Genomic DNA, 72,089 nt, shown 5'->3' with positions numbered 1-72,089 from the left:
CTTGGAGGATTGTATTGCAATCCTTATATTCTTTTGAATATGCTGGTATTGTAATAATTTTATACATCGATTTTATTAGCGAATATCGCATGCAGAATGGGGTTCCTGACTTAGAACCCATCGCATATTCAATTATTTGTTTGTATATATTTGTAAATTCAAATATATTAAATCTGAGTAAATAAATTTGGTCTGTTGTGGGCTCGGCTTAGACTGAGAATTTCCCTAAAAGCCGTATCAACAGCAGCCATAATTTAAGCTTCTCCAATTGCACATTTGTGTAAAGTGATGTTACATCACAGCTGACCAGCAAGTTCTCGTTGTGTGGTCGCAGAAGTTCATTCTTCAATGTGAAGTCTGAGCTATCCATAAAATGTGTGCTCAAGTTATGCATGCACAATAAATGATTAAAATTATAATCAATATAAATGACTACATTTAAGTAAGTGCCTTTTTGAAATGTAATAGGCCTTCTTGAGAAATAAAGGTAATTTGCAGCATCAATTACTTTTTGTATATTTTATGGAGTAGATTTCATCTCTCCGTCCTCGTGTTATCTGCTAATTGCAGAAAGCTATAAGTAATATAGTCAAGGACACCCTTTGCATTCATTTCAGCCATGTGTTCATCAAGATGTTTTGATTTGGGATACTAAATTCAGCAGTTATATTTTGAATTTAAGTGCCGTTCATACGACTCTTTACTGTGTTTCATTCAGTGACATCATTTAGTCAGCTTTTATGAGATGAAATTTTTGTTTTTATTAAGTTCCATCAATGCTTTTTATAAAGCAAGTGTGAGATTTCAAATTTCTCTCCGACTTTCAGTGATGACAATTCAAGTTTTGTATTGTCAAGGTACGTAATATATGGAGTCATTATAACTCTGGTTCAAATTCAAACGCTTTTAAAGCGAGAAAGAGGCATCGCAATGTTCTCATTAGGATCAAGAGACAAGTATCTATTTTCAACTTTTCCGCAAACTCATTGATAAACGAATGAGTATATTTCTTGCATGTTGTGACTTTGGAGAGGGCCCTCTCGTCCAAAATAATTTTTCATTATCAGACAATATGTCCGATGTGAAAATGAGATACAAGCTCACGAGCTAAGAGAACTATTGTTCTATGCTCTCTTTGTTAATTGGCTTTGTGATTCTTAAGCCTTGCACAATTTGCGCTTTAGCATATAGCGTTCCGATCGGAACGAAGTATCATTCTGTTGTGAATGTACTTGTAGTTTTAGAACCAGCGCACGTGGACAATCACGTGATTCAAATCTCCATTCGTACTTGACAAATCAGAGTTATTGGAACTTAATTAGCGAGTGATAAAATACAAGCATAGCTACTTGTTTCATTACTCCCAATCAAAATATAATCCGAAAACACATTTTTGTAAATATAAATTGATTTATACAGTCACCCAGTCACAATTCCAGATACGTTTTGGGTTTGCTGCATTCTTATACGACGGAATTTCCGTCCTCTTGATGCGTGGGTGAACCTGGTGCAAGGTTTTAATCATCCATAGATCAGTTTGTCTTATTTTAAAATGCCAAATGTGCATTTTTCCTCTTGCAGACCAGTTTTAATTTATACATAGTATAAATCCTGAATTAATAGTATGACAACACCGAAACAAGAGAATCAGTGAGATCAAATGACAGGAAGTACGGATCGCAGACAAAATCGGCGATTCTCGGGAATAGAGCCATTGGGACATTGTCCCTCATATCAGTTTCAAAGAAAGTGACTCTCATCAGCCACGTACCTCAAATCACTTGACTCGACACTAATCTAGTGTTTCGGCGGTGTGATATATACGAGGTTTAAGAATTTGATAGTATATTAATTAGCTGCAAATCCGCCATCATCAGGAGCCTATTTGCACATCTGTTATATAGGTTATTAAATTAGTTAGGAGAGGAGCATATTACTCAGATTTTTAATGTGTTTAATGACACAATAGGGTTTTCTTGGAGGATTGTATTGCAATCCTTATATTCTTTTGAATATGCTGGTATTGTAATAATTTTATACATCGATTTTATTAGCGAATATCGCATGCAGAATGGGGTTCCTGACTTAGAACCCATCGCATATTCAATTATTTGTTTGTATATATTTGTAAATTCAAATATATTAAATCTGAGTAAATAAATTTGGTCTGTTGTGGGCTCGGCTCTTTCCCTAAAAGCCGTATCAACAGCAGCCATAATTTAACTTTCCAATTGCACATTTGTGTAAAGTGATGTTACATCACAGCTGAAAATTTCGTTGTGTGGTCGCAGTGCAGCTATCCATAAAATGTGTGCTCAAGTTATGCATGCACAATAAATGATTAAAATTATAATCAATATAAATGACTACATTTAAGTAAGTGCCTTTTTGAAATGTAATAGGCCTTCTTGAGAAATAAAGGTAATTTGCAGCATCAATTACTTTTTGTATATTTTATGGAGTATCATCTCTCCGTGTGTTATCTGCTAATTGCAGAAAGCTATAAGTAATATAGTCAAGGACACCCTTTGCATTCATTTCAGCCATGTGTTCATCAAATGTTTTGATTTGGATACTAAATTCAGCAGTTATATTTTGAATTTAAGTGGTTTAATATACTGTTTTGAAATCCTTTTATGGATTTTTTGTTTTTATTAATCTCTCTTGAATTTATTTCCTTTGTATACCGTGGTGTCTAGGAAATTCATACTTTCCTTAGAAATTTCATACGTGAATTTCAATAGTGGGTGATGAGCATTGGCTATAGAGAAAAGTTCATGAATCTCATTTTCATTTCCATGAAAAATGATAAATCCATCGTCGCGATAGCGACCGTGATAAATTATTTTTGTTTTCCCCGGAAATTTGTTTAGAATTTCGTTGGTGATCTGATGCAAGCGAATATCACATACAGATGGGGAGCATTTAGATCCCATCGCACATCCTATAATTTGTTTGTAAATATTTGAATTAAATTCAAATATATTATTTTCTAGAATTAATCTGAGTAAATAACTCAGGTCCGCTGTGGGCGGGGCTTGGATTGAGAATACGCTTCTGTCAAATTCTCTGTAGGCCGTTTCAACGGCTGCGATTAGCTCCTCGAATTGCATATTTGTGTAAAGTGATGTTACATCATAACTGACCAGCAGGCACTCGCTGTGTGGTCGCAGACGTTCTATTTTTAAAATGAAGTCTGAACTATCCCTAATAAAAGTGCTCAAAGTAAGAACAATGGGTGTTAAAAAATAGTCAATGTATTGACTTATTTTTTCTGTAGGTGCCTTTATTTGTGATATTATAGGCCTCCCTTGTGGGATGATAGTCGTTTTGCAGCATCCATTTTGTTTAATGGTATTAAAGGTTTCAAAATCAAGTTTGTGTATTTTAGGGAGTAAATATAATCTCCCTATTTTTGTTCTATCAGCTTTGTGTAGAAAGTTATAAGTAATATTATCAAGCACACCCTTAACTTTCTTTCCAGAGACTCTCTCATCTATAAGTTCCTCAAGATGTTTTAAATTGGGATCTGTTATCCGGCAGTAATATTTTGAATTTAATTGCCGTTCACCTTCTTTAATATAATCTGATTTACGCATGACAACACTCATGTTATTTTTGTCAGCTTTTTTGATAACGATGTCATTGCGTTTTTTAAGTTCTTTTAATGCCTTCTTTTCAAGCAAACTTAAATTGTCAGCAGTTCTACTAACTTCCATAGATGACAATTCAAGTTTTGTTTTGTCAATATATGTTTGTATGGGGTCATTGGATAATAATGGTTCAAAGCCGCTTTTTACGCGGAAAGGATGAATTTCAGTATTCTCATTAGGATCATGGAACATGTATCTACATTTCAATTTTCTAGCAAATTCATTGAAATCTCTCATGAGTGAATTTTTAGAGTTGCGTGAGCTTGGCGAGGGAATGAATTTTAGTCCTCTCGCCAGCAAAAGATATTCTTCATCAGACAATTTGTCCGGTGTGAGATTAAATACATGCTCCTGAGCTAAGAGAACTTTAGTTTTATCCTCTCTTTCTTTATGGGCTTTGTTATTATTGGCCCTGCGCAATTTGCGCTTAGATTTAGCGTTCCAATTGAAACGACGTGCCATTCTGATATGAATGTATTCAAGAACCAGCGCACATGGCAGGTCACGTGCTACAGAAAAATCCAACTGCGCATGACAAACAGACAAATATTAAGTTATCAAGAACTAAAATGTAAGCTTTTTTACCTGTTTAACTAACCCAAATTAAAACAAAAAATGTGGTAATACCATTTCATGTATACACACTGAAACGCAAAGTTTCTCAGTCTCAGAATTATGGAAGAGTTTAAAAGTTATCAATACGGACGGAATTTCTGTCCCTTTCTTGCATGAATTCGAGGTTTTTGTCTGGGGTGGATATGTCTCACGGACTCAGCACGGTTGACTGTGGTCCTTTCAGATCTGATCTTCATCTTGAATTCCAACAGGAGTTGGTCGAATTTCTCCTTCGATTCTCTAGTTTTTTTGTTTAGTTCGCCTTTAGCCCATCCTGCGGCGGGAGTCGCCTTTCCTATCAGGCATAATGCATCCCCACGGATTTCCCTGAGCTGGTCGTTGATTTCGTTGATTTGATTATCCAAAAGATCAACTGATGATTTGAGAATTTTTTCCTTCATGGACTCTGTTTTAGTGTCCCAAAGTTCTTTAAAAGATTGGGTAAGCTCGGGATCACCTAGATTAGGGTTACATTCCAACTGCCATCTCATGTAGGGTGGCAATTTCCCGGAGGTTACAGCGTATGACATTCCTTCACGGGCACATGCGATTTTGTGTCTTTTATGTAATCCAAGGTCAAACTTGTTGACAGCATCTGACACAATGTCTCTGAGTGCCGGGTCCTCAGTTGCGTTTCTATCAGATCTAGGATGATCTATTTTAGATAGATCAAGGCTGTAATCAAACATATCTTCAGAATCAGGAACCATATTTTGTTCTTTTAATTGTTCCTGATTACAGGGTAAATCATCATCCATTTTCATTGGTAATTCTATTTTGACTGGTCTGTGTATCTTAAGTGAGAGTCTGTGCATTTTGAAGAATGCGTACCAAGTTAAGATTTATACATAGTATAAAAAAGAGGGTGTGTAGTATGACAACACCGAAACAAATGAATCAGTAAGATCAAATGAAAGGATGTACGGATCGCAGACAAGGTCGGCGATTCTCGGGAATAGAGCCATTGGGACATTGTCCCTCATATCAGTTTCAAAGAAAGTGACTCTCATCAGCCACGTACCTCAAATCACTTGACTCGACACTAATTTAGTGTTTCGGCGGTGTGATACGAGGTTTATGAATTATAATTTATTACAGTTAATTACTTAGCTGCAAATCCGCCATCATCAGGAGCCTATTTGCAAATCTGTCATACAGATTATCTAATTAATGAAGATGTGATCATATCACTCAAATTCTTATTGCGTTTATATGACACAATAGGCGATTCAGAGAAAATCGCATTACAGTCTTTATCTTTACAAAGAATGTGCCAGTACTTTATTAATTTCTGTTTTATTTTCCGGAGTCCTGGGTTGTATTTGGTTACAAAAACCAGGGGGATCTCTCTTTTTTTCTTACTTTTTTTCACTTTGAGAGCTGTGTCCCTGTTATAATTATCAAGAACGTTTTGTACATTCTGATTGATTTCATTTTCACTATAGCCTCTCTTTTTGAGATTAACTTTAAATTCACTTAAAATTTCGTTGAGTGCAGTAGTGTCACTAGTATTTCTTAGGTGACGAATGGTTTCGCCTTTAATGAATCCCTTGAAGACAGAAGGATTATGAGCACTACACCGATCCAAATATTGGAACGTGTTGGTGGGTTTAATATACGTTTCAAAGAAAGTGACTCTCATCAGCCACGTACCTCAAATCACTTGACTCGACACTAATTTAGTGTTTCGGCGGTGTGATACGAGGTTTATGAATTATAATTTATTACAGTTAATTACTTAGCTGCAAATCCGCCATCATCAGGAGCCTATTTGCAAATCTGTCATACAGATTATCTAATTAATGAAGATGTGATCATATCACTCAAATTCTTATTGCGTTTATATGACACAATAGGCAATTCAGAGAAAATCGCATTACAGTCTTTATCTTTACAAAGAATGTGCCAGTACTTTATTAATTTCTGTTTTATTTTCCGGAGTCCTGGGTTGTATTTGGTTACAAAAACCAGGGGGATCTCTCTTTTTTTCTTACTTTTTTTCACTTTGAGAGCTGTGTCCCTGTTATAATTATCAAGAACGTTTTGTACATTCTGATTGATTTCATTTTCACTATAGCCTCTCTTTTTGAGATTAACTTTAAATTCACTTAAAATTTCGTTGAGTGCAGTAGTGTCACTAGTATTTCTTAGGTGACGAATGGTTTCGCCTTTAATGAATCCCTTGAAGACAGAAGGATTATGAGCACTACACCGATCCAAATATTGGAACGTGTTGGTGGGTTTAATATACGTTTTGAAATCCAGGATTAAATCTCTCTTGAATTTATTTCCTTTGTATACCGTGGTGTCTAGGAAATTCATACTTTCCTTAGAAATTTCATACGTGAATTTCAATAGTGGGTGATGAGCATTGGCTATAGAGAAAAGTTCATGAATCTCATTTTCATTTCCATGAAAAATGATAAATCCATCGTCGCGATAGCGACCGTGATAAATTATTTTTGTTTTCCCCGGAAATTTGTTTAGAATTTCGTTGGTGATCTGATGCAAGCGAATATCACATACAGATGGGGAGCATTTAGATCCCATCGCACATCCTATAATTTGTTTGTAAATATTTGAATTAAATTCAAATATATTATTTTCTAGAATTAATCTGAGTAAATAACTCAGGTCCGCTGTGGGCGGGGCTTGGATTGAGAATACGCTTCTGTCAAATTCTCTGTAGGCCGTTTCAACGGCTGCGATTAGCTCCTCGAATTGCATATTTGTGTAAAGTGATGTTACATCATAACTGACCAGCAGGCACTCGCTGTGTGGTCGCAGACGTTCTATTTTTAAAATGAAGTCTGAACTATCCCTAATAAAAGTGCTCAAAGTAAGAACAATGGGTGTTAAAAAATAGTCAATGTATTGACTTATTTTTTCTGTAGGTGCCTTTATTTGTGATATTATAGGCCTCCCTTGTGGGATGATAGTCGTTTTGCAGCATCCATTTTGTTTAATGGTATTAAAGGTTTCAAAATCAAGTTTGTGTATTTTAGGGAGTAAATATAATCTCCCTATTTTTGTGCTATCAGTTTTGTGTAGAAAGTTATAAGTAATATCATCAAGCACACCCTTGGCTTTCATTTCAGAGACTCTCTCATCTATAAGTTCCTCAAGATGTTTTAAATTGGGATCTGTTATCCGGCAGTAATATTTTGAATTTAATTGCCGTTCACCTTCTTTAATATAATCTGATTTACGCATGACAACACTCATGTTATTTTTGTCAGCTTTTTTGATAACGATGTCATTGCGTTTTTTAAGTTCTTTTAATGCCTTCTTTTCAAGCAAACTTAAATTGTCAGCAGTTCTACTAACTTCCATAGATGACAATTCAAGTTTTGTTTTGTCAATATATGTTTGTATGGAGTCATTGGATAATAATGGTTCAAAGCCGCTTTTTACGCGGAAAGGATGAATTTCAGTATTCTCATTAGGATCATGGAACATGTATCTACATTTCAATTTTCTAGCAAATTCATTGAAATCTCTCATGAGTGAATTTTTAGAGTTGCGTGAGCTTGGCGAGGGAATGAATTTTAGTCCTCTCGCCAGCAAAAGATATTCTTCATCAGACAATTTGTCCGGTGTGAGATTAAATACATGCTCCTGAGCTAAGAGAACTTTAGTTTTATCCTCTCTTTCTTTATGGGCTTTGTTATTATTGGCCCTGCGCAATTTGCGCTTAGATTTAGCGTTCCGATTGAAACGACGTGCCATTCTGATATGAATGTATTCAAGAACCAGCGCACATGGTAGGTCACGTGCTACAGAAAAATCCAACTGCGCATGACAAACAGACAAATATTTAGTTATCAAGAAATATAATGCAAGCTTTTTTACCTGTTTAATTAATCCCAATTAAAACAAAAAAATGTGGTAATACCATTTCATGTGTACACACTGAAACGCAAAGTTTCTCAGTCTCAGAATTATGGAAGAGTTTAAAAGTTATCAATACGGACGGAATTTCTGTCCCTTTCTTGCATGAATTCGAGGTTTTTGTCTGGGGTGGATATGTCTCACGGACTCAGCACGGTTGACTGTGGTCCTTTCAGATCTGATCTTCATCTTGAATTCCAACAGGAGTTGGTCGAATTTCTCCTTCGATTCTCTAGTTTTTTTGTTTAGTTCGCCTTTAGCCCATCCTGCGGCGGGAGTCGCCTTTCCTATCAGGCATAATGCATCCCCACGGATTTCCCTGAGCTGGTCGTTGATTTCGTTGATTTGATTATCCAAAAGATCAACTGAGTTTCAAAGAAAGTGACTCTCATCAGCCACGTACCTCAAATCACTTGACTCGACACTAATCTAGTGTTTCGGCGGTGTGATATATACGAGGTTTAAGAATTTGATAGTATATTAATTAGCTACAAATCCGCCATCATCAGGAGCCTATTTGCACATCTGTTATATAGGTTATTAAATTAGTTAGGAGAGTTTCAAAGAAAGTGACTCTCATCAGCCACGTACCTCAAATCACTTGACTCGACACTAATCTAGTGTTTCGGCGGTGTGATATATACGAGGTTTAAGATTTTGATAGTATACTAATTAGCTGCAAATCCGCCATCATCAGGAGCCTTTTTCAAATTTGTTTCAAAGAAAGTGACTCTCATCAGCCACGTACCTCAAATCACTTGACTCGACACTAATCTAGTGTTTCGGCGGTGTGATATATACGAGGTTTAAGATTTTGATAGTATATTAATTAGCTGCAAATCCGCCATCATCAGGAGCCTATTTGCACATCTGTTATACTGATGTGGCGGATTTGCAGCTAAGTAATTAACTGTAATAAATTATAATTCATAAACCTCGTATCACACCGCCGAAACACTAAATTAGTGTCGAGTCAAGTGATTTGAGGTACGTGGCTGATGAGAGTCACTTTCTTTGAAACTATCAAATTCTTAAACCTCGTATATATCACACCGCCGAAACACTAGATTAGTGTCGAGTCAAGTGATTTGAGGTACGTGGCTGATGAGAGTCACTTTCTTTGAAACAGACCAAATTTATTTACTCAGATTTAATATATTTGAATTTTCAAATATATACAAACAAATAATTGAATATTGGATGGGTTCTAAGTCAGGAACCCCATCCTGTATGTGATATTCGCTAATAAAATCGATATATAAAATTATTAAAATACCAGCATATTCAAAAAAATATAAGGATTGCAATACAATCCTCCAAGAAAATCCTATTGTGTCATTAAACACATTAAAAATCTGAGTGATATGCTCCTCTCCTAACTAATTTAATAATCTGTATAACAGATGTGCAAATAGGCTCCTGATGATGGCGGATTTGCAGCTAATTAATATACTATCAAAATCTTAAACCTCGTATATATCACACCGCCGAAACACTAGATTAGTGTCGAGTCAAGTGATTTGAGGTACGTGGCTGATGAGAGTCACTTTCTTTGAAACCTCTTTCTCGCTTTAAAAGCGTTTGAATTTGAACCAGAGTTATAATGACTCCATATATTACGTACCTTGACAATACAAAACTTGAATTGTCATCACTGGAAGTCGGAGAGAAATTTGAAATCTCACATTTGCTTTATCAAAAGCATTGATGGAATTTAATAAAAACAAAAATTTCATCTCATAAAAGCTGACTAATTGATGTCACTGAATGAAACACAGTAAAGAGTCGTGTGAACGGCACTTAAATTCAAAATATAACTGCTGAATTTAGTATCCCAAATCAAAACATCTTGATGAACACATGGATGAAATGAATGCAAAGGGTGTCCTTGACTATATTATTTATAGCTTTCTGCAATTAGCAGATAACACGAGGACGGAGAGATGAAATCTACTCCATAAAATATACAAAAAGTAATTGATGCTGCAAATTACCTTTATTTCTCAAGAAGGCCTATTACATTTCAAAAAGGCACTTACTTGAATGTAGTCATTTATATTGATTATAATTTTAATCATTTATTGTGCATGCATAACTTGAGCACAAATTTTATGGATATCTCAGACTTCACATATAAGAATGAACTTCTGCGACCACACAACGAGAACTTGCTGGTCAGCTGTGATATAACATCACTTTACACAAATGTGCAATTGGAGAAGCTTATGGCTGCTGTTGATACGGCTTTTAGGGAAATCCTCAGTCTAAGCCGAGCCCACAACAGACCAAATTTATTTACTCAGATTTAATATATTTGAATTTGCAAATATATACAAACAAATAATTGAATATGCGATGGGTTCTAAGTCAGGAACCCCATTCTGTATGCGATATTCGCTAATAAAATCGATGTATAAAATTATTACAATACCAGCATATTCAAAGGAATATAAGGATTGCAATACAATCCTCCAAGAAAACCCTATTGTGTCATTAAACACATTTAAAATCTGAGTAATATGCTCCTCTCCTAACTAATTTAATAATCTGTATAACAGATGTGCAAATAGGCTCCTGATGATGGCGGATTTGCAGCTAATTAATATACTATCAAAATCTTAAACCTCGTATATATCACACCGCCGAAACACTAGATTAGTGTCGAGTCAAGTGATTTGAGGTACGTGGCTGATGAGAGTCACTTTCTTTGAAACTGATATGAGGGACAATGTCCCAATGGCTCTATTCCCGAGAATCGCCGACTTTGTCTGCGATCCGTACTTCCTGTCATTTGATCTCACTGATTCTCTTGTTTCGGTGTTGTCATACTATTAATTCAGGATTTATACTATGTATAAATTAAAACTGGTCTGCAAGAGGAAAAATGCACATTTGGCATTTTAAAATAAGACAAACTGATCTATGGATGATTAAAACCTTGCACCAGGTTCACCCACGCATCAAGAGGACGGAAATTCCGTCGTATAAGAATGCAGCAAACCCAAAACGTATCTGGAATTGTGACTGGGTGACTGTATTAATCAATTTATATTTACAAAAATGTGTTTTCGGATTATATTTTGATTGGGAGTAAGGAAACAGGTAGCTATGCTTGTATTTTATCACTCGCTAATTAAGTTCCAATCACTCTGATTTGTCAAGTACGAATGGAGATTTGAATCACGTGATTTTCCACGTGCGCTGGTTCTAAAACTACAAGTACATTCACAACAGAATGATACGTCGTTCCGATCGGAACGCTATATGTTAAAGCGCAAATTGCGCAAGGCTTAAGAATCACAAAGCCAATTAACAAAGAGAGCATAGAACAATAGTTCTCTTAGCTCGTGAGCTTGTATCTCATTTTCACATCGGACATATTGTCTGATAAGAAAAAATTTTACGAGAGGGCCCTCTCCAAAGTCACAACATGCAAGAAATATACTCATTCGTTTATCAATGAGTTTGCTGAAAAGTTGAAAATAGATACTTGTCTCTTGATCCTAATGAGAACATTGCGATGCCTCTTTCTCGCTTTAAAAGCGTTTGAATTTGAACCAGAGTTATAATGACTCCATATATTACGTACCTTGACAATACAAAACTTGAATTGTCATCACTGGAAGTCGGAGAGAAATTTGAAATCTCACATTTGCTTTATCAAAAGCATTGATGGAACTTAATAAAAACAAAAATTTCATCTCATAAAAGCTGACTAATTGATGTCACTGAATGAAACACAGTAAAGAGTCGTGTGAACGGCACTTAAATTCAAAATATAACTGCTGAATTTAGTATCCCAAATCAAAACATCTTGATGAACACATGGATGAAATGAATGCAAAGGGTGTCCTTGACTATATTATTTATAGCTTTCTGCAATTAGCAGATAACACGAGGACGGAGAGATGAAATCTACTCCATAAAATATACAAAAAGTAATTGATGCTGCAAATTACCTTTATTTCTCAAGAAGGCCTATTACATTTCAAAAAGGCACTTACTTGAATGTAGTCATTTATATTGATTATAATTTTAATCATTTATTGTGCATGCATAACTTGAGCACAAATTTTATGGATATCTCAGACTTCACATATAAGAATGAACTTCTGCGACCACACAACGAGAACTTGCTGGTCAGCTGTGATATAACATCACTTTACACAAATGTGCAATTGGAGAAGCTTATGGCTGCTGTTGATACGGCTTTTAGGGAAATCCTCAGTCTAAGCCGAGCCCACAACAGACCAAATTTATTTACTCAGATTTAATATATTTGAATTTGCAAATATATACAAACAAATAATTGAATATGCGATGGGTTCTAAGTCAGGAACCCCATTCTGTATGCGATATTCGCTAATAAAATCGATGTATAAAATTATTACAATACCAGCATATTCAAAGGAATATAAGGATTGCAATACAATCCTCCAAGAAAACCCTATTGTGTCATTAAACACATTTAAAATCTGAGTAATATGCTCCTCTCCTAACTAATTTAATAATCTGTATAACAGATGTGCAAATAGGCTCCTGATGATGGCGGATTTGCAGCTAATTAATATACTATCAAAATCTTAAACCTCGTATATATCACACCGCCGAAACACTAGATTAGTGTCGAGTCAAGTGATTTGAGGTACGTGGCTGATGAGAGTCACTTTCTTTGAAATTCACGTATGAAATTTCTAAGGAAAGTATGAATTTCCTAGACACCACGGTATACAAAGGAAATAAATTGAAGAGAGATTTAATCCTGGATTTCAAAACGTATATTAAACCCACCAACACGTTCCAATATTTGGATCGGTGTAGTGCTCATAATCCTTCTGTCTTCAAGGGATTCATTAAAGGCGAAACCATTCGTCACCTAAGAAATACTAGTGACACTACTGCACTCAACGAAATTTTAAGTGAATTTAAAGTTAATCTCAAAAAGAGAGGCTATAGTGAAAATGAAATCAATCAGAATGTACAAAACGTTCTTGATAATTATAACAGGGACACAGCTCTCAAAGTGAAAAAAAGTAAGAAAAAAAGAGAGATCCCCCTGGTTTTTGTAACCAAATACAACCCAGGACTCCGGAAAATAAAACAGAAATTAATAAAGTACTGGCACATTCTTTGTAAAGATAAAGACTGTAATGCGATTTTCTCTGAATTGCCTATTGTGTCATATAAACGCAATAAGAATTTGAGTGATATGATCACATCTTCATTAATTAGATAATCTGTATGACAGATTTGCAAATAGGCTCCTGATGATGGCGGATTTGCAGCTAAGTAATTAACTGTAATAAATTATAATTCATAAACCTCGTATCACACCGCCGAAACACTAAATTAGTGTCGAGTCAAGTGATTTGAGGTACGTGGCTGATGAGAGTCACTTTCTTTGAAAATGCTTTATAAAAAGCATTGATGGAACTTAATAAAAACAAAAATTTCATCTCATAAAAGCTGACTAAATGATGTCACTGAATGAAACACAGTAAAGAGTCGTATGAACGGCACTTAAATTCAAAATATAACTGCTGAATTTAGTATCCCAAATCAAAACATCTTGATGAACACATGGCTGAAATGAATGCAAAGGGTGTCCTTGACTATATTACTTATAGCTTTCTGCAATTAGCAGATAACACGAGGACGGAGAGATGAAATCTACTCCATAAAATATACAAAAAGTAATTGATGCTGCAAATTACCTTTATTTCTCAAGAAGGCCTATTACATTTCAAAAAGGCACTTACTTAAATGTAGTCATTTATATTGATTATAATTTTAATCATTTATTGTGCATGCATAACTTGAGCACACATTTTATGGATAGCTCAGACTTCACATTGAAGAATGAACTTCTGCGACCACACAACGAGAACTTGCTGGTCAGCTGTGATGTAACATCACTTTACACAAATGTGCAATTGGAGAAGCTTAAATTATGGCTGCTGTTGATACGGCTTTTAGGGAAATTCTCAGTCTAAGCCGAGCCCACAACAGACCAAATTTATTTACTCAGATTTAATATATTTGAATTTACAAATATATACAAACAAATAATTGAATATGCGATGGGTTCTAAGTCAGGAACCCCATTCTGCATGCGATATTCGCTAATAAAATCGATGTATAAAATTATTACAATACCAGCATATTCAAAAGAATATAAGGATTGCAATACAATCCTCCAAGAAAACCCTATTGTGTCATTAAACACATTAAAAATCTGAGTAATATGCTCCTCTCCTAACTAATTTAATAACCTATATAACAGATGTGCAAATAGGCTCCTGATGATGGCGGATTTGCAGCTAATTAATATACTATCAAATTCTTAAACCTCGTATATATCACACCGCCGAAACACTAGATTAGTGTCGAGTCAAGTGATTTGAGGTACGTGGCTGATGAGAGTCACTTTCTTTGAAACAGAGTTTGAAATATATTTGAAAGCTTTAATCTTGGTCTATATAGAGCTGTCATCAGCTGAATCAGTGTTTCACAAGATCATCTTCTTTTCAAATTGTCTCATTTGAATTAAATCTGTTCAATGTGTTCATGTGCAGTAATAACTTTTTATGTCAAATTTGCATCGGGTTCAAGATTGAAAAAATATTAATTTCATATTGGCGTCAAATCACTCGGAGTTCCTCGGATGACTCGTGCCTCGCACATAACCTCGGACGTCAACGGTGATCTACCATCTTGCTTATTCAGTCATGTGATCTTATTTGAATTTCATTCAAATGTCATACATTTGAACTCGGAGTTATTTTGTGGCACACTCAATAGTTTTTTCTTGCTTTCAAAGCCTGTTAACATGAGGATGTAATCAAAACCTGTTTCGATAAAGAATTGTACAAATTAAGAAACATTTTCGAAGAATTTTATGCAGAGCGAAATATAAAATGAGTGATAAGGCTGTTTCCGGCGGAGAAATGTAAGGATCTGTTGCGTATTCCTCCACTAATCACATCCGAGGTTTGAATGGAGCGTAGCGGAGTCAGCCGCAATCGGCAATCCTCGGCTGACTCCGCTTCGCTCCATTCAAACCTCGGATGTGATAGGTGGAGGAATACGCATAAGATCGCTACATTTCTCCGCCGGAAACTGCCTTGTCACTCATTTCATATTTCGCTCTGCCTAATGTTCTTAGAAAAGGTTTCTTGATTTGTGCAATTCCTCGTACTAAATACAACCAAATGTAAGTATTCTTTGAAAGCAAGAACACAGTGTTGGGCGTGCATCAAAGTAACTCGGATTTCAAAAGTATAATATTTGAATGAAATTCAAATAAGATCACATGACTGAATCAGCAAGATGGAAGATCACCTCTCACGTCCGAGGTTATGTGCGAGGTACGAGTCATCCGAGGAACTCCGATTGAGTCAGCCGAGGATTGCCGATTGGCGTCAAATCAAAAAAACCTCAAAGTAGCCAGTCGGCAGTTGTACACTGGGCCCATAATATTCGACAAACACTTCTAATAGCAGTGACACGAAAGAGTAGGTAGGCTAATCCATAATGTTCAGAACATTATGAGAAGAAGATTTTTTTTAAGAATTTAAGATTGACAGGATGTCAATTCCTTACTCTGAGACTCTAGAGCAGACTGTCTACCCCCAGTGTCATGCAGACAAGTTATTAGTTATTGAGAGCAAGGATCAAGTGGTTTCACCAAACACACACCAACTTTAGACAAGCTACATGTATTTTACACTGACTTTACATGTATCCTCTAAAAGTACGTACATTTTATTTCAATTAACACGATAAATAGACTTGTAAACTAATTCAAAATTTATAAAAAATTGAAATTTTTTTTCAGCTGAGCATGCAGTCCTGTTGTTCTAACTGAGAAGTGGCAGAATGAGGGCAAATGATAGTGTATAGCAGCTCCAGCAGGTGCCCCCCCCCCCCTCCTATGGCCGATCAAAGTTTTACATAGAAATATATAAGAACATTCTTTAAAAATCTTCTTCTTGAGAACCACTGCCAGGAAAGATGAAACTTATAGGGAATCATCCTCAGGTAGTGTAGATTCAAGTTTTTTCAAATCATGACCCCCCGGGGGTAGGGCGGGGCCACAATGGCCGATCAAATTTTTACATAGAAATATATAGGAAAAATTTGTTAAATTTATCTTCTTCTCAAAATAAGCAAAGGCATGAATGATCATATTTAAATTTCAGCATCTTCAGGTAGTGTAGATTCAGATTTGTTCAAATCATGACCCCTGGGGGTAGGGTGAAGCCACAATGGCCGATCAAAGTTTTACATAGAAATATATAGGAAAATTCTTTTAAAATCTTCTTCTCTGGAATAGCAAAGGCATGAATGATCATGCTTTTATGGAAGCATTCTCAGGTAGTGAACATTCAAGTTTGTTCAAATCATGACCCTAGGGGGTAGGGCTGGGCCATCACATGGAATCCAAGTTTTACATAGAAACATGTAGAAACAAATCTTTAAAAATCTTTTTTTCAAAAAAAAGCCATGATTTGTCCTATTCATATGGAAGCATTCTCAGGTAGTGTAGATTCAATTTAGTTTGAATCATGACCCCTGGGGGTAGGGAAGGGCCACATGTAAGTTCAAATGTAAAAGGCAATAAAATCACATGTAGTCAAAGAAATATTCAAACATCCTTAGTTAGTGTAGATTCAAGTTTGTTCAAATCATACCCTAGCTCTCCCTTTTAATGATTGTTTCGGACCACTATTGGGTTTCAACTTTTCAATAAAAATTAAAACAAAGAAAAGCTGGAGACCAACACCTTGAGGTTGAAATTGAAACAAGTGGATACCAAAAGGTATTCAATAGGGTCTGTAACTAAAGTTATAAACTTAAAAGTATAAAACAGATCATCAACACTTCGTGAGAATGCAGCAGTAAATTTATTTTGTTAACCGGTTTCGACCTGTGACGGTCGTCATCAGAACAATCAAGCATGTAAATTTATCTACTGAAGTAAAAAAAAGCGGATGACGTTGCTATGTACACAAAAAATGCGGATGACGTTGCTATATACAAAATAAAATGTGGATTGTTTTGTACATATATGCGGACTTGCTTAACAATGGTACTTTTAATATAAAAGAATATAAAAGAATATAATCAATTTACGTTTCTGATTTAGTCAGTAAATAACATTATTGTTTTATGATTAATAAAATCGTCAATAAATTGTGTGATTGTTATTCTTCTGTTGCATCATCAAGCTGTTTTGGTAGACTGTGAGGTCACAATGGAAAAAAAAATACGGAGGATTTGTACATTAATATAGAGTGCGTAAAATTATACAAGTGGACATTAGATTACATTTACTCTTAATAAATGTTGGGATAACATAAAATGTATAGTTTAGTTTCATAAATTTCAACTTCTGAATATAGTCCTATTTTATGGAGGATAATTAATTGTTTGTTAAAATTACATTAAAATATATAAACAAAGCTAATTTCTTAAGAATGTTCAAGAGTTCATTGTCGTTTTATGATGAAATTGGTTCAAACGAAATGTGAAGGTATGTAGATCCTTGCTCCATTTCGCCCATTATATAAGGGGTGGGGGTGTAGTTCAAAATACTGGGATTTTTTATTGTTCTTGAATGCTTTTGTTGATTCCTTATCGGCTTCCTTCTTCTTTATAAAGTTTTCAATAATAAACTAATTTATGCTTTTTTTCTAGACGGAATCACAAAGCTGTGTGTCTTCTTTGGCAGGCAGAAAGGTACTCACTTTACCAAAACCAGGCATTGGAAAATACTTTTCTCAACAAGATTTAATTCTACAATGTGATGTATGGATGTAAAGTTAAAACATGTTTGAGTTGTGTTAGTTGTTTGAAGTTTATAATCTCATTCTCTAGCCTGATAAAGTGTAAAATGTGGTTTATGTTGCTGTCTCACATGATTACTTTCCTCAATGACAAGGGAAGATAACTCAAGTTTTGTTAAATGATAATTAAAACTATAAAGTCTCCTATCTGAAATTAAAAAAAACTTTCTCTGATCAGTGATGTTCTTGTACCGTATGTGTACTGTATACAGGGTTATTTTCACTCTTTCACAGTTTCAAACAATTTTTCCCCAATTTGAATTCATCCCGTTATAGCTTTGTTTAAGAAATTATACTGAAATCTTTGATTTCGCCCGAATGAGGGTAGATGGAAGGGGCAAAAATTTCTCAGTATACGGTATTTAGAATAGCAGGCTTCATATTTTAGAGACTTTGGAACAGACGATAATGTGCTAATGAATGATACATGTAACAGTAAAACTCGTTTTTAATTAGAATGAACACGGATATTGCGAATCCACAGATATAGCAAAGTTATCATGGATCCCCCAGCTATATTAATTTAACTAATTCCTTATATGGATATAATGAACAAGGGATTTTGTAGCAAATTAATTTCAGAGGTCCCCTAGACTTCGTTATAATCGAGTTTTACTGTATCTCTAAGAAATCTTTTATTAATACAAAATATGACACAGACACGTGTAGCGCTAAATTCATGATAACACCAACAACTCATACCAAGTGATTGCGCTAAAATTTGAATATGCCAAATTACACTGTGTGTAACATGTACATTATATTCTTGTTTTTCAGACTGACCGGCATCTCAGCGTGGCTCCTTCTTTGACGACATTGTGGGTATGGCCGCCTACGTCGGGTGGCAGAGCTGCTTTATACTGAAGCCACTTTTTGACCAGGGATCAGGTGATAATAATTATAGCCGGTCAAATCTTACAGAAACAATGATAATTATATCCCCAATGGAAATAATGATTTCACAGTATAAACTTGATTTTCTGTTTCAGGGCCTGAGTGACCAAGAAGAATTTGTTGTACACAAGACGTTAGGTGCTCTACAGGCTCTTACAGAATTAGGTCTCATTCAGAAATCCGGCATGCTCCAGGAGTTCTTACATGAAGTGGTCCCTTTTTTGGCACACCCTGTAAGTAACCTTTAAAAAAATGTGACCAAATAATTACATATATTTTATGTCATATATTTATTTAGGCTAATACTATGCTCACTTTTGTAAACATGTATCTTATTTGATTATTTGTATCAAGGGAGTATAATTCTAACATTTTGTAAAAAACAATTTTGTCGAACACTCTTTTGTAATCTTATTCCTGACTGGCATAATTTTTTTAATCAACTCAATCCACTTGTGCAGTAGGTCTGGGTATAAATACTCATGTTCGATTGAATAACCCAGCAAGAATTCAAGGTCACAGCTCCTCGAGGCCGTGCTGTCCATCAAGGTATTTGCTTTTGAAATACTTTTCTTTTTCATAACTTGTTAATTTTTCTCATTTGTTATTTTTCATTCTATTTGAAGTTATAATTTATGTACATTGGACCATCAGATATCCGGACGCCAGATATCCGGATGCTTCAGTATCTGGACATTTTTTCATCGGAACGGATTTTTTAAATGTTATTTTGTCTTGTTTAACCGGTGATTCAGGTATCCTGATGATTCACATATCCGGACAAATTGACTGGGAACTAAACCGTCCGGATAAATGAGGCTTCACTGTATATTCTTTTTATTGACACATGCAATTGTCGTTTATTGCTGTTGAATAAACTAAAGATTTAAACGTGACCTGGTCTTGTTCTGCTTGGTTACAAAAAGTCTCCATACTTTTTCAAAAATAGAAATTACAGATTTATAATGTTATATTTTAAGTTTTTATTGCAGTGAATGAACAAATGCAATGTACTATTTGATGTCTTAAATGTAAGTGTTCACATTTATACATGCATAATTCATACATATAATACATGTAGATAGAACTTCAGTTTGTTACTAAATGCACATACTTTCACTTAAAGTAGCTGAGTTCAAAATCATACATTGAAAAAAAAATTAAAATTTTTGAACTTGAATTTTGGCATAGTCATGTAATTGCTGTAGAAGACATTTTCTGTAACACGATGCCACATTTACACAGGGAATCTGGACCCGGCAGGGAGCAGTAGGATTTATCTTGGCCTTGACACGGACGTTTAATATTACAGACATCCACTGTAAAGTCCTGATTGCTCTACAGCCCTGTCTCAACAAACCAATCCCTCAGGTGGACAAAGAGGTCCGTCATCATTACAAAGTATAAATCACTACCCCACTGTAGTAGGCTATTGTATGTATCCACACTGTAGTAGGCTATTGTATGTATCCATTCTGTAATAGGCTATTGTATGTATCCACACTGTAGTAGGCTATTGTATGTATCCACCCTGTAGTAGGCTATTGTATGTATCAACTCTGTAGTAGGCTATTGTATATATCCACCCTGTAGTAGGCTATTGTATATATCCACACTGTAGTAGGCTATTGTATATATCCACACTGTAGTAGGCTATTGTATGTATCCACTCTGTAGTAGGCTATTGTATATATCCACCCTGTAGTAGGCTATTGTATATATCCACACTGTAGTAGGCTATTGTATATATCCACACTGTAAAAGGCTATTGTATGTATCCACACTGTAGTAGGCTATTGTATGTATCCACACTGTAGTAGGCTATTGTATGCATCCACACTGTAGTAGGCTATTGTATGTATCCACACTGTAGTAGGCTATTGTATGTATCCACACTGTAGAAGGCTATTGTATGTATCCACACTGTAGAAGGCTATTGTATGTATCCACACTGTAGTAGGCTATTGTATTTATCCACACTGTAGTAGGCTATTGTATGTATCCACACTGTAGTAGGCTATTGTATGTATCCACACTGTAGTAGGCTATTGTATGTATCCACACTGTAGTAGGCTATTGTATATATCCACCCTGTAGTAGGCTATTGTATGTATCCACACTGTAGTAGGCTATTGTATATATCCACACTGTAGTAGGCTATTGTATGTATCCACTCTGTAGCAGGCTATTGTATATATCCACACTGTAGTAGGCTATTGTATGTATACACACTGTAGTAGGCTATTGTATGTATCCACACTGTAGTAGGCTATTGTATGTATCCACCCTGTAGTAGGCTATTGTATATATCTACACTGTAGTAGGCTATTGTATATATCCACACTGTAGAAGGCTATTGTATGTATCCACACTCTAGTAGGCTATTGTATGTATCCACACTGTAGTAGGCTATTGTATGTATCCACTCTGTAGTAGGCTATTGTATATATCAACCCTGTAGTAGGCTATTGTATGTATCCACACTGTAGTAGGCTATTGTATATATCCTCACTGTAGTAGGCTATTGTATGTATCCACCCTGTAGTAGGCTATTGTATGTATCCACACTGTAGTAGGCTATTGTATGTATCCACCCTGTAGTAGGCTTTTGTATGTATCCACACTGTAGTAGGCTATTGTATATATCCACACTGTAGTAGGCTATTGTATATATCCACCCTGTAGTAGGCTATTGTATGTATCCACACTGTAGTAGGCTATTGTATGTATCCACTCTGTAGTAGGTTATTGTATATATCCACACTGTAGTAGGTTATTGTATGTATCCACACTGTAGTAGGCTATTGTATGTATCCACACTGTAGTAGGCTATTGTATATATCCACACTGTAGTAGGCTATTGTATGTATCCACACTGTAGTAGGCTATTGTATGTATCCACCCTGTAGTAGGCTTTTGTATGTATCCACACTGTAGTAGGCTATTGTATGTATCCACACTGTAGTAGGCTATTGTATATATCCACACTGTAGAAGGCTATTGTATATATCCACACTGTAGTAGGCTATTGTATATATCCACACTGTAGTAGGCTATTGTATGTATCCACTCTGTAGTAGGCTATTGTATGTATCCACACTGTAGTAGGCTATTGTATATATCTACACTGTAGTAGGCTATTGTATGTATCCACTCTGTAGTAAGCTATTGTATGTATCCACACTGTAGTAGGCTATTGTATATATCTACACTGTAGTAGGCTATTGTATGTATCCACTCTGTAGTAAGCTATTGTATGTATCCCCACTGTAGTAGGCTATTGTATGTATCCAAAATGTAGTAGGCTATTGTATGTATCCACACTGTAGTAGGCTATTGTATGTATCCACACTGTAGTAGGTTATTGTATGTATCCACCCTGTAGTAGGCTATTGTATATATCCACACTGTAGTAGGCTATTGTATGTATCCACAATGTAGTAGGCTATTGTATGTATCCACACTGTAGTAGGTTATTGTATGTATCCACCCTGTAGTAAGCTATTTTATATATCCACCCTGTAGTAGGCTATTGTATGTATCCCTACTGTAGTAGGCTATTGTATGTATCCACACTGTAGTAGGCTATTGTATATATCCACGCTGTAGTAGGCTATTGTATGTATCCACACTGTAGTAGGCTATTGTATGTATCCACTCTGTAGAATTCATAAAAAATCCTTATTTTCCACCTACCTTAGCTGTGTTTTCAATCTCCTGTTCTTGGCTGAGGAATACTAAGAGTAACCTGGTAGTTTTAGTAATGAAGTTGATGGAAGTCTCCTTGAGTGACTTCGACTCGTTAACCAAAGTATTAACTCTTGGTTGACGTCACATTACTGGATGTTTACACCAACACATATGAGTTTGAAGGGTAGCAAAAATAATGATATTCATGTTTGCTCTGTTTTATTTTTTATCAATAAAGTGACACTTTTTCGCATTTTTTTATTCCTAGAAATTCAGGCTCCAAGATCATAAATTAGGAATAAAATCTAAATTTGAATCTTTTAATAATTAATTAACAGACATGCTTAAAAACATTCAAGTACACTGTATTTGAAGACAAACATGACTTGAACATTTTGTTTCATTTAAAATTTATTTTAATCTTATTTTTTTCAAACGTCTCCTACAACGTCTTCCAATGATGATGGACTCGACCTACATACCTGACATACACCAGGATCTCACGTCGACCCTGGACAAAAGAGCGTGGTCCTGCTGTCCTGGGGGTGACCCTCAGACAACTCAACCAGTACCAGACCCCAACAGGTAAGATATCTAATCTTGTTTAAAGAGGGAACCCCCCATCCCACGCACACCCCAGGAGCACTATAATATTAAATACATTCTTTATGGTATCTATGTTAGAGTTGATGAGATATACGTCGGTGCATGTACATGTATGTCATGATAGATTGTGAATAATTTTTAAAATATGGCCAGGCAAGATAATTATGATAAGTGCTTTAAGCAGAAAATAAACTGGAAACTCATATCGGGCCTTGATTGATAGCTCTAAGATTATTCACTCTTGATTTCAATGAACTTGATTTATTATAAATTTCAAGTTGGTCGAAATCAAAATTTACTTAATAATACAATTAGATAATTTTTTCTAGGAGTTTGTCATTTAAGTATTGCCACTTTAATATGTTTACTCACAAAAAATTGAGGTACCTTTCCAGGCGTTTCTGTAAGATACAGGCGCGTAGCATCGTTTTTGGAAGTGGGGGGGCCAACCTGAGAAAAATTTTTTTTACTTAAAAAGTTGACAAGCAAAAAAAAAAAAAAAAAAAAAACGAAAAATTAAAAGTTGCCCGTGGGGGGGGGGGGGGGGGGTAGTGGCTAACTTTTTTCAAGGCCAACTATCTTTCAATTCAAACTTTTTGGAGTTTATTTTCTTATAACACTACCCTTTGCTGAAATGTGGGGGGGCCATCCTTTCTTTCTGTAAACATTTTCTATAGTAAAGGTAATGTCGGGAGAAAAAGTGGGCCTACTGGCCCCCCCTGGCCCCCCTGATACTACGCCCCTGATATACTAGGGGTGGTTTTTCTTATATAACCTGTACAAAATGTTCCGCCTGGAATATAGGGGGAATTGAGGCGTACTTGGAGAGGCGTCAATTTGTCTCTCTACATATATGGTGATACACAGGTTCCGGGTGTAACTTAGGCGGAAACCAAGCGTAAATGGGCAGGGATTTGAGGCGAAAAAACCAAATGAGCTATGCCCGGAAAAATAAATGACGCCCGTAAAAAAATTACGTCTGGAAACTAAAATGACGCCTGGAATAGAATTACGCCTGGAATGTCCTTATTATTATATAATACTATATGACCTAAAAACCTATATATTTACAATGTTATCAAAGAAAAACATTCAGATTATGATTTACAATGTTGAAGCTAAAAATTTAGCTTTTTGAACTGTAAGAAAAAATAATGACAGGTCATTAACATATATCATTAACAAGTATAGAAAAATAACATGAATTTTGTGTATTAGGGACACTAAAACACGACCACCATGACTTAGTGTGTATTTAGAATTAAACTTTTTTACAATACCTGTACATTTTATCACTACAATAATTATATTGAAACATTTTAGCTACTGACTGAATGCAATTCCTCATTTACATAGCAGTTTACAGTTAGATTCTCACTGCAGCGTATATCAGACTGACATTTCTCAGAATGTTTGCAAAGACAAACTCAAATAAAAGTAATTTTAGGGTCAACAAGTTATAACTATCATTTTACATAATCATAATCAAATTTACTAAAATAGGTATTAGATATTCATGTATTCATGATCACACCTACTAGCAGACACTGTGTCATCCTCAAGAAGTGTAAAAGCCTTAACATTGAGATATCTGCATTTCCTGTTTCACTCACACTAAACTCCCTCCTTCATGATCAAATTCAAACTTAACCTCCTATCTGAAATGACCCTTAATTGATAATTAAATTGACCAATCAGAGGCTTTTACTTCTCCTGAAAGTTCCAGGCGTATTTTTGTTTCTCTTTTCCTGCCATTTTACGCCCTGAAAATCTGAACTTGTCAATTGACGCCCGGAAATTAGAAGTGACGCCTGTAAGACTTCTCTTCTACTGAGGCGTAACTCTTTGAAAATTCCGTCTCCGCCTAAAGTACGCCCGTAATTTGTCAATTCCTGCTCAATTCCATCCAGATTCCAGTCGGAATCCGCCTTTAAAATTCATACGGGAATCCTTTGGCAAAGAAAAATAATTTTCCAATATCAAATGTTTAAGTGTTTGAATTTTTTAAAAACGTTTAAAAACAGGTTTAGAAATCAGAATATTATTAAAATTTTGAATATCTTTCATGCATTACGAAGATATACAAAACAAATTTTGAGGAACTTCTCGTCTGACCTTAATTTTAATTTTAATTTTAGCAATGAGTCAAACAAGAATTTGTTTGACAAATCATTACTTTAACTCTTCAGTATGGATTCTTAATAACTCTAATAAAGGGTAGGGAATATTATTCAATTTATTATTAAGTCCAGCACAATGTTTGGGTTTTTTGTCTTGTAGAAATATTATCTAAAGAAGGTCCACGGGCTGGTTACAGACTTCATTTTTCATATGCCACTAAAGGTACTTTTGTGACACCTTAACGAATTGTTAATGCATTTGATCACTGTGAAAAAAGGTGGATATAACTTTTTCTGAAATGAAAATATTCAACATTTCAGAAAGGTTAATTATAATATTGATTAATGTAAAATATTTTGAAAAAAATATTCCTTGTGTAATAGTAGAAAGAAAATTTATCAAAACCTTTAAGAAAGTGACAAAAATATACGTAATTTAAAAGATTGTGCAAGAAACTTGATTGTGGATGTTTTACAAGTGCAAGAGCTTCGTGCAAGAGGAGATGAAGCGGTGAGAATCGCGGCATCCCAGAGTTCCTTAGAACCTCCCACGTCACCCAGTCATGGCTTCCAGTATTTACTGAGACTGATACATGATAGTCCCTAGCGTTTACTGCTTATATCAACATGATTAAAGTTTACTGACCCTCTGACAATAGAGCTAACTTCCACGTCACCCAGTCATGGCTTCCAGTACCTACTAAGACTGGTACGTAACTCTCGCTGGTGTTAACTGCTTATATTAATGTATCTAAGTTGCAGGGATTGGCTCGTAACTGTCCTTAGTGTTTACTGCTTACATCAACATAATTAAAGCTAAATAATATACTGAATGAGGATTAAAAGTTTTATAAGTATTGCCCGAGCAATTAATATTCATACTTGCATTGATTATTGACCGTATTGTACGTTTTACAGAGATGAAGCCGGTGTAGATACAGAGGAGGACTTCCTGCCAAGCTCCATGGCCCGCTATCGTCAACTTCTCTTTGCTGCCCTCAAATTCTGTCTGGCCATGCTGACCTCACTGGCCATAGAAAACCAGGACTGTGGCCATCAGGCGAATAGTTTGTACAGCTATATTTTTTAATGCAGATCCCCTCATGGACTCAAAGCTTTATTTAGATAGTTCATTTCAATATTTCCACTTACCTGCCTCCTTAACTATTTGCAATTTCCCTCTAGTTCCCCATACAATGCGTCGATATATTTTTTAAGAGTAACTACGGTATCACCTCCAGTTATCCCCCTTAACTATAACTCTTCAGTTTTCTCTCGACGCCTTATTGGACATGCGGTTTTCATCATACAGTGCAAAATAAAGTTTATATTGGCGTTTATCCCGTTTTAATTATGGAGAAAGAGTTTAAAGACTGTTCTAAATGTTCGGGTAGGATGAACATTCTAGATGATCACGTTTTTTGTTACAAACATCGTCTCTGTAACGAGGCCTTTCCATGTGACACTTGTAAAACCTGGTCAAAGGAACGGCGGGATAAAATAACGAAAATGATCGAGAAAAGTGTACAGAAAACAATTAAAATGAACAGTAAGGTGCCTCAGTCCGTCTGTGGAGACGGCATGGCAGTGCAGGACGTACGTCCGTCTGTGGAAGCGGCAGTCCAGGAGTCATACGACAATGCCTTACTGAATGCCGAACGTAACAGACCCGACGTTGTGGATTTATCCGCAATTATTCAAGAACAAGTAAGACAGCAGGTCGAATTGTTACTTAAACAAAAGAATGTTGATGAAAATTTTAATGATCAACATAACATATCGGCATTTGCAACAAACGAGGCAAGGTTGACCAGAGGAAATGAGACCACCAATTCCAAAACGGCAACCATAAGCAGACATCATTTTGACAAGTTTAAGGCTTATGATGAACAAATGTCAGCCTTTGAGTCCAGTGTTGCAGATGTGTTGTCTGTTTATGCACGAGATAATGATTTTGAGGATATCGATTCTAATGCATCATTTGATGGTTTGTGTACCAATTCAGATGCGGCCGTAGAGGTGCCTTTTGGTGCACGAAATTCTTCTGATCCGCTACAGTGGAACGGTTTTGTTTCAAAGATGGCAAAAGTACTCAATATTGATCTTGAAGCTGAGGATCTATTAGAAAATGAAAGAAAATCATTTATTTCTTCGCGATTGAAGGGAAACAAGAGTGACAAGAAAAAGTCTCTCCTTAAAATGCCTATTGAAAGAACACTCATTGATATGATTAAGACGGTTGAGAAAGAAGCTACGTCGGGGCATTTGAAAAATAGGTCGGTACGTGGCAGAGATGATAAAGCATTTATGGTTAAAAAGAATGACTTTGATGCCTTTTGTAATCCTCCAAATTTGGATGACAACATTGAGGAGGGATTAGTAGTAGGCCAGAAGGGTAGTTTTGGAAAATCTAAAGTGAATCTTTCTCCTTTTCATAAGGAGTTAGATAATGACATTCGGCGAATTGACAATTCTAGATCTGCAAGAGCCTTATTCAGAGCCATTTCATATGGCACTATGATAGCAGCTTTCTTAGATGAGGCTGAATGTGAGGATGATCGAGCTGAAGGACGTAAAGCCCTCATCAGCTGTTTCAAAAGCATGGCTGATTTGACAGCAAGAGTGATGGCAAATTCAGTCTTGAGTAGAAGAAAAGTTTTTCTTAAAAATGTAGATTTTATAAGCAAGGCAACGCAACGGAGAAGAAATTGCTTAAACTACCTATTTTTGGCAACCAGTTGTTTAATAGACAGTACTTTGATTCTCTCCATACATCTGCAGAGAATCTACGAGATGCTAGAGAAAACCAAAATGTTTACAACGCATCAAAGGGTTATAATAAGAACTACAAGAGTAGAGAAAATAGGAACTCTACCGAGTTGAGCAGGAAGAGGAAAGCAGATGTAAATGAGACCTCTGCTCATTCTGCAGAGGTCACTAAAGCTAGTGAGACGAATGCCTTAAGTTCTGATAACAGCAGGGAAAATTTTCGTTTAGGACAAGGAAACAGGAAAAATTCTTTTTCCAGGAGAACCTTTGGGAACCAGAAAGGGTTTCCAACTCCAAGGAAGTAAATCTCGTAAACAGCCAGTCTGTAAATATGTTACCCCAGGTAGGGGCACGTTTGCTAGAATTCCACAGGAAGTGAACAGTAATCACGCAGGATCAGTGGGTAATAGAAACCCTAAATGATGGGTTAAAATTGGAATTAATGATTCAACCCGATGTAAATATCAAGGAAACATGTGTACCAAGATATGGTATTCACGAATCAGTTATTTTAGCAGAAATAAACATGTTGTCAGGAAATAATGTTATAGAACCTGTGCCTGCAGGACAAGAAAACGAAGGGTTTTACAGCACCATTTTTGTTGTGCCAAAGAAACAAGGAGGGCTTCGGGCAATTCTAAATCTAAAACCTCTAAATCAGTTAATAGTGCCTCGACATTTCAAAATGGAAACATTGTGTTCTATAATGAAAGCAATGAAAAAAGGGGACTTTGCAATCTCACTGGATCTGACCGATGCCTATTTCCACATTCCAATTCACACAGATTTCCAGAAATTTCTAAGATTCAGATTTCTAGGCCAGAGTTACCAGTTTCGAGCAATGCCATTTGGACTTCGTTCTGCTATAAGGGTTTTCACAAAGATAATGGCAGTTCTAGCAGCACACTTAAGAAAAATGGTAATACAAATATTGATGTATCTAGACGATTGGTTGATGATCAATCCAGACAAGAGAACTCTTCTTCAACAGAGAGACTATATATTACATCTAGTTCAGGAGCTGGGATTATTAGTGAATTGGGAGAAGTCGTCCCTAGTGCCATCCCAACATATAGAGTACCTGGGAGCAAATTTCAATCTGGTAGAGGACATTGCGACACCAACAGAGGCCAGGTTTCAGAGTATTTAAGACATAGTGCAGACTTTATCAATAAGTCAACACACTCAAGCAGTAGTTATACTCAAATTGTAAGGACTGATGACTTCATGCATTTATCTGGTTCCGATGGGAAGGTTACACATGCGTCCCATACAGTTATACCTGTTGGCAATGTGGAGACCAAAGATTCACCCTCTTACTCATGTGATAGTGATCCGGCCAATCCTAATTCAGCACCTTCAGTGGTGGATGAATTGGGAAAACTTTTTCAAAGGAATGCCTTTACAGGATCCGCCAATTCAACTGACATTGATTACAGATGCCTCAGAACAGGGTTGGGGAGCACACCTGGAGAACTGGGAGACGTCAGGGGTCTGGCCGCAGCAATATCAACAGAAGCATATAAATTGGCTGGAGCTAAAGGCAGTACAGTTGGCTCCTCAAGAAGCTCTGTTTTTGATAAAGGGAAAAGTGATCCTTATACGGTCAGACAACACAACAGTGATAAGCTATATCAACAAACAAGGGGGGGGGGGGACACACTCACCAGAACTGTGTTATCTAACTTGGGAGTTGTTCCAGTGGTGCATGGAGAACAAAATTACAATACCAGCTGTTCACATTCCAGGGAAGAAGAATTTTCTTGCAGATGCACTTTCCCGGGGGAAAAAAGTTCGAATGACAGAATGGTCACTCAACAAAACTGTTGTAAATTTATTGTTCCAACAATTAGAAACTCCATGTATAGACTTGTTTGCTACTGCACAAAACAAGAAGTTGCCAGTTTATTGCTCCCCATCTCCGGACATCAATGCTTTTCAAGTAGATGCCTTAGCAATGAACTGGGAAGGGATTTATGCTTATGCATTCCCACCACATATTCTTGTGCCCAAAGTCTTACAGAAGATACGGGAAGAGCAAAGTGTTGTACTTCTCATTGCTCCAATGTGGCACAGACAGTCGTGGTATCCTCAGATAATAGATCTTCTGATCGATGTACCAGTCAAATTACCACTGCGGCCAGTTCTTCTCTCCCAAAATCGCAATCAGATTTTCCATCAAAACCTAGAAACTCTCAATCTTGTAGCATGGAAACTGTCAAATTGCAACACAAGTCAAGAGGATTTTTTGAAGAAATTGCAGAAATTATGGCAAATGCCAGAAAGACTTCTACACAAACAGTTTATGATGCAAGACTCAGAATATATAACAGTTGGTGTAAAGAACAGGGTTTTAATCCCATTACAACATCTATACCAGAGTTAGCACAGTTTTTTTTATATCTCTTCTATGTGAGAAAGTGTAAACCACAGACTATAGCTGGATACAAGTCAGCAATAGCAATAGTTCATCAGAATGGGAGCAGTATTGGTACAAGTACAGAACTTTCTTCATTGTTGAAAGGTTTATTTAATAAACACCCATTTGTACGTCAGTTGACACCGAACTGGAATTTACCACTGGTTTTGTTAACTCTGACAAAACATCCTTTTGAACCACTAGAGTCAGCAGATCTAAAGTTTTTGACTCTTAAAATTGTTTTTCTGGTAGCCATAGCTTCAGCTTCAAGATTGAGCGAGATCCATAGCCTCACTTTAGATGATGGTCACTTTAGAATAGAAAGGAAAGGAATAAAAAAGTTACCAAATATGGAATTCCTGGCAAAGACTCAAACCATAAATAGACCATGGGACCCTATTTATATTCCTGCATTTGATTCATTCGCCACAGATTCAGAGGATTTAAAATTGTGTCCTTGTCGTGCATTGAAGATTTATATCAATAGAACGAAAACTATTCGGAAGTCAAATAGGTTATTTGTGACATATCAGCAGAATAACCACAAGGAAGCATCAAAAGACACTATTGTAAGATGGATAGTTAGCATGGTTCGTTTTGCTTATGATAATGCAGAAGCAGCAACATTGAATCTAGTTAGAGCACATGACACTAGACGTTTGTCAACTTCCTGGGCTTTGTTCTGTGGTGTATCTGCAGAGGAGATTTTACGGGCAGCACACTGGGCATCTGAATCTACCTTTACATTATTTTATCTGAAAGATGTTCCAGATCATCAGTCCATTTTTGCCAAGGCAGCAATTTTAAACTCATCAAGGAGAGGGTGTCTTCCCACTTAGCCAACATTTTGAAAAATACAGGTAAAACACAGATAAATCTGTGTTGGCTATGTGGGAATGGGGTGCAGGTGGAGAACAAAAGAAATTAATTACAGGTAGACTATATTCTGTTTTAGCTATATGCTGAATAAATAGTATATAATTCTTATTAGGATAATATAAAATATTTAATTGTTTTCTTCTCATAATTATTAAATTGTTCATATAAAATATTAAATAATTTTTTTTTTAATTAAATTTTTAAATTATATGATTTTTTAAATATTTCATTATTTTAAAACTATTTTAGATGTCCTCTTATTTCAAATATAAAATGAATAAGAAATTCTCTTTCTCTAAAGAATTGGATTTAAGAATACGGGGAATTAAGGGGGATAACTGGAGGTGATACCGTAGTTACTCTAAAAAAATATATTGACGCATTGTATGGGGAACTAGAGAGAAATTGCAAATAGTTAAGGAGGCAGGTAAGTGTAAATATCTCATTAACACGGATTTTACCCCCCAAAATCCAAGTTCCCTAGAAAGTCTGCATATCAAGTAGAATTTGTCATGCTTTGACTTATGGGTATCAGTATCAATTTACACGTTCTTGTAGACATAATTTCATAGCACACTTAAAAATAGATTAGAATCGAGTAATTGATACATTTAAAAAGATATTGTCATGGGAATGTAATTTTATGGGTAAGACTGACCCACGGAATCCAGAAATATCAGACCCCCACAGACATTTTACTGTATTGTAAACCATTCCATGCTGTTATAGGTGATGCAATTTATCTTATCTCACGGAGAAGTTTTCCACAGAATTCTACGAGACAGACAGCCCAGTTTAAGTCTCAAAGCTCTACGTGAATTAGCTCTAACTTCAGCGGTTAACTGACTCACGCTCACTCAAGAGGTAAATACTATTATCTTTATGTTAAATTTTGTACTTGTGGAAGCAGATTTTGTTCATTATGTCATTTTTATGGTAGTATTGTTTTTCTAAAGTTTAGTTAAAAAATGTTTAAAGTATGTACATGTATGTATGCTCATTAATTTTCATCTTCTTCTCAAAAACCACAGACCAAATTCAACCAAACTTGCCATTATGAGCATCCTTAGGTAAAGAAGATTCAAGTTTGCACAAATGAAGGGCCACACCCTCTTTCAAGGGGAGATAATTACAAATTAATGAAAAAAAATTGGCATCATTTAAAAAAAATGGTTCTCAAGATCGAACCACTAGGACATGAAAGATTAAGCTCATATGATTGGAATCATTGTCAGTTAGTGTAGATTCAAGATTCTTCAAATCATGAAACCCTTGGGGGAAGGGGGGGGGGGGTAGAGTGGGGCCACAATCATGAATGGACAATCAAAGTTTTACAATGATTTTTTTAGGAAAATCTTTAAAAATGTTTTTTAAGAACAGCAAAGCAGTGATTGGTCATATTTGTGTGAAATTAAAGCATTCTCAGGTGGTGTAAATTCAAGTTTGTTCAAATCATGAGCCCTAAGGTTCAACAGACGATCAAATAGACGACCAAAGTTTTACAGAGGGATATATATGTATAGGAATTAAATTCCAATGTGATTGTTGTAAAACACATTTTGATTGGCTAATGCACTGATGTTTGAAGTAGTAAAACGAGCATTGTGAATGCTTAATTCATCACCTATGAAAAATGTCTTTGGATTTATATAAACCATTAATCCATTATTTGCTTGTTTGTTTAGGAATACTGTAATTCCAGGATCCTCTACAGTTTTGTGGAGGCCCTCATAAGGAGAGTAAGAAGACTATTGAGGCTCAACACGGGGATCAAGCTGATAAGTTTTAAAAACAGATATCTGTGGCTACATATACTGAAATAATCAATGTTGTGTATAAAATTTGATATGACCTTTTAATATTTAGTACGTTCTACTGACAATGGACTTATTGAGCTGATATCCCATGGAACTTGATGCATTATTATCTGTTGAAATCATTTGACCATGTAATTTAAAGATGTTTTCGAATTAATATGAAAAAATCCACAATAAAAAGTTTCCTGAATCAGATCTCTCATCTTTGTTTTGGGTTACTTATACATGCAAACCTTGTTATCTTGGGCCCTATGAGTCTTAATGAATCCATGAAGAAACATGGAAATAAATTCGTTAATTTATCTTGGTCAATTAAGATTCTTAATAAATTACATATAACTTAGATTAAAAAAGGATGTGCATTTATTTTAGATCTAAGGGTATTTTATTCTAACTACATCAAAAGTACAGTATAATCACATCCCTTCAGTGTGCAGTGCAGGAAACAGGATCAATTTGAAAAAAAATGTACATATCATATTACACATGTACTTCTTTCTTCATGCTTGCAAATATACATGGTATTCATTTGGGCATTTTGAAATATTGAAGTTTTCTGCCAATGTAATGTTATTATTGATTTCAATCTTGGGTAGAATTCTGAAACGATTGTAAAATATTAATAATTGAATTTTTTATTTATATATATATTATACCTTATTGATAATATTGAAAATATTTTCACACACACACACATCAACACTTGAAGGTGAATTAAATTACATCTTGTGATTTTTGCTACTGGAAAAATATTCTATCCCAAACTTGTCGTTATTTATTTAAAACACATTGATCACATGTATTTGATTTTCTTCAATTTACCACTGTGGTGTCTACACATAAAGACCATATACGTTTTAGATCACAGCTATCAATATAACGGAGGAACTGTCCGTCCTGATCAAGGATGTGGATATAGTCGTTGTAACAGTCTGCTGTCAGGATGTGACACTGACTGTCTGTTGTGATGCCGTATGGACTGAATGATCTCTTGTTAGAAGAGGGATGACCAGTGTATCTAAATCGGAGTTTTCCTGCCTGATTAACCACCACTACTGCACCGGCTCCCCAGTCAGCCACACAGATATCCAGGTTCCTGTTTTCACTGATGTATGATCTGAAGAAACTAGGTGAATACAAAGGATAACCTTTACTATCAAACTGAATGGATTGTTTTTCTGCAGAGCCAAAGTAACGAACAACCTTTGAATGTTTCTCATCATCACTGTACATGGTTATCAGGAGGTCACCAGAAGAGGTACTACAGATACAGCCAGGCTCCCACCCCCGAAGTCTGATCACTTCCTGTATCTGTTTATTCTTCACTATGTTTACAGTTTGTGTATCACTGTCTGTATAAACTAGATCTCCACTCCTTGTCACTGCTATGTCACGTGGTTTATTCCCAGACTTGGTTTGGATTGATTTCAGTAGATTGCCTTGGAGGCTGTAGAGTTTCATAATTTTGTCTTCTCCACATGTCCAGATTTCTTCATCACTGAGACAGGTAACACTGTATAGTGCTCTATACCCAGTGTCTATGGTGACGATAAGCTCTGGTTTATCAAGCAGTGGTTTGACTGGAGGACAGGATACAGCTTCTGCTGTCTTCATTGTGTAGCCATGTTCATCTGTTGTAATGGATAATGCTGAGAGAGAACCAAACATTTGATGGAGCTGTTCTGTGTTGATCTGATAAGATGAAAATCTTGGAAGTGAAACATTGACTTTAGGAGGTAAATTTCTAAATTCAGCATTCCTGGAATTGTATGTGGATATCAGTGATACGTCATCGGAGTCCAGTATTTCCTTTAGGTTAGTAATGTTCTCTTCAAGCTCAGAAATCTTTTGATTTATTTCATTTTCCTTCTCATCTAGAGCATTCAGCCCCTTAGTTTTTATCTCAGCAATATCAGATTTTCTTTTATTAACAACGATGTCTATTTCCCTATGCCATACTTCACCTTGTTTGGAAACATCTGTTGTCAGTTTCTCACAATGTTTTTCTAGGTCTGCCTTTTCAGCCTTGATATTAGATGCAATTTTTTTATAAGTGGAGAATATGACTTTTCCTTGTAATTTTAAATCCAGTCTTAAATGCTTCTTTTTAAAGCTGAGGTTTTGTAGAGCATCTGATAAATCGTGTCCTTTGTGTTTACCAGAGGAGATGCAGGTAGAACAGACAGGAATGTCACATTCTTCACAGTAAAGTTCACAATGTTTCTGGGTGTGATTTGGACATTTTGGGTAGTAAGGAGCAAAAGTTCTGTGTTTGTATGGTACAACATTATGTCTTTTACATGAATCAGAGAGATGCTCCCCTACACAGGCCTTACACAGGTTAATGTGACAAAGTTCACAATGACTCTGTAATGCTGCTTTTTTACACAGGTCACATAGGAGGAGTACTTGAGCTCTGTCCAGCGGGTCCATTACTGGGGTTTTGGTAAAAATTGATCAGATGACTCTGTATAAAGTAAATTTGGACATGGGTCACTAACAACAGACAGTTTACGCAATTATAAACAAATCGATGTAAGGGTTTTGTTTTGTAAGTGAAATTGTAAGACAGAGTCGGTTTAGAAATAACAGAAAGGATCTGCTTGTAGTTTTAAAATGCTGATTTAACTTTTCTAATGTTTGATGAAATGAATTAGGAAGAAAATGTTAACACTTTATAACAGTCAAAGCAATTTGTATTCTATGATCTAAAGTGTCTCTCTCTCATGCATTTCATCTAATGTATAATACATGTTCTAGAATTGAGATCATTAATGACATCTTGAAATGTCTTGCAATATGTTAAACTTTTTTTACTAAGATCTTTTCTCACCTCTAAATCCAATATGGCTTCTCGATAATCCCGTACACTACAATTTACTTCCTTCTCTTTATTCTAAACATTCACCTGGTTACCAGGTCACGTGATTTAAATGTCTCAGCTATCTATATCAACCTGTGCAGAGAGGTTTAATTTCAAGCAGATTAAAATTAAGGGGTGGGATTAACTATAATTATATGCCATTAAACCCCTTTCTATTTTTATCTCCAGCTTTGTGTCCCTGAATTTCTTTGAAATATTTTCTCTTCAAATTTTGTAGAAGAAATACATGAAATACGTATCAGTTTATTATAACATAAACTAAATAAGTGTACCTGGTATTTACAGGTCAGTTTTTTTCTAAGTTTTACCGACAAATGACTTCATGCAATTTAAGATATGCATGCAATTTAAGATATGCAAAAAATGCGACAAAATAAACCCTCAAAACATTTTTTTTTTAATTCTATGAATTGTCAACATCGTATCTATATCTTTATGCTATATGAATTTCCTAACATGAATTTAAAGTATTTATTTATGAAGAACGAATATGTTTTGAAAGGCGGAGGTCATCACAATTTCTTGAATCTCCGTACAGTTATAAAGAAGCCCTCTGTTTTACTGACTGGAAACAAAGAATGTATTTTGATTTAAAAGGGAAAATCGTTTTCTTTGTATAAATGTTTAAATCCTAAATGAACATTTTCTAGTACCTTGAACAGTTCTTTGCGAGTCCTTGTCTGACTTAGTCAGTTTTCTATTGTTCCGTCTGCATTACTCATAGGCGTGGGAAGCAGAGGGAGGGGGATTAGCAGGGGATTGACATAATACATGTAGTACGTGTACATACGCATTGAAGATTGGGGCGTAGGTTTTGCCTTCCTACCTAATCTTTCAACAGGCACGTTTCAGTGTAGTTAAAGATGAGTAAGTGGTACAAAAAGTGTTTTGGGAAAATTTGTTTATCCCCTCCCTCAAGAAATAGGATTTTCAGGTTTAGACAATGGCTAATTTTGAATTTTTTTTTCTCCTCTCCTTCCAATTTGCTCCCGATTCCAATGTAACTAGTACTTGTATGAATTATTGAACGTAAGCAAATAATATCATGTAGTGTTTGTATCAATATTTAGTTCTATATTCACGATAAGATGTAACAAGCTAATTCAGAGAATTTGTGTTATTTAAATTTTACTGAAAAAGTAAACCAATGTGCAGTTCTTTTATGACGATTATTCTAGGGGACTTGTTCATGTATCCCCCGGCTGAATATACATTGTAGAATTATTATTTGTATACATGTGTACTTAAGCAAATAAATAAGTAATGTGTTGTCAATTTTTATGGATATAAAGAGGGCCAGTTTGATTGTCTTATTCTTTATTTTATGTATAAGAAGATTTTTTTAAAAATGAAAATACTAAATGATAATCAATTAATAAGTTTTATGATTTTTTACATTATGTTTGTACAAGCCAAATTCAATTTTTTTTTTTATTTTTCATGCTGAATACTATCATTTAGTTAATAATAAATATTGCTCAAAAAAAAAAATAAAGATGGGATCAAAAAGTATCTGGATTTTCAATTGTTTTCTCTCTCACATGTGAAGCGAGAGACATACTCGCCGGTAATTATAGGCGCATTCGGCGTACGCCGCTTTGAACCTTCCCCGGTCAAATGAAGTAACAAGCCGGGTTACGAAAGGTCAAGCGGCGCATGGCGTACGCCGGTATGACAAATGAAATCCTACGAGAGAGAGAGAGAGAGAGAGTTTTAAACAGAGAGATAGCCTTTATTAAACAGTTCAAATAAAAATATAAAGTCCGCAATAAAGAACCTGTTTTATAAGTCCATTTGACAGTAATCATTGCCTTTTATGCTAAAAATAGCGACATATAATACAGGAATACTGATAAAATAATTCGACACAGGGAGGTGTGGAAATCGCGTTTCAGAGGAGTGAGTGAGGTCAAAGGGAGTTTAGTATAAAGAAATTTTAATATTTTTCCCTTCATTTCAAACCTGATTTTTTGCATTCCTGCAGAAAAAAAATAATTCCAATATATTCACAAGACAAATTTTAAATTGAATGTGAAACATATTCCCTGCCAATTTAAAATACTACTGTCGGCACAAGTTTATACTAAAATGCTATTGTTTAATGACTGTTTGATGTTGGTTTTAAGACTGATTTTCTTGTGTAACAATAAAATTTAAATATTAATTAAAATATACTGAAAACTCAATATGTCGGTCTTTCTTAGAAAACAGGGAGTTATTATGTAAAAAACATTTTTTTAAACATATGTTTAGAAGCTGAAGGAGGGTTTTCCTTCTCTAATAATAGCGCTATTTTATACAGTGTCTCTTCTAAAATTTAAAACCACACCATCAATTTGCTCTAAAGATATATATTAACAATATTTGGCCCATAATTCTAAAAGTCATGTATTTTAGAATGACATACAGAAATAATTTTTTTGATATTTATTTTGTAGAAAAGATTATATTAATATATTTACATATATTTTCACATTTATATGCACATCAAATTGATGCCTGCGTATATATCTAACATTCGTACATTGCCCTTTTTGAAGTTAATATTTTAGCATCGTTCTACATACATGTGGGTACTTAATGTATTAATTATTTTCCATGGAAAATTCATGAAATAAGTAACAGCTGAGTTATAATAATAGAAATATAATAATCATAGATAATTTTTGCAAAATTAATTATTCTTCAAACTGCGCTATCTAAGTTATTTTATTAAAAAAACTGTAAATCTTGAAAATAAGCAGTTTTATACAAAATATGCAAAAAAAATTGCGGGAAAACATGAACTTTATGATGTCATATTTCTATATTAACGATATTTTGATCAAATTGAATATTAACAGTAAGGGTTGCACGTATAGCTGTGCAAAGTAAAGCTATATATAAATCAAAAGTAAGATATTCATTTTCGGGGGCCATTTCAGACACTTATCATATATTGCTCTTTATGACCTTGATTTTTGACCTTTTGACCTCAAAATCAATGGGATTTTTTTGTAGTCCATACGAAGTTGCTATGCCAAATTTTTTACAAAAGCTTCCAATTTGCTCTGATTCCAATGTGGACTACAAGTATGGGTATTGAACAGACAGAAATAATTAATATCATGTAGTGTTTGTATCAATATTTATATTCAACTTTTCAAGCGGTGGACAATTATGACATAATGATTTGGAATCATTTATTACAACAAGTGCTAGTGAAATTCCACCGAGGGGACATAAGCCGTGGTCGAGGACGAGGCTTTGCATGTAAATTGTTAATTTCATAGTCCCTATTCAGTCCTGAGGGTTGAGATCTACGAATCAAATTTAATCCAATCTTCAAAATTCTCTTTTTCACTCCGAATCATCTAATCACCATACCTAAAAATGATTCTAATGAGCATTGAGACATGATCAAACTTACCCTGCTCTATTCACACAGACAGTTTAATTGGAATTAAATATAAGTTACTGCTTATTTGATTTAACACAAAGAGCCATAAGTTTAATTCGCAACAAACACAAAGAGTCCTTCTGGCTGTTTGGTAGCCGCAATAAACACAAAGAGACCAGCAGATAATGACAATCTCAACCCAAAGAGTCCAACAGATAACGACAATCACAACACAAAGAGTCCAGCAGATAACGACAATCTCAACACAAAGAGTCCAGCAGATAACAACATTACCTTAACACAAAGAGTCCAACAGATAACGACAATCTCAACACAAAGAGTCCAACAGATAACGACAATCTCAACACAAAGAGTCCAACAGATAACGACAATCTCAACACAAAGAGTCCAGCAGATAGGGACAAGTTTAATACAAAGAGTACAGAAGATATCGACATTACCTAAACACAAAAAGACGTGCAGATAACGACAATCTCAACACAAAAAGTCCTGCAGTTAAGAACAATCTCAACACAAAGAGTCTAGCATTAACGACCATCTCAACACAAATTAAGAGTCCAACGGATAACGACAATCTCAACACAAAGAGTCCGACAGATAACGACAATCTCAACACAAAGAGTCCGACAGATAACGACAATCTCAACACAAAAAGTCCAACAGATAACGACAATTTCAACACAAAGAGACCAGCAGATAATGACAATCTCAACACAAAGAGTCCAGCAGATAACGACAATCTCAACACAAAGTCCAGCAGATAACGACAATCACAACACAAAGAGTTCAGCAGATAACAACATTACCTAAACACAAAGAGTCCGACAGATAACGACAATCTCAACACAAAGATTCCAACAGATAACGACAATCTCAACACAAAGTGTCCAGCAGATAACGACAATCACAACACAAAGAGTCCAGCAAATAACGACATTACCTAAACATAAAGAGTCCAATAGATAACGACAATCTCAACACAAAGAGTCCAACAGATAACGACAATCACAACACAAAGTGTCCAGCAGATAATGACAATCACAACACAAAGAGTCCAGCAGATAACGACATTACCTAAACACAAACAGTCCCACAGATAACGACAATCTCAACACAAAGAGTCCAACAGATAACGACAATCACAACACAAAGAGTCCAACAGATAACGACAATCACAACACAAAGAGTCCAACAGATAACGACAATCTCAACACAAAGAGTCCAACAGATAACGACAATCTCAACACAAAGTGTCCAACAGATAACGACAATCTCAACACAAAGTGTCCAGAAGATAACGACAATCACAACACAAAGAGTCCAGCAGATAATGACATTACCTAAACACAAAGAGTCCAGCAGATAACGACCATCTCAACACAAAGAGTCCAACAGATAACGACAATCTCAACACAAAGAGTCCAACAGATAACGACAATCTCAACACAAAGAGTCCAGCAGATAACGACAATCTCAACACAAAGAGTCCAGCAACAGTTCCGGCTGATTGTTTGGAGACAAGCACAACATTATAATTGTTCATATGACAACCATTCCCCACGAGAAATTTAAGTCCAGGCTTTTTGACATCATTGACAGCTGCTTTTTTTGATAAAAATTGGACTCGTAAATTTACTTACTAGTTATTGGTCATTCGCAAAATTATTTTGTTAAAACGCATGCTGATTGCACACACAAGTACTCTGAAGTTGACATCAAAAGGGCGCTTGAGTTTCTATTCGACAATATCTATGTGCTTTTTGGATACCAGGTTTTCCTACAATCTATTGGAATTCCCATAGGTACTAATTGCGCTCTATTATTAGCGGACCTATTTTTATAGCGAGCGCAGAGAGCGTCGCGAAGCGAGCTCAATAGACTAACGTGTATGAACAGAGGAAATTCGGATTGAAATCTGTACATACGTCAGCCAAATAGGGCAAGAAAGTCTCGTTTGTGCGTCACTTCCGGTTTGGCTGCTGGAGATAAACAATACGAACATGTGCTTTCGGTTCAATTTGCCTTTATTGCCGGTTTCACCTCGTGAAAAATGCTTTGTTTTGTGGCGAGCTGTAACCACCAAAGCTTGCGGGAAACTTGCAGCTTCTTCAGGTTCCCAAAGAAATCAATAAAGCTTTGGGAAAAACTTTGCAGGTATGATGTTTTATTAAAAAACACTTCTCAAAATATAACAGAGGAAAGTCGGGTTATACACTGTCCTTTCAATCGTATGCCTATAACATGTTACCTAATGCCTGAAATTGAATTCAGCTTAGGAATACAGAGTTATCAGTGTTGTATTTCACTTTTTAATATATTCTGATTCATTGTAACAGTGGTCTTTTATAGTCATATAATATATCACCCACGAGAGCACGGGTGGAGAGGGGAGGTGGATCTACAAGAGCTATGAAATTAAAAAAAATAGTACTCGGACATGAAATCTTTGTCTAGATTATATTTACACGTATAATTAGAATATAATATATTTAATTCAGGAGACAAGATAGGACAGTAACTGCAGCTGACAGAATATGCAGCTGTCATTTCAAAGATGGAAAAAAAGAAAATGGACCAACTATCTTCCCTTGGAATCAAGGACAGTATTTTGACTTTGGAGACTCTAATGCTATTTCAAGGTATGTTTTGAATATTTTTGCGTCATAATTTTGAGACATCATTTTACCATACAATTTATTCAATAACGAAATATTTTCTATCAACAGCTAATATAAATTTATGAAGTTAAAAAAATCTGATAGAATATATGTAAAAATTTGAAGTAGTTAGTTATAAACTAATTATGTAACACATACAGACAATGCAAACAGAGCCCATCTGTAAACCAGGGAGAAGAAAATGTGGTTATGACGGAAGAGACAGAGGCTGCACAACCAATTCAATCATTTAGTGAGGGTTTTGACCATGACCAGCATCTACTGCGACACGAGACCGTTACAAGCACCTACTGTGATAAAGAGTTAAATTTATTAAAACAAATCCAAGTGAGTATAAAAATTTCAGTAGTACATGTATTTAGTATTGTAGTACTTAAACTCTGTTTTGTGTACAATGTTGTAAAAAAAAAAACAGTTACACACTTATATTCATTCTTTCTTTATTTCCTCCCATTGGAGATTCATGAACATATAAGAACACATAGTGAAAGAACAAAAATATAACATCATAAAAGTGCTTATTATTTACATTAATGCAAAATTAAATTTGAAAAAGAAGAAATTGTCTTATATGTTTGCAAAAAAATAAAGTTAATGCACAGGGGTTAGAAGTATCCATTTACAAGTATGTTATCTTTCTTTGATACACCGCAGCCACATCTCTTATAAGGCGAAAGTTAAGAATATGGAGTTCTGGTGCATCACGGTCGGAAAGTACGGGTGTTAGACATCTGGCACCGAGCAGAAACAAGTATAATTCGTTTCCAGGGAGTCCTGAGAGTTCGGCGCCTAGTGAGATGTCGTAATCCTCAATCACAGTTTCCCACCAGGCGTCGCGAAACAGAGATGTTTCGGGGCAAACCGTAGTAATGTGCTCGAACACATTTGTGAAAGATTTTGCGCAGAGGCAGCATGTTTCCGGCAGTACATCTAAAAGGGTCCATAGCTTGACAATGAATTTACATAAAACAATTTCATGGATATTTTTTGGGATGATCCACAGATGCTCAGGTGGTTTGCTTGCGCAGAGAACGTTGAATCTAGCAAAGTCGGGGTCGACAAGCATTCGGTTGCGCCTAGAGGCAGAGTGAAAGGAGATGACAGAAGATTTCACTGAAGATTTCCACTGAGACTTGTTGGGGAAGAATCCACTTTCGAGATAACCAGTTAACACGTGGTATAAGTTGTATTTCATGAGTATGGGAATTATGTCCTGAATAAACCCATAATGTTTAGTACTAGCGTTGAAGAGGTAGGAAAACAGGCGGATGATGAATATACGCTTGGTGAGGTAAGTTGTGTTGAGTTCACAGAGACGACCAAAGAATTGCAACTTCTTAATGTCAATCTCTGCTGTAATTGGAAAGAGACCTAGAAGGCTTTCGCACATGTCTGATCTTGTATGATGGGGCAGTCCCATAACATGTTTAACAACGAAATGTTGGAATGCGTTGAGTGTTCTTATGTCTTTTGTCCGAAGATCGCACCATAATTCACTTCCGTAGAGAACTGATGGTAAGACAATTTTTTTGTACATTTTGGCCACTGTTATGGGGTTGAGCTGTTCGGAAACTTTAAGAGCGAAATATGCTTGCCGTCCTTTCCTGCAAGCGTTTGATGTTCTTTCGCCAGGATCAAAGTTGGAGCTTAGAAGAATTCCAAGATGATTGTATGAGTTGGAAAATTCAATGCGTTCATTGCCAAGACGCAAGCTTAAAGTGTCAGCAGGATTTAAGCGCTTTTGGTGGAAGAGGAGAACGTTGGATTTTGCGGTGTTAAATGTAAATCGCCAGCGTATTGAGTATTGGAATATGTTATCCAGAACTCTTTGAAGCTCAAGAGGTGTGAGAGCAATGACACAGATGTCATCTGCTAGGGTTGGGTTTGAGCTTTGAACATTAAAGACTCCTATGTTCTTGCTAAGATTTTGAATTTCTGATAGTAAACCATCAATGAATACGAGATAAAGGAAAGTCGAAAGTACGCCTCCCTGTCGAACGCCTTGGGATACTCGAAACCACTTGGAGCTGGTCTGGTTTACTACAACGGAAAATTGTGTGTTGGAGTGACAGTCATTTATCAAAGACCACATTGTGCCCGATATCCCGAGTTCGTGAAGTTTGTACATGAGACCGTGCCTCCATACCGTATCGAAAGCTTTCTGTGTATCTAAAAAGGCAACATAAACAGAGCTGTTTTGTTCAATATTGTGATGGATAGTTTCTTGTAGATTGAAGGAAGCTGTTAGACACCCAAGTTTTTCTTGGAAGCCTTGTTGCTGAGAGCATGGGAAAGATATTGATGGTAATAAGTTTGACTGTATTCTGGTGAGGATAAATTTTTCAAAAACTTTAAACGCACAGGGGAGGAGAGCAATTGGTCGGTAACTATCGGGAGATTTTCGAGATTTGTTGTTGCCTTTATAGATGGGAACAATCAGGTCTTTTTTCCAACAGGATGGAACATATCCGACTTCCAGAATTGCATTGAAGAGTTGAGCAATGCATCTAGCTACTTGTATACCGCCATGGATTAGATGTTCGTTTTGAGTGAGATCAAGACCAGGGGCTTTTCTGCGCTTGAGATTACGAGTAATGTTCTGTATTTCCGTAACGGTCGCGGGACCTCCTGGGAAACTATCATTTGTTGATCTCGATATGCGTTCGAGTTCGCTATAACGGTTTTCAATTGAAGTGAGAAAGTCTGAACAATAATTTGTATTTTCTTTGGCATTATAAATATCTGAGAAATGCTTTGCAAATGCGAGAGATACGCCAGGAGGGTCGTCAAACTGTTCGTCATTGTATTCAATAACAGGGTAGGTGCGAGAAGAACGTGGTTTCAGTCGTCTGATTAACTTCCAGAAAAGGCGAACATCGCACTCTGATGATTCATCTATGTCCTTAAAAACACTTGACATGTAACGATCATGTTCGTCGTTGAGTTCGTTCCGGAAGTTTCGTTTCGCATGTTTGTATTTTTTGTAAGAGTCGTGTGTCATTCCTCGAGGGCGACCTTCATTTATCCACATCCTTCGCATTTGGCGCTCTGTGTCGTGTAACTCTTTTACTTTGGGAGTCCACTCTGGCCTCAAGAAGGGTTTGTACTTTACATCAGAAATAGCCATTCTTAAGACTAGGAAACAACCTTTCACCATAAGCCAGATCATCAATGATGAAAAGAAGGTATCCATTTTTTTACTGACTGATACATTATTTGTTCCAATGTTGCTCCCTCTGTGAAGTGGTTAGAGCGTTGTGAAATAAGGAGTTGATCCTTACCTCCCGGGTTCAAATCCCATTGTGGGATGGAGACCAGTCCTTCAGATGAGACTGTAAAAACAGAGGTCCCAGGAAGTGCTGGCATGAAAAACATCCCTCACTGCTCAAAGGCCATAAGTGCCGAGTATAGTCAGAATTTGTAGCCCTGCACTGGCAAGTGTAGGCATCTTCATATAAGTGAAAAATTCATGAGACCGATGTCAAACAACAATAAGTCCTTGTTCAAATCGCATATACTGTATAAACACACCTATAAGTAAATTGATTTTTGGGAGTTAAACTTTGGTCCAAAACTCTTCATCCAACTTATACCATGTTATACGTGAGTTATAAAAAAAAAGGATTTTTGCAGGTCAATCCCTCTAAATAATTCAACCTTAAAAAATACAACCGTTTTCTATGCAATTATATAGAGTATGAGAAATTATTTTACCTTTTTAACAAACTAGAACAACTACATTCCATAAATTCATATTTTATTAGATGCTGATGTACACCTCCTTGAAAGCAGACATGTTTAGAGTAGTGGACTCAACTATTCAGAGATTTCCATTAACATATGTCAACAACTGGACCCCAGCAGTGATTTCAAGAACTGACCAGTTATTAATGACACTGATGAAATTGAAGCTAAACTCTCCCAATTTAGATTTAGCTGAGAGGTTCAACACAAGTAAGACAACAGTGCAAAATATTGTGGTTACACATATTTTTGCTTTGCATGAAGTGTTCTTTGAGGGCATGATTGAAAATAACATTCCCTCCCTTTTAAAGTGCAAGTCCTCTATGCCGACAAGTTTTGGTGATTTTAATTGTTGCCGTCTTGTGATCGATGCGACAGAGGTGACCCAAGACGTTCCAGGGCAGGATATGTTAGCACAGTCTCAAACTTATAGCTCATATAAAAACAGGCACACCGTAAAATCTGTTACAGGCGTTGCCCCTAACGGAGCTGTGGTATATGTTAGCAAACTTTACCCAGGAAGTACATCTGATGTGGCCATTGTTGAACACAGTAAAATGCTCTGCCAGTTGAAACCAGGGGATATGATTCTGGCTGATAAAGGTTTTACTATTCACTCTCTCCTTCCAGCAGGTGTGCATCTCAACATTCCTCCTTTCTTGAAAGACAAAGGACAATACACTCCTGCCGAAGTGCAACTGTGTAGAAAAATTGCCAGATCTCGTATCCATGTAGAGCGGGTAAATGAAAGAATAAAGAACTTTGAGATATTATCTCACATTCCTCACAAGTTTAGACATTTAAGCACGAAAATTTTTCAAGTATGTTCTATACTAGTCAATTTTCAAGATCCAATGATTGCAGAGATTGCAGATAATTACATTCAGGCTCAAGATTTAGACACTCAGTAATATATGATATAAGAACATTGAGATGGAGCAAATGTAATTTATTTCATGAGAGGTTCCAAGTATTTGTAATTGTGTTCAGCTTTAACATATATTTCTTTTATGATATTCATACCCTAAATCTATATTGTAAATGTAAGTGTAACAAAGTTTTGACAAACCCAACCTTGCTTCAAGTAGAGTGCTATGTATAAGTGCCAGGAAAATAAAGGTTATATTATATGTATCATAAATCTTGTAAACAACTTTGAAAAGAGCATTTTAAGGTAAATAGTATGTTGTCATTGACCTTTACAAAGATTCTTTGAAAATACTCCATTTACCATTATTTTTTGCAAAAAAGCATGTATATTTTAAATTCTATAATATCATGAAAGCTAGTAAATTTTACATATGTTATAGCAAATTTCTATTCTTTATCCATTTTTTTTAATACATTGAGTCATTAGTCTCTTTGGATAATGGAACAGTACAATTGTTATGAAACAATTCTTTGACAAAATGATGCCCAATATTTACATGGAATATGTGAAATACCAAATAATGTAGTTCCATATTGTACATAAAATTTACATGTATATTTTCATCTCTTCTTCTCTTGCTTACTTGCATATTACATGTTTTCAACTAGATAAAAAAAAGCATATACAGTCAAAAATTTATTACACAGTTTTAAATATCATATATATTATACACCTATTTAATGGCTATGAGGACAATAGGAAGTTTATCGTTCCCAAAGACAGCAAACTATTTCCCGAGGCGCAGCCTAGGGAAATAGTTTGCTGTCGAGGGGAACGATGAACTTGCTATTGTCTGAATAGTCAGTAAATAGGTGTTTTATTATACCGATGCTGACTTAACTTTTGGGAGTCCAGGGTACACACAATTTTGATAATCCATATTATACCGATACTGACTTTACTTTTGTTACATCATAATATATACGCGTCACAATCCGTATAAAATCAGAAGTTTTCCGAGATGAAAAACGAGGAAAATCGAATGCTGCCGTTGAATAGTTTGAGGACTATTCACCATGGGCAGATAGCACAAAAACTATTTCACGGCAGAGACTGTTTAGAAAAGATAGCATGTTTATTCGTCTTATTTTTATATAGAAAAAATAAACAGAGGTATAATAAATATATATATTTAAAAAGACATTTGAACAGAATACTTAACTTATTTCTTCTACAGTTCTGAAAGAAATCTTTCACTGTATTAATAAATTATGTTGTGTATTTTTAAGTGGTAAAAAATACTAAGAACAACCTGAAATACACTAAAAGCAAAAATCAATCAATACAATATAAAACTCAAGAAATAATTATTCATGATTATGTGTAATGATGAGATAACTTTCAGAAATAATTCAGAAAATAAAGTATAACTTCTGTTGCTGGTTTCCAGCTTTACCCTGTGTACATATGTATAACAATAAGATTCCTTATAAATAGTGCCTTGTATATACGTCAGCCAAATTTCTCTGTGCAACATTCCCAGAATTCCTGCACTACCCAATGTCCTTTGCGCGAATAAATCAAAAATAGTAGAAAAAATTAAAGGAACATTGTTTCTTACCGAAATCTTAACGAAATGATTTTGCCTAACCTTATTCAAAAAAATACCCCCATGCCACAACACCGGCCTTCACCTTGCCCTTCGGAAATAATACAAATGACGTCACCGGAAACTTACGAATTTTGACGAAGTTATGTCGGTTGCTTCCGTGAGACTCGGAAAACATGTTGCGGTGCATAGCAACATGGTGGCTAAAACATAGCAACAACTTACTTGAAAAAAACGATTTAATGCAATCTATTTTCCTTAAAACTAGCGTTTGCGTCCTAAGTCAACAGAATTGACGTCATACTTTCGTCACTTCAACGGTTCGGGTATTTCCGATTTTGTCGGAAACTTCCGAGAAGTTCGGAATCTCGATCCCGATGCTTGGGAAATGATTTCTTTTTATTGTTTTGTTTTATTCTTTTTGCTTTCTTTTTCTTGAATGATAGACAGTACATATGTAGGTTTATGATAGTAAATAAACTGCGCTCGCCCCAACGGTCACACCGTAAAACATATTATTCATATGTACATGTAGCAGAATTTGTGCAAAGTCTTAGAAGCAAAAAGAAGGAAAGAGTTTCCATGGCCTCCAACTCGACATTTAGATATATCAACGACGTATTGTTTTAAATTAACAATGGTAATTTCCATTCCTACGTCGATACGATATATCCTGATGAGCTTGAGATAAAAGATACCACAGAGTCTGACACTTCTGTTTCATACTTGGATATTGTACTTGAAAAAGACGTTACTGGTAATCTAACAACCAAGCTATATGATAAACGTGATTACTTTAACTTCTCTGTCGTCAATTTCCCTTATTTACGTATGCATCAATATACCTTCATCACCTACATATTGAGTGTATTTAGAGCTTGCTGTTCGTATGAAAAATTTCTAAACCGAGATAAATTATTGACAAGCAAGTTGATGAAACAAGAATATCAGCCCTCACGTTTAAAGTCATCATTTCGTAAATTCTATGGTCGATACAATGACCTTGTCAGAAATACAATTTATCATTGAGTCAAAAGCCGACTGACGTTTTTCATACTAAATGTTAGCACATTATTCATACACTGAATTGACGACAGATTTTCCCCGTTATTTCCTGATCATGACAAGAAGTACACGGCGGGTGTAACCGGTCGGCAGGGGATGCTCTCTCCTCCATGGCACCTGATCCCACCTCTGATGTCCCACATGTATTTTGTATCGTGTTTTATGGGCTTTGAGATTGAATACTGTTCGTTATCTCCATATCCTTCTCCATGATTAAACTCATGATTAAAAATACTTTAAAGAATTTTAGAACCTGAGGGGGAACAAAACGCGCGGGATGCCTATAGGTTCAAATATTAAGAAATCATATTCAGTTTGTAAATTGAGTTTTTAAATTAAGTTCTCAATATTGAAATTTATTACTTTATGATAAACAAAACCTCTCTTGGAGGAAAGAAATCTCGGATTTTTTTTTGTATTAAAAATATAAGATGGTATAAGTGGGATTCGACCCTAGGTTTAATAGACTACAAGATTAGTATTTCTCCGAAAGAGGCGATCGGTTTTTTTTTCATAAAAGTGTACTTTTAAGATAAAGTGGGTTTTCGCTCTATGTTTTTGTAAACCAAAGAAAACATTTTTTTTAATTATTGCAAATGTTTAGGTTTATCTTTCAGAAAAAAAGGAGCGAAGACCCGCTCCTACGGAAAAAATGGTGAAGTATGAGAAAATGACCTTTTTTTTTCTTTTTCCATGAGTGTATGCTATTTCAAAGGCAAATATTTTCAGTCTTTCTGAGATTTTTGTAAATGTAGAGATATTACGTATTAACATATTACATTATTACATTTAGTTTAACTTTATTGTTTGGTGAAATATCAAAGAAAATTTGGATATAATTGAGATGCAATTTTTCAATTCACATCTGTCGCACTATAGGCGATAGGCGCTTCTTCCGCATTACCCCCCCCCCCTTTCTTTGTAACTTAAGTTATATGAATTAAAGTAACCCTTTTCAATATAAGACCAAAATGAAAAAAAAAAGTTTCAGAGCATGAGAAAATCTAGTTCATTTTGAACATAGAGTATCTCACAAAAGATGATCCCTGCCCCACCCCCAACCCCCTAAAAAAAAAATGAACGACAGCAATGAAGTTTAATTTTTTTGTACTAGTAGAACTTTAAGTTCATAGAAACGTTGTTTCCTTATATTTGGAAATACATGCTATTTTGGTCAAATTATGATACATGTATTATGTTTGGAAATCTTAAAACTATTTCAAAATGTGTTATTCACTAATATTTTACTGGGAAGGAGGGGTGGTAACTGGTAAGGGGGCTATCATTTTATAATTATCAATCATGTTTTAATTCTAGTTCTTGATCTTAGAGTTGAAGATATATTAGAAAACCCTGATGTTGGCCTAAATAGAGCTGTCATTAGCTGAATCAGTGTTTCACAAATACATCTTGTTTTCATTTTGAATTAGAAACTTTTCATATACAGCACTTTTAATGTCAAATTTTCATCGGGATCAAGGTTGAAAAAATTATGTTTCACATTGGCGTCAAATCAAAAAAATCACAAGAAAGGCAGAGACAGGTTCAACTGACTCAGAAAGATCGGCCCATTAACACTATTGTGTACTAGGTAACAGCTGTATTAAAATTTTGACTGGTATATTGACTCGATTGGGTAGATTTTGAACTAATATTTATACCTTTAAATTACCTGAGTGTATGTGACTTAATCCAAGTCATCGGGAAGCGCATATTTTTTTTTTTTTGGCAGATCAGTTAAACAGGTTGGGCACAGTTCCTCTTTCGGGGAAGTATTACTATAAAAGGGAACTATTACTCTTTTCAGTAATAAAAAACATTACTGAACTCGGGAATTTTCACTAGTTTAGTCTTTATATTCGTGTTTGTCTTGAATAAAAAATAAAGTGCAAGAATATTTTCACATCCTCTAAATATTTATTGCCTATTAAGTGTATGTGTGTTCAAAACTGCAATATTTATTGCTGCAAAAAGCTGAAAAAGAGTGATAAAATATTTCTAAAGTATAGATTTCTTACGGAAGCTTACCTGTGTTAAAATTGTGAGATTGGATAGGTTCAGCACTTGCTAACTCATTCATGAGATTATTCGTTTTGATTTATTCTTGTACAGTTTCTTTAATTGACATCGTAAAAATAATTTTAAATACCATTGCTTCTTTTACAGATGAAATTCTTATTTGAAATATTAAATTTCAAAAGATATTCTTTTAAAATTGTTTTAAAATGAATGTCCTTATTAGATTCCATACTTTTGTACCATTGATCAACAAAGAAGAAGATTGAATCTCATCTTACTCTTGTCTGCAGCATTGAATGACTGAATTTTTTGGTCAGCGAGGTTTGTTTAATAAAGATTAAACACGTTACATCGCATTTTTTATGCACTTTTTAGTTTATAAATGGATTTGAGACATTATTTGAAAAATGTGAAAAAAATTCCCGAATTGAGTAATGTTTTTATTACTGAAAAGAGTAATAGTTCCCTTTTATAGTAATACTTCCCCGAAAGAGGAACTGTGCCCAACCTGTTAAACAATATGGACCTGACTGCCTTTTCTGTCTGGCCACACAACAACCCCTGGAGAAAGCTGACACCTTAAGGCTGATTCAGTACCTAAGGGCAGACAACTCTGAGTGCAGATGGCACCCTGGACCCCGTGAGTCTGTGTCTGTTAATGGCCCTCCTGTACTGTTTTGATGTCAGTCTGTTTGAACATGAAGATGGAAGAGGTTAGTCGATCCCTGATAATTTATTCATCATTTCACAAACCATAATTTTATTATTCATAAATTAATGCTGTGTATAATTCATTGAAAAATATCAAGTTTGAACTTTTTTTGGCAATATACATGTCAATCTTTCTTAAGCAATTGCTTTGAAATAATAAGAATTATCAATTTAAAAATGAAATAAAAAGGTTAAAGTTGATGACTTTTGACATTTACAGATCAAGGTCCTGCAGCGTCTACCAATGATGATGGACTCGACCTACATACCTGACATACACCAGGATCTCATGTCTACGCGAGTCTGGACCAACTCAGGTCTTAGTTCAAAAATCAACTGAAGGTAAAGTTTGAAAATGAGACAAAGAGCAGCACTAAGTATATTATTAGAAAACTCAGGTCTTGATTGGGAAACCTACTATTGGTTTATTATACATGCATGGTTAAAAACATGTCAATCAGAAGATAAATACATCCTTTATGGTACCTGCCTTAGAGTTGATATTTCTACCTTGGTACATGTATGTCATAATACATCGTGAATGAATTTGATATGGCAAGATAGTCATAAGTGCTTTAAGATGTGTTGAAAGTAAACTGTAAACTCATTTTGGGCTTTATTGATATCTTAGGATGACTCGCTCTTGATTTACATGAACTTGATTTGTAGGAGTGAATGGAATTTGTGAAGAGGATGAGGTGGTTATTAACGAGGCCCTGGAAGCTAACGTGTTCCACTTCCTGCGACTGGCTGTTGTAGCCGTACATGATTTCCATAAAGAGGTAGGTCATTTGGTGTATATTTCAAGTTGACATCAAAATTTACACACTTGTAATTCAGCAGCAAGTCAAAAAAGAAGTTGTTTGACAAATCATTATTTTGACTCTTCAGACTGGATTCTTAATATCCTAACAGGGTTGGAACTATTAAATAGCATATTGTTTTTGTTTTGTAGGAATATTATCTAAAGAAAGTCCAAAGGCTGGTTACAGACTTTATTTTTCACATGCCACTGAAGGTATGTACGTATTACTAATTATAATTAAGTGACACCTAAACTAATTGTTAATGAATTTGATCACAAAACAGTGCAAATTTTGCATGGCTAACTTTGTCTGAAATGAAAAGAATATTCCATTCAACATTTCAGATATATAGCAAAAAAGAAAAAGAAAACTTTTGTACATTTTTATAAATTATGAACTGATGATCAGTAGAAAAATAAGTTCTTTTCAATGGTTGTAAATTTTGAAATAAATGTTGATTAAAGTAAAATATATCTGAAAAATATTCCTCATGTGAAAAAGAGAAAGGAAAATTTAAGTTAGTTCGAACCCTTTATGAAGTGGTAAGATTTATATATTGTACAAATTTTAATATAGTCTTTTAAAGGAACTTTATTCTGTATGATTGACAGGTGAAAGAGCTACTTACAAGAGATGCGGCGAGAATCGTGGCATCCAAGAGTTCCCTAGAACCTCCCACGTAACCCAGTCATGGCTTCCAGTATTTACTGAGACAGGTATGTAATGGTCCCTAGTGTTAACTGCTTATATCAACATGATTAAGGTTTACTGACCCTCTGACAAGAGAGATAACTCCCACGTCACCCAGTCATGGCTTCCAGTACTTACTGAGACTGGTACGTATCTGTCGCTAGTGTGTACTGCTTGTATGAACATAATTATAAGGTTTTCTGACTGTATGACAAGAGAGATAACTATGGCTTAGATGTATAATAATTATTTCCATAGAAATTAATAGATAATGATAGAATTTCTTTAAAAATTTTGAAATTTAAATTTATTAAATTGTTAACATATCAGTTTTATCTTATCTTTCTTGTAGAAATCACCATGAAAGCCATTATCAATATTGATGATCTGTGGTGTGATGCGACATAAAATCCTACCATGTATTTTCAGATTGGAGATTTATACAGAAGTGACCCCCTGGGACTGAAACTGTCTGTAGAGTACTGGTGTCCCCAGGATGAGTACGGACCTCATGAAACAATGTACAATGTTAGACGTGCACAAAGACAGGAAGATAAAAATTAAAATCTGCAAAGCAAAAATAATCTTCTATTAAGTTTTAGAAAAGAGAAGGATTTTAGCCTTACATAAGTAGGGAATGTACATAGACTGTATGTTTTATATTACAGATGTCACTGTAAAAATTTGTCCATCTGGCTGGGGACCTCCTGCCCCCCTCCCTCTACGTACCCTACATCCAGATGTTCATTGGTCTGTTTTACATTACAGGTGTCGCTGTACAAGTTTGTCCATCTGGCGGGGGACCTCCTGCCCCCCTCCCTCTATGTACCCTACATCCAGATGTTGATTGGTCTGTTTTACATTACAGATGTCACTGTAAAAGTTTGTCCGTCTGGCTGGGGACCTCCTGCCCCCCTCCCTCTACGTACCCTACATCCAGATGTTGATTGGTCTGTTTTACATTACAGGTGTCGCTGTATAAGTTTGTCCGTCTGGCGGGGGACCTCCTGCCCCCTCCCTCTATGTACCCTACATCCAGATGTTGATTGGTCTGTTTTATATTACAGGTGTCGCTGTATAAATTTGTCCATCTGGCAGGGGACCTCCTGCCCCCCTCCCTCTACGTACCCTACATCCAGATGTTGATTGGTCTGTTTTATATTACAGGTGTCGCTGTATAAGTTTGTCCGTCTGGCGGGGGATCTCCTGCCCCCTCCCTCTACGTACCCTACATCCAGATGTTGATTGGTCTGTTTTATATTACAGGTGTCGCTGTAAAAGTTTGTCCGTCTGGCGGGGGATCTCCTGCCCCCCTCCCTCTATGTACCCTACATCCAGATGTTGATTGGTCTGTTTTATATTACAGGTGTCGCTGTAAAAGTTTGTCCGTCTGGAGGGGGACCTCCTGCCCCCCTCCCTCTACGTACCCTACATCCAGATGTTGATTGGTCTGTTTTATATTACAGGTGTCGCTGTAAAAGTTTGTCCGTCTAGCGGGGGATCTCCTGCCCCCCTCCCTCTACGTACCCTACATCCAGATATTGATTGGTCTGTTTTACATTACAGGTGTCGCTGTATAAGTTTGTCAGTCTGGCGGGGGACCTCCTGCCCCCCTCCCTCTACGTATCCTACATGCAGATGTTGATTGGTCTGTTTTATATTACAGGTGTTGCTGTAAAAGTTTGTCCGTCTGGCGGGGGATCTCCTGCCCCCCTCCCTCTACCTACCCTACATCTAGTTGTTGATTGGTCTGTTTAATATTACAGGTGTCACTGAAAAAGTTTGTCCGTCTGGCGGGGGACTTCCTGCCAACCTCCCTCTACATACCTTACATCCAGATGTTGATCGGTCTTAGCAGTAACCACAGTCTGCCCTCTACTGCTTCGACCTTCTGAAGGTCAATGGGATGGGGTCAGGTTAGAATTTCTGATAGCTTCAGTGGAATTGTGTATCTAAAGAAGTTCTAATGGCAGATGTCTTTATGTACAGTTACTAGTGCTTTAATTGGAAAAGACAACAGGTAGGGAACTTGGATAGCTTCAGTGGAATTGTGTTTCTAAAATTGTTCTAAAGACAGATGTCTTTGTGTGCTGTCACAAACAGTCTATCCTGCAGTCACAGATGTAAAAAGACAATTTAAAAGTTTTAGAGCGTGATTGATTCCAGCAAGCACTGAGCTTTCTTAATTTACCGTGATATGAATCTGTTCCTAAAATATACAACAGAAGTTTTGTATCTTGAATGAATACCTTGGATATAAGTATGTCAAAGTAATTAAAAGAATGACTCATTTCCTTTTTTCTTTAAGTATTTTACCATTGATATCTCAAAGTAATTTCTTGTTCTAAAAAATTAACATGGTTTGCCTGAACTTGACTTATATGAGTATTTTTTACACTAGGAGGCCCAGCCAGTGCCGTTTCGTGGCAGCACATTTTCCTGTCGCTGAATCAGTACTATGCCAGTTTGCGTCGGGAGGATCCTAGCACACTGCCCTGACATGTCTCACATGGGGCTCAGAGTTCCCCACCCCCGAAGAATCACCCCACAGGAACTAGAGGGGCTGGTCGTCGTCCTGAAACTGTGTCGTGTGGTGTCTGAATATGTGAGTACATTTGTCCATCATCAGATAAAGAAAATAATTATACTTTAATAGCCAAGGGTTTTGATTTGATCAACCCATAATTCATTGTAGTTTGTTATTAAGGCATGATAATAATGGGTCTGTATTATTTTTAAGTTGTATTGAATAATGAGTTTATATCAATTTTAATATTCCTGAATCAAAGCATAGGAAGTAATAAAGACTTTTAAAAGGGGAATCTAATTTCGAAATCTGCATAAATGGCAGATTACTATCTAACACCAGAAAAATTGACATCTTATGTTACAGAATGATCGAACTGCTGTGTGGCGTTCTGTGAGAACCAGCAGTGGCAGGTGGCGGTGGTGTTAAAAGGACTCATGACCTGTAGTATCCCCCGCGATCTTAAAGCTGAGATCTTCAGGGTGCTGGCAGGGTTTGCCAAGACGCCGGACGTGGCAGCCAGCCTGTGGCATACACTGGAAGCCTCACAGGTAACCACTGAAATACTGCTCTTTACTATATCTTTATTGATGTTAAGTGTATTTATTGCATTGACATGCACCTCTCCTCTTGTTTTCCCTATATTATACTGTATATACATGTATGTGGGTTCACTATATTAATTTGTTTAATAATTTGTTTTAAAGAATCTGACCACAGTCCAGAGCAGCAGTTCCTCGCAAAGTGGAATCCAGGTAAATGTTAATTTGTTTTCTCAGGTTATAATCTCTGTTCTTTTTTATAATTCTCCAGCCTAAAAAGAACAGAACTAAATCTTGCTGTACACATAGAAATTTATCTAGAGACCAATACACATGTAATTACATATTGTGTCTCTCAAGCTTGTTAGAGTTATGTACCTTTGATGTCTGTTTTTCCCTGTAGGTGGAGCTGGAGGAGGTAGAGACCCGAGCGGAGGAATTCCCCAATTGCAAGACGCGAGCTTTTGAGTCCTTACTGGACTCCCTCAATGACATTCCTGTTCCCCCGGGCATCAGGGCAGGTCTCAGGGCCCCAGGATTTTAACCCTACCTAGAGTTTGTCAAGAATGTTTGAGAAGTTTTACGCCAGCAGTTACAAGAATCAGAAAAGGTTGGATATAAGATTTTTTAAAATGTTTTTTCAATCTTGTTGATAAATACATGCACTAGCTGTTCTATCATCAAATAAAAAAAAATTACAGCTGGAAATGAAAAATACACGGACAAAAAAGGTAGAAAGAGATTGAAACAATGAAATTTTTATTAGCTCTACTGGTCACAGACCAGAAGAGCTTATGCGATAGTATGGTGTCCGTCGTCCGTCAAGCTGTCTAGCTGTCCATCTGTCTGTGAACAATTTTTCAAAACGCTACTCCTCCTACAGTTTTGGTCTGATTTTAATATAACTTGGCACACAAGTAGACTACACTAAGATACATAAAATAGAGCATCGGTTTTTTATTTCTATGAACAGTGTTGCCATTGTTACTAAAAATAGAAATGTCTTTTGTTATATCTTTTGCTATAAATACAAACCAGTAGAGCTACAGTCTTGACAGAGACTTCTGGTTTAAAAACTGTATCTGTCATTATCATTGATATTAATTGAAAATGTGGTTATTGTGTGTGATTTATTGCCAAAGGTAATTAAGTCAATGCAAGTGACTGTTTAAGAATCCCTTGTATACAACTGCAGGATTGATTTCTTTCAAGAACTATAGAACACTAAATTTTCGCGATACCTTATTTTCCTGAGATAATATTGATTCTTGATTAGCAAGATTGGCGAATTGTGGTTATTGCTCTATATAATCTTTAGAAATACTATTATACGCAAGCATTAAATTTTTGCGAGCACGCTATCTCGTGTAATTACGCGAAAATCAAGTTCTTGCGAATAAAAAGTGATTTACAGCAAATGTAAAGCTTTATTTACAGTGGGAGGTGTCCAGTGACTGTCTGAGGATCCTATGTAAGCTCCTACGGGAGTATGATGTGGTGGGGAGTGTCTTTGGGGAGGATCTTGTTGAGGTACAGATGGGGGGCGTGGTGCCCGCTAACAAGTCACCGGGTACATCCTGATTGTGGTGTTTTATATCTTGTAGATTTATACAGTTCAGCATTCCTCTTCCTGAGCATGCCCAGTCAGCGATGAAGATCCTGTATCGAGTGTGTCACTAGGCTCCCGTTCAGGTGGCCCTCGTCATTCTGTTCACATCACATCAGGTAACAGTATGATTTGATTAAGACCCCAAGATGAACATATTTTTTAAAGCTCTGAATTCTCCTTGAACCAAGAATTATTTCAAGTCTGGTTGACACTGAAAAAGGTGCTACATAGTGCACTGTGTCTATTTCCAGAATTAGATAAATGCGTGCACTAAATTGTTATTGGGTTCTTTCGAAATCTTATGCCATGTAATTCTTGGTTTACATTGTTGTATCATGTAAAATTCATTATTCCAGACCTCTCATCTGGAGCTGCTCCTTGGATTTGTGGAATGTCTGGAAGTGGAGGAACCAGAACAAATGGTGGAGCAGACAATCCACTTACCAGAGGAGGAGGGTATGTTAAAATTGTGTGGAGAGAGAGAGAGATAGAGAGAGAGAGAGAGAGAGAGAGAGAGAGCACTCGCGCTCACCGACTTGTGGGGAACTCACACCTGACAAAGGACCTTTCTTATGGGGAAAGTTCAGAATTGTGGGGAACTCTCTCGTTCCCCACAAATATGGTCATGGGGTTTTTTGAATTCTACGTGTTCTACTGATAATATTTATTCGATTTGTGGTCATTTTTAAAAAAATCCCCATAAGTCCGTAAAATTGACTCGCAGTAATTTTCTCACTGCACCGTAAAACGAATGTTTGAGGATGCTGGGAAATGTTCATTCGGAACGCAGCGGAATTTAAACTGGTCCCCATATGATACCAATTTATTGCGGGCAATGGCTGCTCCGAGAATATGTGGTAAGTAGATTTTTTATCATATTTTAAAGATATTATAGGCTGAAAACTTAATTTAACTACGTAAATCATGCATGCAGTTATTTCTTACAGACGTTCGTAAAGTAACATTTAATAATGAATGCACGTAAAACTTTGGGAAAGTTTGACCCGACCTAGACCTCGGTTATTTTTTTTTTAATTGTATCATGTTTATAGGCCTAATGGCTATCCTGTAAGAACAAACTACGGATTTATATGAATTCAGCACCCCCGGGATATGGTAAGCGTTTAAGGCTTGTCCCCATTTTTTGAGAAACGCGACTATCCTCATCATGCCCATACAAATTATGCTAGACGGTGCGACTGTCTGGTCTTTAGCTGTTTAGTGAGGCCTGTGTGGGCGAATTAATTGTAAAAGTTAATCTGACTTAAACTGTACGTGTATTTATAAACGATGTCAGTCACACACTGACTCAGTGTCAGAAATGTATCACAGAGAACTCCACCTTTTCAAAAGGTCCATTGAAATCAGTACATTTATAGATTTACGTAGCTAAAATTTCTTAGCTTGGTTAGATTATTTAACATGTTTAATTCTTCCAAAAAAAGCTTGATTTAGTTATCGTTTTTTTATCAAGTCATTCTTCCTACTTGTATATATTTCTTCGCATGCGTTGGTTTGCATAGTGTCCATTTGCCTTCATTATCTTTCACCTGCACCCTGTTCTACATTCATCCTGATTGCCCTACTGAAAATATTTTCATGATTTTAGACCATCATTTTCGATGTATCATAAGTATTTTTTTTATTTTGCTAAGGCCAAGATAAATAGATAGTGTTTCCTATTTTAACCTTAGAAAAGATAGGGTAGGTAGGTAGGAAAAACATTTTTATTTTATTTTAACATTTTATTGGCAGGCACGCTGCCACTTTCCCCCAGGATTTCACTGTCAAAATATTTCTGATTAATATGTGTAAGATATATGTATTATTATAACAGTAACTTGATCCGAAGGGTCGTATCACGTCGAGTTGACAGGCGCAGATCATCAGATCTAACGAGACGCGAAGTGTCGAGTTTGATCTGATGATCCTCACCTGTCAACGAGACGTGATACGGCTCTTCGGATCAAGTTACTGTTATAATGATATATTTATTATATACCCCCTCATGACTAGCAAAATATAGCAAAAGAAAACTTTAGAGATCGATTGCATAACATTTATCCATAAAACAAAGCACAACAACAAGGGACTTTTTAACGCGCAAGAAAAATAATGTCATATTTCTGCGTACTACGTCATCAGTTTCAGAGAGTGGTGATATGGATTCAGAAAACAACATGTTGGTGATCCGGAAAATCGGATCACGACGTCACATGATAGCGTTAATTCAACAGTAAAATTGGGTGATACACATTAGGTATATAATAAATGCATTTCTCAAACATGGAAGTGATCAAGATTGGGATTTCATTTCTAATTGTAAACTGGAATTCCGAATACTGTAATATGTGTATATAATTTGGTGCTTTCAAAATTTAGCATAATCACTGGGTTGGCATAATCATAAATTAGCGCTACACATGTATGTGCGGTGTATTGTATATATCAATATGTAAATGATTTCTTAGCAGTATTCATGAATTATACATTGTTGTCTGCACCAAAGCCGCTAAAATATGAAGCCTGCATTTTAAAGTATACATACAGTAGTTTATTCATGGAAAGATATTAGCAGAAAAAATATTGAGGGTCGGCTCCTATACTTTTTAGAGTTAGGCGGGGAACTAAACATGCTGAAAACACACTACTTATTTATTTAGGCCCAATTAAAATGTCTAATAAATTCATTTTAATTAAATACTTATTGTTAATTAAAGATCACCTTTTATTTTTAAAATTTGTTACAATTCAAACCTTGGCCTTGGGGTTTAGATGCTGATGGAATAAATAAGAAACAAAATCATATGTAAAAAATAACTAAAAATCCTTTTCAAAACCTCAATTACTATTGAATTATGATTGGGCGTGGTATACAAAATAATGCGAATTGGAGGAAATGGAGAAACATAGTAATAACAATTAGATCAGCTTTTATGATAGCGAGCATATTAAAAATTTAAAATTGGTTATAAAATTGAAAGGTAATGTTGAGATTTTAAGATTCAATATCTATTATTCATAATTATTTAATTTGCTTAACTGAATTTATACCTTTTTAAATTTATTTACATATAACGATCGCGCTCAAAGTTTTGGGTCTGATAATGCTTCCTGATTTTGGTCTTTTATTTTTTTTTTTAAGAAAACCATTTGATTTCTGCACCCACTCCTCCTTTCTAAAAATTTTTAATCTGCCTCTGGTTACTTTACGCTGTAAATTTTAGTGCTGTGCGATATTACCGGTTAACCGGTGTATCCCGATTTCGTTCTTCACAATACGTATCGCGATATTATTTTGTGAATACTGGTTCGGGTTCGATATCCTATAAATTGTTACAAAAAGAGTTATTTGCCCCTTTCAAGGTAAAATATGGCGGCAAGCAACGTGAAGTTTGATCGGAAACCAGAGACATGTTTATCAGAAACGAAAAGACGACAACTGTTACATGAAAGCCCTTCATGTTAAAGCAGAATCTGAATATTACATTTTGATTCTTAAAGTTGTGCCACAAAACCTTAGCTTGCCACTTGCGTACATACAACGCGATCAGGCAGTTGTAATATCAACTTGAGAATACATGGAATTTGAGTTTTTGTTTTTTTTTAACATTGATGAAAAGCAAAATTTATTAAAAATTTTATATTGGGATATATTGCAATACAAAATATAATATTGCGATATATCGCGATACGATTTTTCAGCCGCGATACCCAGCTCTAGTAAATTTCTATTCTCATTTTAATTAAATTAAATAAATACTAACAGCACTATCATGCAATTTCAATGACTATCATTTAAGGTATTGATTCAGTTTTCTGTCATTCCTAAAAATAAGTTGTACTGTATCGTTGATTTTTTGCATATAAAACAGTTTCTGCTCATCAAACATCCACGAGAAAGTGTTCTGTTTCGCAGTTATTGTACGGTTGATTTAAAAGGGAAAGTTCTCTGGGCCATGTCACAAGAAGGAAAAAAGTAAAATATTTTTCATACCTACCTACCCACTGTTAACAATATGGTTCAGGAAAGGACATACATTAAGTCTTAATTTTGGCATGCCACATGGGGTCAAAAATTACTATTGAGTGATGTGGAGATATACCTGTCTTGTAATTATAGGTAAAGATATGAACACTTTAAAAAAAATATACAATGAAATCTTTGAACTGAAAGCAAAATTATCATTGCAGGTTTTCGGGTTTTCACCACAAGAGCAAATTATACAACTTTATTCTTGAAAATGTTAGAGACTGAGACTTGGAGTCAAAGTCAACAGACACGCTTGCATGGACATGAAGGATGTAAAGAACTAGAGTATTATAACTGAAAGCATTTTGTCTGGATTTGTGTATGGAAACAGAAGGATTTAGTATTGGTAAGTCAAGATAGCTGTAAAATCTCATTTTGAACTCTATATGTGAGCAGTACTGTAAACCAACTACCAGGTAGTACACATGTACCCTATTTGTGTCATCTTTTATTTGCATATCTAATCTGTGTTGATTAATTTCCGTGACTAATGAAAGGAAACATTCTCTACAAATATAAAGCAAAATTAATAGTTCAGGGCAATTAATAATTTACTATTCACTAGTAAATGTAGGTCATGAAACTGGCAAATATTTCTTGCACTCAAATAAAAGTTGGTTTACAGTACTTCCGTTGCTCTAAAAACAGAAATAATAAAAAAAAAAAAGCATGCTGATATCATGTATGTTATGAAGCCTAATACATGTACATAGAAGTATATAAACCGGTATATCTAAAATAAAAAAAAAAATTTGGTCCTTGTTCATGATTTCAAAGTAGGTTAAAAGCCTCATGAACATGCTGAGAAGTTGTCAGAAAATATACATGTGTGCTAACCATGCTAACTGTGTAACAATAATCAGAAAATTTTACAAAATATAATCAAAATTTGGTTAATAATAATTAGTCATTGGCCAATTAAATCCATCAATGATTAAATTAGTACTTATATAGACTGTCTCCTGATTTTATGACTTTTTATCCTTTTCAACATACTTATTATTTTTGAATTGAAAACATTTTTTTTTACCTGAGAAAATTAAAATTTGCAATTTGTTTTAAATCTAGTGAAGGAAAACAAATGTTTTTAAAATTAATGTGCTTTTATTTAAAAGACTTGTAAACATTAGATTAGTAATACATGTAGTTTCAATACAATTATTAATATTGATGATTGATTTTTTTAAAGATTTGATAGTTATTTTATTTGTTGAAAAATAATTTTTATCTGTAATGTTCATGTATAATAAAATAATGCATTTCCCAATAAGTGATAAATGTTTCCCACAAGTCAGCAATATACACTGAAGTGTACATTTATTGGTTGGGTTCAAAGGCAACATTTATATGGAAACAAAGTTTTAAGGGTAAAGCAATGGTCAATACATGTGTATTCCTCACAAGTGAACAGTGAGAAATATTCCCCACAAGTCAGCAGTGATAAATATTACCTAAAATTGTTAACTGTGAGAAATATTCCCCACAAGTCAGCAATGATAAATATAACCTACGTGAGAAATATTCCCCACAAGTCAGCAGTGATAAATATTCCCCACAAGTCAGCAATGAAAAGTATTACAAGTTAACAGTGAGAAATATTCCCCACAAGTCAGCAGTGAGAAATATTCCCCACAAGTCAGCAATGAAAAGTATTACAAGTTAACAGTGAGAAATATTCCCCACAAGTCAGCAATGATAAGTATTACCTACAAGTTAACTGTGAGGAATATTCAATAACAACATACAATTATTTTAACCCATTCTCAATCAAATTTGGGGAGTAAATTGGAATTAGCATGTCTGTCTATCTTTCTATAGGCATTACATATTGAGGGATAATGGTGGCATTATTTTTTTAGGAAATCTCACATCAACTTCCTGTTTATCTGTGCGTGTAAATTTTTATGTTTTTTTTTCAGCAACTACTATGGTAGCAAGAAGTTTGAAATTTTTTAAAACTCTTTGTTGAAGCATATTATATACTGGTAGTGAGATTCATTTTTATGCAAATTCGATGTCAACTTCCTATATATCCACGTGTCTCGAGATCTGTACGCAATTTTTGTTGCAGTTTTTTCACCAACTGACTATCACAGATATAAAAATGTGGTACATGTATCCATTAGATTGAACCCTAGCAATAAAAATCCTGAGTAGCATTCTCTACTGAGACTAGCAAGCTAACCACTATGCTACACAAGTCCTGATGAGGATTGGCATTTAAATCATGTTTGTGATATGACCATTGACTCAGTGGACTTTTTTTCTGAAAAGATACAAAAGTTATATCATAAAATTATAATTTTTTAAAAGGTTTATTGGGTTTTTACTCCATAATTTTGGAAATCAAAATAGTATATTTCATTCTGTATGCAAACTTTGAGGATAAACTTGAAAAAAAAGTGGAGTGAAGACCCACTCATACATTTCAAAACATTGTTTTAAAAAGTGTGTAGTGTTGTTATGATAGTCGCTGCATGACTATCGAAAATCGTCGTTTAAAGGCCCAGATTGGCGACAATCGATTGTAAATATTATCATCGATAGATCACTATATTTTTCAAGCCGTATTTCTCAAGCCGAGCAGGTTTAACTTTTATATTCACCAAAGGGACATCACTCTAATCAGCAGTAAACAAAATGAGAACGTGCATGGTGAAGAGGTTATAATTATTATATCCATATCCTGGTGCATTGTCTTTTTAAAATACTTCTAAGGATGAATAAATCTAACCTTTTATAACATTTAAAATTATCAATTATATAAGTGATTGTGTTCTTCCGATTCAATTTGATAATAGTAAATTTGTCCAATTTTACAACACTAAAAGTGTGAAAAAATGACTCAATTTGCCCTTTTTCGCGTGTGTATTATATTTTACAGGCCAAAAACTTCAATCTTCATGAGATATGTATAAGTTGTAGAGATTTGACAGATTTACATAAAGTATACTTTAATTTTAGATGAAATATTTCGGAAAATTTTGATACAATACTTGATATCGTGATTACTTAACTTAGCTGAACTCTTTCATGAAGGAGGTAGGAATCATCTGTTGGGTGGGAGCAATGTGCTATTCAATACAATTAATGCAAGATCGATCATTGTAGCATTTATAAGGACAGATAAGTAAAAAATCCTGGTGGAATACCTCGCTAGACAATCGCTGAACCAGCCTTATACATTTTTGAGAGGAGCCAATCCTAAATTGTCACATTTTTAAAGATATGTTTAATTAAGCGGACTCTTATAGTTAAATTTTCACTGAAAATCGTCACATTTTTCAGTATATAAAATATTCTTAACTTTCCTTATTTGACAATCTACTATTTGGAATTCAATATCTGGCAAAACATCGTGATTTTGGCATTAAATTGTTCGAATCATTCGATTGTCACTAATGTAAACAATGTCATTTGCCCCCAGAAATTTAGACTTTTCTTGACTCCCTCGCAAAAGAGCGGAGGTAAGTTAGATAACTGCGAGGTACTCGCGACATAACATATTGAGATTTAATTTTTTCACCTTCATGTTTGTTGCGCTATAGGCTTATCCCTTGTTATGTTCTCGGACTCCCATCTCATTTATCATCCAATAATAAAATACATTTCCAAAGCATGTGAATTATATTTAGATGATAATTAAATACATATGATAAACAATAGGTAAAAAATTGATATTTTTGTCCTTTCTACTCTTCATGCATATAAAATGTATAAAGTCCACAACAATAAAATGATTCATTTGATTTTTGTTAGGATTTGTTCATCGACATCCAACATATTGTTTACATGTTTATGTTACGTTTGTCCCAGAAATCCTGAAAGATTTGTACACTCTGCAACTTTTTTACAGAGGAGCGCACTAAAATCTTAAACTCTTCCATAGTTGAAATAAGACGTATTGGTAAATAGATTTTGCCCTGTAGTCCATCTGGCTGTTTGTCCTCAAAAACTTTAACCTTGCTCATAACTTTGGAGTGAGTGGGGCTATGGCTTTCATATTTCACTGCTGTACACTTGTATTTCTTGTGACAAGACCTTTCTTTGGGTACCACCACCACCAAATTTGACCTCTTGACCTTGAAGTTTGACCACTTTTACAAAAATATATCACTCTTCAACCTTAGTTATAACTTATAACTTTTGCACAGTTGGTGTTAGGGCTTTCATACTTCTCATTGGTATGTTCAATAATTTTTTTGACAGGTCTGCCCAAGTTTTGTATTAAAACGCTTCTGAAACTCATCTGTAAAAAACATTTAATATTGTTGGACGATTTAAACATTTCGGGAAAATAGCAAAAAAAAATGAAAACGTGAAAAAACAAGAGGCCCATGGGCCACATCGCTCACCTGAGCACTGTGGCTAGGAAAAACAGAATTGGTTTATACTAGAAAAGCTTAAATACAAAACTAGTCCCAAGACCAATCATGGCTTTGCTATTCTTGAGAAGAAGATTTTTAAAGAATTTTCCTATATATTTCTATGTAAAACTTTGGTCGGCCATTTTGGCCCCGCCCTAACCCTGGGGGTCATGAGTTGCACAATTTAAATCTATACTACCTGAGCATGCTCCCATATAAATATGATAAATTATGGCTTTGTCATTCTTGAGAAGAAGATTTTTAAAGAATTTTCCTATACATTTCTATGTAAAACTTTGGTCGGCCATTTTGGCCCGACCCTACCCCTGGGGGTCATGAGTTGCACAAATTTAAATCTACACTACCTGAGCATGCTCCCATATAAATATGATGAATTATGGCTTTGTCATTCTTGGGAAGAAGATTTTTAAAGAATTTTCCTATATATTTCTATGTAAAACTTTGGTCGGCCATTTCGGCCCTGCCCTACCCCTGGGGGGTCATGATTTGAACAAACTTGAATCTACACTACCCGAGCATGCTTCCATATATATATGATGAATTATGGCTTTGTCATTCTTGAGAAGAAGATTTTTAAAGAATTTTCCTATATATTTCTATGTAAAACTTTGGTCGGCCATTTTGGCCCTGCCCTACCCCCGGGAGTCATGATTTGAACAAACTTGAATCTACACTACCTGAGCATGCTTCCGTACATATATGATGTGTGTGTGTGTGTGTGTGTGTGTGTGTGTGTGTGTGTGTGTGTGTGTGTGTGTGTGTGTGTGTGTGTGTGTGTGTGTGTGTGTGTGTGTGTGTGTGTGTGTGTGTGTGTGTGTGTGTGTGTGTGTGTGTGTGTGTGTGTGTGTGTGTGTGTGTGTGTGTGTGTGTGTGTGTGTGTGTGTGTGTGTGTGTGTGTGTGTGTGTGTGTGTGTGAATTATGGCTTTGTCATTCTTGAGAAGAAGATTTTTAAAGAATTTTCCTATATATTTCTATGTAAAACTGGTCGGCCATTTTGGCCCCGCCCTACCCCGGGGGGTCATGATTTGAACAAACTTGAATCTACACTACCTGAGGATGTTTCCCCATAAGTTTCATCTTTCCTGGCACAGTGGTTCTTGAGAAGAAGATTTTTAAAATATGCCACTAACTTTTCATTAATTCCCAATTATCTCCCCTTGAATGAGGGCGTGGCCCTTCATTTGAACAAACTTGAATCCCCTTCACCAAAGGATACTTTGTGGCAAGTTTGGTTGAAATTGGCCCAGCGGTTCTTGAGAAGAAGTCGAAAATGTGAAAAGTTTACAGACAGACAGACTGTCAGACAGACGGACAGACAGACCGACGGACGGACGACGGACAAAATGTGATCAGAAATGCTCACTTGAGCCTTCGGATCAGGTGAGGTAAAAAACTATGAGGTTCGCAGAAGTAAAATGGAGGATAGGTCAGGTGACAGGAAACATGAGTACAGTCATGTATATTTTTTATGCCCCGGTATACCCCTGCGAGACGATCATGAATAATTCATGAATTTCCTTGAATTTTTCATGAATTTAATTCATGAAATGTTCATGAAATGTTCATGAAGATCCTATGAACTTATTATTGGACATTTTCAAATCATGAATTTTTATTCATGAAAGAAAATTGATGAATATTCATGAATATTTTTTTTCATGAATAATTCATGAAGAGTCATATTCATGAAGATTCATCATTTCAAGAATGTCCAATAATAAGTTCATAGGATCTTCATGAACTATTCATGAATAATTTGATGAATTTTTTCAGGAATGTTCATGAATGAATAAAATTCATGAACCATTAGCATTCATGAATATTCTTGCTTATTCGTAAACAAAAAATGAAATATTATTATTCATGTTTATTCATGAAAATGCATGAAGTCATGCTAAAAAAGTAACAGTAGATGATTTATAATACAGCATTTTGAAAGATTTTACAGAAATGTTGTTTGTTTTCCAACCATGGCAACAAAATCTTTGTTAAAAAAATTAAAATAGACAATCTGACACATTAAACCATAGTAAATGAGTAATGTAGTTCATTCCTGGTAAAAGTATAAAAAAAATTCAATTCAAATGCAACTCTTTGCAGAATGTTTAACCTTACTTGGTCAAAAGGAGAGGGGGATCCTTCCTCAGCATGTTTCAAATTGTGTTTTAATGCCAGAAATTGAACAGTTTTTAATTCCAGTCTAGGAGAAAAGTTTGTTCAGCACCAGGGAAACAGTTTTCAGTGCTTTCAAGCAGTTCGAGCAGAGATGGTCAATTCAAAAATCCTTATTGTCTCTCCATGTGGAATTTCCAGAATTTCATCATTTGGATCCTTTGATTGAATATCATTCATATTTTCATTTCTTTTTTTGTTTCTTTTTCAAGAGCTCAGATTTTTGTGCAGCCAGAGTTTCTTCTCTTCTGCTCATCAACATTTGTGAACTGCTTCTCTTTTTCCTTCAAAAAGAAAGATTTTCTGAAAGTACCCATGATTGTAAAACATAAGACTTTTTTGTATTTTCTTGCATTTTAGATTCATTTAATTTTGCATCAGAGACACTTCCAAATTAAAACATTCTGAGTGGAATTTAAGCCTAATTTCTTGGACCACCATTTTGTAGATCAATCAGGCCTATGAATGTTTTGAGTCTCAGTCTATAATTAATGTATGTTATATGGTTGGATCCAAACTCAAAGCAAAGTTAGACAAAAATTGCATTAAAAAAAGACATATTAATTTATTATAATGTGCTTTAATTAGTTGTTATTTTACAAATAGACAGTAACATTTACAGACAGATTTCTGACTCAGTGATTGTCTCCATTTTTTGTCACTCACCAGTTATGAAGTAGATCGATCCTATATATAGTCTTCCTTCTTCATATTCTGTTATTTTCTTTAAAAGTTGACAAAGATCAGTGACTGTACTGTTTATTGGACACACCTTGTGAGAGGGTGAAAAACTACAAATTACAAAAGCATAATAAGAATTTGACAAAATATCAAAATCATAAGCAATCATACAAAATTAAATGCGTAACTTTAACATGTGAGCTGAACAGGCCTATGCCTATCGCATGCTGGAAATGCGCGGTTTTACAAAACATTGTAGTTGCAGAATTTAAACATGATAAAATATATTGCATAATACTGTTAGATACAGATGATAAAGTTCGATATAAATTCAAGTAAAACAATATAAAACTTACTCCTTAGGGAGGCCAACATCACCAAACTTCACAGCCAAAACGCCAGGCAAACCGCATGGCTACCATAATTAGTATAAACAGAATATTGAACCCGATCGAAATAAAATTATGCAATTCGAAAACGGCACAGTGACTATGCAAATAATAGATCACAAATACTGATTCTTCCACACTACAAATTCCCATTTCCAACGTCTCGCGCGTTTTCAAGTTTGCGCCTATTCAAAAATGTAGGTAGAGCTAAGAAATACCTTTAGTTTCGAATTTCCAAGATTTTCTGTTTAAAAAAAAATTACAAACACTATCTGAATAATTTTTCACTGAAAATACAATATTTTAAATCAAAATAAGTTTTATGAATGAGAATTTCAATTTTTTACGTCATAAATTCTTGCATGTATTGACTTTTAGTTTCCGTATAGCAGATTGTGGCGGCCCCCTAAGACATGATAATAACAATCTCTCGCCCTCAGACAGAATATTCTGAGCTGTGAAGACGCATCAGAAAAATAAAACTACAAAATACGGAATGTGGATCCTAGATACTTTACAACCATGCAGTCTGTGCTCTATCATTTACGCACGAAGCAAGGGAAACTTTTGACATTTTAACTGCACCAAAATTGAAAAGTATGTAGCGTTTCGATCCAGGAATAATACGGTACAGTACAGACAAGTGATATCATTTTTAAGTTGTTAATAGATATATAAAACGTTTTTTTACGAAGCTCACAAAGTTCATTTTCCAGAATGTTTCATTTTCCAACAACTTGTTTAAAGTTTGATGTTGAGAAAAAATTCGGTCGAACAAAGTTGTGTGATGAAAAACGACATTAATTAAAGCACATTATGATGAATATATCTGTTTAATTTAAATTATGAAGAAACACAAGTAATGAATTTGAAAAAAAATTGTGATGCAGTGTTTGTTTAATTAAAATCAAATAAAAACACTAAATGTTCAGAGATTTCATGATTTATTTTTTCAGATGGTGAAAGAATTATTATTAAACATATATTATACCAGGGGCTTGTTCAACAATTGCATCTGCATGCAAAAGTTGTATTATGAGAGTATTGAGTGTTTTCTGTTAATCATTTTTGTCAATTATTTTAGTCTTCATGAAAATTCATGAACATTCATAATACCTTGAACTCTACATTTTTTTCTGTCTTTAAAATGAAAATAACCAATATTCATATATATTCATCATTTGTTCATGAACTACATTTTATGAATATATTCATGAATAAAGTTCATGAACCATCTTTATGAACCAGTCATGAACCAGTCATGAACACATTATGAATGTTCATGAACGATTCATAAAAGTTCCTGAAATCATGAATTTCACCTCGCAGGGTAAGTGTCATATTTGATATTATATGGAATATGTGATTTGCAGCACATTTTACTGATATTTCTTTAAATTACAGGTATCCTGAATTTTTGTCAACTTCTAGCCAAGATCCTGTACTTAAGCTGAATGTGGAGGACAGATGTACACACAGTACTAGTATAGAGGGTAAGTAGACCATAAAAAAAAACAAGATGTGTTTGTGAAACACTATACACCCTGGCGGCAACAAAGTTTGGAAAAAGCTATTTTTAGCATTAAGGTCACAGTCAAGGTCACAAAGTCATTGACCTTGGTGTCATTTGAAAGAGGTTGATTAGTGGAGTATGGAGTGGACTCCATGCCACTAAACTGGAAGTGAACACCGCAGTGAATATTTTACGTAATTGAAGAAAGAAAAAAATTGTATGTAAATCTTCATGTACAATATTATGTTTCCATATGTGATCAATTAAAAAAAAATATATTTTTAAAACAAAATAATGCCTCATCAGGTCGGTAAGACAAGCTGTTTGGCTCTTTGTTGACTTGGCTTTTCAATGATTTAAATTTGGCACCGTGTAAAAATAGAATTATCTGTCCCTGGTACATATCGTCTTACAAGTAAGAAAAAGAATTGATAACTTTTAAAGTTTTCTTAAATATGTTTAAAATAACTGAATCAAAATATGTTGAATAATTATTTATTTTATTTCATTTGAACAAGCTTTCATCATCATGATCATGTTCCCCTTCTACCAATAT

The 72,089-nt window shown here is 35.3% G+C and overlaps 3 protein-coding genes and 3 long non-coding RNA genes across 8 annotated transcripts; 4 read left to right on the top strand and 2 right to left on the bottom strand.

Annotated features, from left to right (window-relative positions):
• Positions 1-34,014: 34,014 nt before the first annotated feature.
• On the bottom strand, positions 34,015-35,634 carry LOC134254298 (E3 ubiquitin-protein ligase TRIM36-like). The gene has a single exon (XM_062736826.1). The coding sequence runs from the start codon at positions 35,632-35,634 to the stop codon at positions 34,015-34,017; it is 1,620 nt and encodes a 539-aa protein (XP_062592810.1).
• Positions 35,635-46,053: 10,419 nt separating this feature from the next.
• LOC134254303 (uncharacterized) lies at positions 46,054-46,818 on the top strand. Its single transcript, XM_062736829.1, has one exon. The coding sequence runs from the start codon at positions 46,054-46,056 to the stop codon at positions 46,816-46,818; it is 765 nt and encodes a 254-aa protein (XP_062592813.1).
• Positions 46,819-52,007: 5,189 nt separating this feature from the next.
• Positions 52,008-54,347, top strand: LOC134254302 (uncharacterized). Its single transcript, XR_009989295.1, has 6 exons — positions 52,008-52,184; positions 52,403-52,524; positions 52,852-52,964; positions 53,138-53,200; positions 53,600-53,704; positions 54,108-54,347. It is a non-coding gene; the product is annotated as an uncharacterized LOC134254302 (long non-coding RNA).
• Positions 54,348-56,524: 2,177 nt separating this feature from the next.
• Positions 56,525-58,288, top strand: LOC134254301 (nuclear pore complex protein Nup205-like). Its single transcript, XM_062736828.1, has 4 exons — positions 56,525-56,756; positions 56,913-56,960; positions 57,151-57,357; positions 58,185-58,288. The coding sequence occupies exons 1-3, from the start codon at positions 56,643-56,645 to the stop codon at positions 57,289-57,291; spliced, it is 303 nt and encodes a 100-aa protein (XP_062592812.1). The 5' UTR covers positions 56,525-56,642; the 3' UTR covers positions 57,292-57,357; positions 58,185-58,288.
• An 80-nt stretch (positions 58,289-58,368) lies between these two features.
• Positions 58,369-71,535, top strand: LOC134254299 (uncharacterized). Of its 2 annotated transcripts, XR_009989292.1 has the most exons (5): positions 58,369-58,472; positions 58,713-59,213; positions 59,409-59,472; positions 62,551-62,735; positions 71,425-71,535. It is a non-coding gene; the product is annotated as an uncharacterized LOC134254299 (long non-coding RNA). The 2 variants fall into 2 exon arrangements; XR_009989291.1 differs by lacking the exon at positions 59,409-59,472 and having other exon boundaries at positions 58,371-58,472.
• LOC134254300 (uncharacterized) lies at positions 68,631-70,169 on the bottom strand. 2 transcript variants are annotated; one of them, XR_009989294.1, is made up of 4 exons: positions 70,147-70,169; positions 69,988-70,046; positions 69,617-69,741; positions 68,631-69,234 (listed from the first exon to the last, which is right to left on the bottom strand). It is a non-coding gene; the product is annotated as an uncharacterized LOC134254300 (long non-coding RNA). The 2 variants fall into 2 exon arrangements; XR_009989293.1 differs by lacking the exon at positions 70,147-70,169 and having other exon boundaries at positions 69,988-70,129.
• Positions 71,536-72,089: the final 554 nt, after the last annotated feature.

The sequence above is a fragment of the Saccostrea cucullata genome, unplaced genomic scaffold (assembly GCF_032062105.1).
Source record: "Saccostrea cucullata isolate Sc308-1 unplaced genomic scaffold, CSIRO_AGI_Scuc_v1 ctg3750, whole genome shotgun sequence".
In the NCBI taxonomy this organism is placed as follows: domain Eukaryota; kingdom Metazoa; phylum Mollusca; class Bivalvia; order Ostreida; family Ostreidae; genus Saccostrea; species Saccostrea cuccullata.
Note: the sequence above shows the minus strand (reverse complement) of the source record. Positions and strands in the feature narration are given on the sequence as shown.

What these genes read in the sequence shown, in the direction of transcription:
- LOC134254298 (XM_062736826.1), bottom strand. Translation starts at nt 35,634, where the DNA reads ATGGACCCGCTGGACAGAGCTCAAGTACTCCTCCTATGTGACCTGTGT.
- LOC134254303 (XM_062736829.1), top strand. Translation starts at nt 46,054, where the DNA reads ATGACACTGATGAAATTGAAGCTAAACTCTCCCAATTTAGATTTAGCT.
- LOC134254301 (XM_062736828.1), top strand. Translation starts at nt 56,643, where the DNA reads ATGACCTGTAGTATCCCCCGCGATCTTAAAGCTGAGATCTTCAGGGTG. An exon ending in ATACACTGGAAGCCTCACAG is followed by an intron (nt 56,757 to 56,912) that starts GTAACCACTGAA and finishes TTTGTTTTAAAG; the next exon opens with AATCTGACCACAGTCCAGAG. An exon ending in CCTCGCAAAGTGGAATCCAG is followed by an intron (nt 56,961 to 57,150) that starts GTAAATGTTAAT and finishes TTTTCCCTGTAG; the next exon opens with GTGGAGCTGGAGGAGGTAGA.